Below are 72,089 nucleotides of genomic sequence, written 5' to 3' on the forward strand. Positions count from 1 at the left end.
GCCTTTTAAACATCTGGACACCACTTCTTCCTCTCCATGGTTCCTCTTTGTTGCTTTAGGATCACCTAAATGGAAACATCCAACAAAAAATTATTAATCATACGATCACATTTTTATGTTTAAATGTAGGTGCCTATGGCAAACATGAACAATCGTGTATATTGGATAGATAATCAAAAAGTGGACCCACAAAGCATAGAGTACTTTATGTAAGCATATAAAACATCTGGTCTACTGTGTCGTTGCATTCCTGAGTGTCTGGCTGTGCATTATAAACAGTGTTAATTCTTCTTTGCATCCTCAGCTATACTTAAAGACACACTATGCAGTTATTTTACCTTAATATAACAGCTTCAAAGTCATTTCGATGGTAAACGAAGTCATAGTATGGCGAATCATCCCCCTGTTGAAGCTCGGGAAGGACGCCGCTACCAAAACCAGCAATGCAAGCTTGAGAGAACCGCCCCTGACAAATCTCGCGAGAATCACGACTTGCTTTACGGCAACGACGTCACACACGTTAGGCTTGTTCGACTTCGTGCAGCGCTGCAAGAACCGGCAGTCGGATGACGTAAAAGTACCGTGAGAATGATCCGAGACGGCACTTTGACGTCATCCGGCTGTCGGTTCCTGCAGCGCTGCATGAAGTCAAACAAGCCTGTAACAACAACTGCACGCGCGCATTTGAGACGTGATGCTCGATGAGGGAAACAGCTAAGAAAACCCGTTCGGAAGAGAGTAGAAAGCGAAAAAGAGAATCTGACAGAGTTAGGAACCGGACAAGAGTCCCACTCGGTCAGGTTTTTACTCGTTAGCGTGAGCTAATAGACAGCCCTGCAAAAGGGATGCTGATCTGGCGATCTTGTTGATGGACAAGTAAGTAAATCTCTTATTTGTAAATTTGTTTGCGGTCTATGTTGTATGTGGTTGCGCTTGCTTGTAGTGTGTATTTTTTTACTAAGCTGTTCATTCATCCAGTGTTGATAATTAGACCAGTAAAATAACTTCAACAAGGGTCTAGCTAGCTTACGATCATAAGAGCATTTAGCAGACTTGCTAACAAACACTCGTTTCTCTTACATGTTTTTTTTGGCCATCTAAACTCAAGTGTTGTGTTGTGATGTGTACGTAGTCATTTGTCTAATTTCGATTTCTTATGGCCAACGAATAACGGCCAATGTTATGAAATAATGCAACGTATACAATTAACTTTGTCAATGCATTTTGTAATGTTTACATTACAATTAAAAACAAATGAAATTATACAGTAGACATAACGTTAGACTATAGACTGTTTACTTGTGATTAAGCTGCAATCTTGTAAAAACGTAATAAGCCAGCAAACGCGGTAGGCTACTTTTATTATTATATGCCTACTCTACACTTGGCATAAACTTCATATTATCCTATTACCATCATCTGTAGTTTAGTAGACATGCAGTAGCCTAATATTTGTATGAAATTGTGAAACATTCCCTGGTCATTATCTTCGGAGTACATCTCACGCCCAACACTATCCTTACAGGTACGTACAGAGTGGGCGTGAGAAATTACGACAGTTGCAAGTTTTCCCCAGTGACTCTAGGGGTCGCTGTTTGACAAAAACATCAAACTGCATGGAATGCCTTTAAAATGAGTGCTGTAGGAGGAATTCATGCAAATGTCTTGAAAATTATACATTTTATTGTAAGAGATATCTAAAGATAACAGTCACCCACTTGCTTACCATCAAACTGTGTTGAACAAGTGCTTGCATCAATGTTCGTGTAATCGAGTAAAGTATAACTTTATTCACACAGCACTTTGGTCCCAGAAAATATCCGTAAAATTGGCAGACAGGCATTTGTGTGAACGCAAACATGTGCCGTAGATGTTCTGGGATTGTTCCAGGAAAGAGGACCTAGTAACATTACCGTAAGAAACCTGGAAAGCCCTCTTTGTGAATGAAACGCAGAAACAATGGCGTAATTTTGATGTTATGGTTCAGCTTTAAAACAAGGGTTTTACAAAGGTCGGCAAACTGGACCGAAGCAGAGATCAGGGAGCTCGTCACTATCAACGCTGAAGCAGAGATCATTTAGCAGCACAACAGTTCTAGCGCATCAGGCGCTCACATGAGCTTATAGTAAACAAAATACATGTGCGTCATCGCAACAAGATATACAGTTCAGCTCTTTAAAACGGGGGTTTAAATGAACATTTACATTCACGATGAGAAATGTCTGCAAACTGGACTAGGACAGAGTTCAGGGAGTTTCAAATATCCACTTTGAAATTGGGTTAATTCATGTGCATACTAGAACAGCGCATCACGCATTCCATTATAGTCTTATCATAAACAAAAATCCAGTCTTCTGCAGAGAGATATAATCAATAATAACAAACCTACAGACACTGTGGATAAAACCTATCAAGTGCAGGACTTTAAACCCATCATGTGTCTTTACTAGGGCTGTCAAAATTAATTATTAATTTTAATAACGCGTTAACTCAAATTCATTTTAACGCCACTAATTTTATTAACGGCGATTAACGCAACGTGCAATTTCTGTTTGACCCTTGTCCAGCCCATAGTTGAATGAACTGAGACGCAGACCTATGGGATCCTGTCTAAATGATTCAAAGGTTTTCATAGAAATAAGAACATTAACCAAATCGTCTAGCAAATCCAATGCTCTAAATGCTCGTTGGACATATGAAATGATCTTTATTTATACGTCTGAGGTGTAACGTTCCCGTCCTCCTAATGCTTAATCTAATACAAAGATGCGTCTCAATTCATTTTGGTTTCGCTTTTATGCATGACTTAGAAAATAGACTGCAGGACTTGGTTGATGTTAAAAGAGTCATTAAGAGAGATAAAGTTCGGTACCTGATTATTGTTAAAGAGTTATTAAGAGCGACAAGACTCAAAAGCGAACTTCATCTTCATCACGGTGACTGACTGACATGAAGCACGTGCACACAGACGCGCGAGTGCGCGACCCGGATATATAGACATCTACACAAAATTAAAGTTTTAGAAATATCTGTTTTGATAAGAATTCACGCAGGTAGGATCTATAATCTGTTATGTCTTAAGTAAATGGTTTGGTTAACTGTTAGGTAAAAATATCTGATGTGTAACATCATATTAGATCACTTAGATTTTAAGCAGTCTGTCACAATGTCAATCAAACAAAAGAAAAAAAGTTTAACATATATTGATGATGTTTTTGCTTTGTGTGTGCTAAATCTTATAGTTTTACCAGTGATTTTAAGTTATTGATGTGGTAATTTAATGTATGGATGTGGTAATTTTTTCTGGTAATTTAACTTTGCTGAATCTTCAAAAAGTAGTTCTGTCATATTTTGTTATATTACACCAAATCGTGCATTGTTCTATGTTTTAATAGAGAATGTCAAAATATGAACAACAATTTTTTGAAAATTAGCTAATTCCGACTCAATTTGCCAGCACATGTCACAAATGATGCACCATCAAACAAAAATGGAGAAAGAAAATTCTTCTGAAAGGAAAATGCATATACAAAACAATGTCTTGATGGTTCTGTTAAAAATGTAAACAGGCTGTTGTTAACATACATTTGCATAAAGCATCTATATATGTATATATGATTAGAGTATTAAAAACCTGAAATGTGTTAAATTAGGGTAAATTTAGAACGGATAAAAATGTGCGATTAATCAGGAGTTAACTCATGAAATCATGCGATTAATCTAGATTCATTTTTTTAATCTTTTGACAGCCCTAGTCTTTACGGCATAAACACAGATTCCGAAAAATCATTGGCAGTATGAATGAACCAAAAATCAAATGGTCCTGGACAAAGTTTAAGTATCATATGAATGGGCCCTTCTTCAATGTATCGTGTCTAACAGATACCAAGTTGCAAAGTTTGTCTCACCTGTGGGCCACAACACTTAGTTCTGTCCTAGTATACGCCTTAGTCCTCGGTCTATATCTCACCCAAACACTGTAAACGGAGCAGAACAGAAATGTTAATTTGTAAGTAGAAGTGATAAGTGGACCCAGATTTGTTCCAGAAAGTATTAAATGAAATTAACATGGCCTGCTTTGTCTAAGATAAAGGATAAAATGCACTGTTAAATAAAAGACATTTTAAAAGGGTTGAGTTGTCTGAACCAAGTCATCTTGTTGCTTTGACGTCTTTGTTTTAGTTTATCTTTACCCTTCTGCTTGTTAACAGCACACATCATCGGTAATGTTCAATTATCACTTTATGCATTACTTTATTATTTTATTAATGTTAAACACACCTTCAGGATCGTCAGTGTACTTAAATAGATAAGACAGAGCAGTGTTGATTTACCACCAGGGATTTTGATCTGTAACTGAATTCAGTCAAAGCAACAAGATGACTGTCTGATGACTCGAATGAGTTAAAAGATTACTCCTCCCACCAAAACGAAAATTGACTTATTATTTACATTCATGTCATCCAAGAAGTTATCTATTAATTTTTTAACAGAACACAATCAGAGTTATATTAAATAATTTCCTGGTTCTTTACATTTATATATTGTATTTATATTTTGGCTTTATAATGGCATTGACTGGGATCAATGTTTTTCAAAGCTCAAAAGTATATCCATACATCATTAATGTAATCCATATATAACCCAGTGGATTAATAAATGTCTTCCGAAGCGAAACAATACATTTGTGAGAAAAACTATTCATATTTATAGCTTTATATGATAGAGACAAGACATTTACAAAGTTAAAAGGCAAATTAAATATGGCGGCACGTGTTATCGCATTGGATGTTATGCATCTTATGACTAGTCGTAATATGAATTGTGATGAAACGCAGTAGAGACACATGAGAAACAATGCGATTGAGTTGTTGTAGTCTGTTTACATTACATATGCATCGTTACTCGCCTTAAAGCTTAAAATATAAAGTTTTTCTCACAAGCCTATCATTTTGCATCAGAAGACCCACTGGGTTATATATGGATCACTTTAATGATGGATGGATGCACTTTTGGAACTTCAAAACATTGATGCCCAGTCATTGACCACGTTTACATGCACACCAAAAATGCGATTATTTCCAATAATGCGAGTAAGGTCTTAATCGCAGTAAGATGTTTACATGACTGGAGCTAACCTCTTCACTCCGGTTTACATGCAGTTTTTATTTTCGGATTATTCACACAAAGTTCAATGCAGAGCACAAATGATGAACTCACATATATGGTCCACTGTTTTAATTTACTTACGTTAAATGACAAACACGTTGTTATAGATGTATTTTCACAGCTGATGCTGTGAAATTTTTCTACCACACTGACTACGCCAAAAGGTATGATATTATTACACAAACTACTACATTCATTCAGTTGAGGACATCTGCTGGTTTCCCGCTGTGTAAATGCAACAAGAACAGCATATGTACATATTCAGTGACATGTAAACAATTGCAAAAAAAGTTTTTATTACAAGAAATATCCAATATTAGGTAATGCCGCGCTCGTTTTATCGAATTAGCATGAAGTTATCATTATGATGTGGTCACTAATATATTTATCGTTATAATTATCGTTATAATGTCATTTAAAGGTTTTATACACTGCTGTCGTGTTATTTGAGCTGTTTCTGAATGAAGGCAGACTGCTGACAGCGAGTATTGCAAAATGTGTCATGACGGTAAACTTAATTAAAATGTCACGGCTTCAGTTTTCAAAGCAATTTGAATTATAAACAGGGGATAACTTATATTAGCTTATTTAAGACGGAAGAATATTCTTATATATTTTGCAGACATGACTGCACTCATACAGGCTAGCAAACAAATTAAAACATTAGCAAAAATACCTTCTGAGCTACCACGCTGGATACTTTATGAAACAATGATTTTAAGTTTACAGGCAGCTGCCTCTGTGTGTGACGCTCGCGCGCTCCTCCACTACTCCACTGGCGGTTACGACGCATGCGCAGAACAGCAAAGCTAATCAAATGCTCAAAAACTCGTAATTCTTTTTCATCTAAATGTCCTGCATTTTGCATTATTTTAATTATTATCTTCAAATAAATTGTTTTTACAAATAAATAAAACTTCAGAAAATATATTTGATAGTTTGGTAGAAAAATTAAGACTAATTTTAGGGGGGGCTAAGATGACAGATAGGATGGCTGGAGCCCCCCTAAAAAGGGTCTAGAACCGCCCCTGTTCTGGAGCCTTTGGACCACACTAAGGAATTGGCCAACAGTTCATCTAATGATGATTTTTCGCTTCTTTGAAACTGACAACACATGAAGTGTGACAAGTTCCCTGCTGTTTGCAGCCTCTCTATCAAGACTAATACCTTGTTCACACTGTCAGTCCAAATCTGATTTTGGTGCATATCTAATTTGACAGATTCCCTGTCCACATTGTGTATCACAACTGTTCAGATCCAATCTGTGCGTCCTGTAGCCATTTTCCAGATTATCTGCACTGTTTCTATGGCAATGACGTCGCACTGTCACGACAATCTGCCTCAACGTCTGACAAGTTTTATGTGACGTGACAGCATAACTTAACCAAAAAGCTACACAAATGCGATCAGGACGGTAAGACTGAAATGGATTTCAAACCACCTCTGGATGTAGCCTGAAATGGATTAGAAAAATACAGATTTCATGTGGTTTTTAGCCGTTCACACGTTCTAAATGTGATTGGATTCCTATCGGATATGCACCAAAATTCTGTTCCTGCATCGGCTACCCGTGAGAGGCTTGATAGAGCTTGAAATTTAAGTTAAATTCGAGGTTTTACAATTTTGAGTAGCATGTTGCATACTGAAATTCATTGTCACGGATCTCCGCATTTTTCTGTCTTTACCACAGACTTTCTTCTCTGCGTTAGTTTTACGTATTGGTTACTCAATTGTTTTTCCTATTTTCTTACAATTTTCGCTTGGATTTGGGGTTAGAACGACTTTTTTGTAACATAAAATGACCCAACTCCTAACCCTAACGTCAGGCGACAATTGTTTAAAAGTCTGGAAAAAATAGTATAAACCAATAGTTAAAGTGACATCCTAACCCAAAGACCAAATCTAACCCCAAACCCACGTGAAAATGGTTTAAAAATAGGAAAAACAATTGAGTAATCAATACGTGCACCTGACACGAAAAAGAAAGTCCGTGGTACAGACATGGAAAAATGCGGAGATCCGTGACAATGACACGGATAAATGAGCAAAAAATTCTGTGACTATACCACGGAACTTTGTGAGATCATGTTGGAAATTAGGTAGTAGTCTTATAGTTTGATAATGAAATACAATTCAATACAAACAGTTGTAAAGAATAAAACCTTGTTTGTGGTTCATTCACAACATGAATCTCTCGTTTTCATTCTTCCTGTTACTTTTACTTTTTTAATACTCAAGTACAATTTTAATGTGGTAATTTTTTACTTTTACTCAAGTATAATTCTGGCCAGAAACTTTTACTTTTAACTGAGTAAAATTTACACTGAGTACTTGTACTTTCACTTGAGTAAAATTTTTTTGTACTTTTTACACCTCTGGTTCTCGTGGAGATGCACTGAACTCGAATTGCTTGAGGGAGATTGTATGGATGTCTTCCCCTTGAAGCAATTCTACAGGTGGAAAAAACCCAAAGCATTTAAAGGTTCACCCAAAATTGAAAATTCTTTCATTTACTCACTCTCATGTTGTTTTTAAACCTGTATGAGTTTCTTTGTTCTGTTTTACAAACAAGCTATTTTGATAAATTATGGTAGGCACACATTTGGTGGGACCAACTCACTTCCATAATATTTATTTATCTACTTTTATGAAACGCAAAATGTACCGCCAACTCTGTGCCAACCATAACTTATTAAAATGACTTCTTTAATATTAAACAGAACAAAGAAACTCATACCGGTTTGGAACAACAGGAGGGTGAGTAAATGATGACACAATTTTATTTTTTGGATGAACTATCACTTTCATGTAGAAAAAAATGTTGGTTAATCAGTACAAATTACATGCGGTAAGCCAAAATGCAGGTGGGGCATGTAGGTTAAAATGCACGGGAGACAGTTACAGTACACTATTTTATAACTACTTAATAAAGTATCAATCCTGAGAAAATTAATTACTTTACACCCCTGCCAAATATAAATATGAACTTGTGCTATTGACAGGCAGTGGGCTAGGCGATTAAACGTTCATAATATAAAGCAGCAGTAGCCTAACTTTTTACCTGAAATCTCTTTGAGGTCTCGAAAAATGGCGGAGATTGTTAACAGGAGCAGGAGAAGGACGTGCTGAAGCTCCAGGATTGAAGAGCGACCAAATTTCCTCCTCAGAAGTTTGGTGGACATTTGCAACAGAGGCGCTGGTAGATTAAGGTGACCAGATTTTTTAAATGAAAACCGGGGACATTTTATACTAAAATGGTCAAAATATCATTCAAATCTCATTTGTTGTTATCTATGAATTAAAAAAATGGGGACAAAAGTTTTTTGAAAGTTTTCTTATTTTTATCGTTGTGGGTTCACTGCAAAAAAATTACTTACTTCTTACATAACAGTATTTTTGTCTTATTTTCATTACAAATATCTAAACATTTTTACATCAAGATGCATTTTTTTGATAAGCAAAATCTAGCTTTAAGGCAAAAAAAATAAATAAATTGATGTGAATTTGTGCTTAAAACATGCAAAAAATCTTTTCTTGACTTATTTTCTGAATCAAAAAAGGCATCTTGATTTAAGAATTTTTTGATATTTGTACTTAAAACAAGAGAAAAATACTGATACAAAAATCTTTTTTGCAGTGTTTCTAATTCAATTAATTGAACAATTTCTGTAGCCTAAATCTAATTTTTCCCCTTTTTATACAATGCACGGAGACATACCTCATCAAAAATGACTTCTACTTCAGCTGATTTGATAGCATTGTAAACGTGAAGAACAGAAGGAATAATGCAAAAGTAAACATATTTAGCCTACACAAAACAAATGCTCAGAACCATACTGTGATCAGTTCAATTCATTGGTTTATTACTTTAATCTAACATAAGTAGTTAGTACCCTTAACCCCCGATAACTTTAACTGTTTTCATATATTATGATAAATTATCTCGGTATTAAACAAAACGTGTCAGGGCCCACGCATACTCGTAAGCACACATTAGACTTAAAGGGATACTTCACCGATTTAGCATTCAGCTTTGTATCTGTAGAAACCCGGCAGTATTACTGAATGACCATGTTTCCCTCCATCATTTCCCCCTGAGAGGAGAGATATCTGCATTTTGGTTCTGCAAAAAAGTCCTCCGATGATGCAAAAATCGTCATATTACATCATCGGAGGACTTTTTTGCAGAACCAAAATGCAGATATCTCTCCTCTCAGGGGGAAATGAGAGAGGGAAACATGGTCATTCAGTAATACTGCCGGGTTTCTACAGATACAAAGCTGAATGCTAAATCGGTGAAGTATCCCTTTAATTCTGTCACTCTGACTCAATATTAACGACATCGAAATATCACCTCAGAGTGATACAGTTTCTGACCATTACCTTGTGTCATACACTGTACTTCTAGATAGGATCACTCAATCCACAACATGCTACCGACTAGCCAGAACAATAATTTCCACCACTAAAGACAGCTTTATTAGCACTCTTCCAGACCTGTCCCAAATGAAACATGTAGCAGATAACTGTGACGATCTAGATACTGTAATAAAAAACCTGAACAATGTCTGTTCTAACACACTGGATGCCATTGCTCCCATTCGAAAAAAGAAAATCAAAGAAAAACCGCCAGCTCCATGGTACGACCATCATACCGCAGCCCTTAAAAAGGCTGCTAGAAAAATGGAAAGAAATTATAGAAGCACAAAGTTAGAGGTATGGCGTGCAGCATGGAAAGAGAGTGTTAAACACTACAGACAGGCTATAAAAACGGCCAGATCTACCTATCTCAGTAAGCTTATTAAAGAAAATCATAACAACCCTCTTTTTCTCTTTAGCACAGTTGCGAAACTGACAAGAAACAAAGAACAAACAGAAACCAATAGTAAACTTCAACACAATAGTAGTGATGTTAGGTTCTTGAACGAATCGTTCTTTTGAACCGGTTCTCATGAAGTAACCGGTTGAGCCGGTTCGCAAATCGAACTGAATCGAACTTTAGTTTTGGGCACAGGTTTCGGGTTGATGACGCAGGACGCACAGCCGAAATAGCACGTCGGACTCTTAGAACCGAACGAAGTTTGTCGATGATTGCCGAGGCGAGGATTGCCGACGATTCTCATGAATGAGTTGCTGACACTGCGTGTGAATCACCAAGGATTTGAACGAGCCTGATTCGCGAAGTTTTTTGTTTTATTAGTTTCTTGATATGCTTGTTTTATTGATTTTGATACGATTTATTTTGCATGCAAATCATATTGTAGTTGTTTAAGGAAGACCAATGAGTTTAACACACAAGTTTATTTATTATTTATACTTACACACATCCGCAATAGTGCATCAGTGTCTTTTAGGAATCTTATTCAAGTTGTAGGCTTGTCAAAACTGGTCAGTTATATCTGGCATTTAATATTTATTTATTATTTATGATCCGCGATTTAAACTGTGACCACAAACATTACTAACTTGTGAATGCAAGGCAATAAATCACCTATGCCTTCACAAAAACAACTGTTTATTTAAATGTATTAATGTGTTGACACAAACGACTTTATTTGAAAGTTTCATTGATACAATAAATGCGTATAGTAATGTCATTTCTTGATGACATCAGGAACCGGTGAATCGGCTTTTTGAACCGGTTCAATGAGCCGAACTGTCCGAAAAGAGCCGGTTCGCGAAAATGAATCGGACTTTGCATCACTACACAATAGTAACGATTTCATGAACTTCTTTTGTAACAAAATTATGGCTATTAGGGAAAACATCGTAGCTACCCAAGCAGCCATCACTCTACCCATTAGTTCACTTAACACTAGATTACCATATGAACATCTTGATTCATTTAAACCTACTACAATAGATGAGCTCTCAAAACTAGTCACATCATCCAAATCATCGTCCTGTATATTAGACCCCGTTCCCACAAAACTACTTAAAGAGGTATTCCCTGTAGTGTCAACTCCGGTACTACATATCTTTAACTCATCGCTAGAAATAGGATACGTTCCAACAGCTTTCAAACTAGCAGTTATTAAACCGCTGATTAAAAAACCACAGCTTGATCAAGGAGAGCTTAATAACTTTAGACCAATCTCAAATCTCCCTTTTCTTTCCAAAATATTAGAAAAGGTAGTGGCAAGCCAGTTACGCACATTCTTGACAAATAATAGTACATATGAAAAGTTCCAATCAGGATTCAGGCCCCACCATAGCACAGAGACAGCGCTGCTTAGAGTTACAAATGACCTCCTATTAACATCCGATCGTGGTGAAATCTCAATCCTTATATTACTAGACCTTAGAGCAGCCTTTGACACAATAGATCACACAATCTTACTCAATAGACTAGTATACTGTCCTTGCAATGAGTTGCTTCTTCAAAGCTTGACAGTTAGCTAACAGTGTAAAGTTCTCCAGAAAAAACACAAGGCATAACTTTTCTTGAGTTCCATGAAGAAACTTTACTTTTCTTATTGCACTGTAAAACTGTATCAAAAGACAAAATACAAACAGAAATGTGATCAAAAACAATACTGATAAATAATGAATACAACTTATAGCAACAAAAATGCTGAGTCAAATGCTGAGTCATTGCTAATAGCCATGCTAACAATTAGCCTAACTAGCAATTTAGTCATTTGACATAAGAAATCTTCAATAAACCAAATTTTAGCCAAGTACAATTACTCTTAACATGTTTTAGTGATAAATACAGTACTTACGGACAAATAATATCCAAGGCAACAATGTAAAAGGAAGAAATTGCAGCAAGAGAAAACACCACCAGCACTATGGTCTGAGGCACACTCAACTAACTGAAAGTGAAACTTAAGCCAGAGGTACTGCTGCAGGTTAACCAAAAGAGGGCAGTGTTGCACACACAATTATGTTAAATAAATCAAACTACTTCAGAGAGGACAGAACACTCCCCGCCTGGCACAATAAGGTTGTGTCACAAAAAATATTAAACAAGATTTAGCACAAAAGCGATACGGAGAACATCTTTTTACTGACCCTCAGATAAAAGAACAACCATGTCAGAGATTGGCCTTAGAAAGACCTTCATAGTTCCATCTTTTACTATTTTTACTTCTGCCTTTCGAACCTTGTTGTCACTGCTGAGGAATGTTTTAATGACACGTCCCACCGGCCAGTCGTTCCTGTAAGCTTGTTTTTCTTTGAGCAAAACAACATCTCCCAGTTTGATGTTGGGCTTGTCGTCTGTCCATTTCCGGCGACTTTGAAGAGTGGCAAGGTACTCCCTCCTCCATCTCTTCCAGAAGGTGTCTGCAAGACACTGGACTTGCTTCCATTGTTTTGTATGCAGCTCTGCTGAATCAAAGTTACCAGATGGGGCCTCTAGAGCACTGGTCTTCTGGGTTAAGATCATTGCTGGCGTGAAAACAGTTGGCATGTCTGGGTCGGTAGACACTGGCAGTAATGGTCTTGCATTTATTATTGCCATCACCTCAGCCATCAAGGTACTCAGTACTTCATGTGTGAGACGAGTATGTACAGACTGAAGAAGCATGGCATCCAGAATCCGCCTGGCTATCCCAATGAGTCTTTCCCACGATCCCCCCATGTGTGAGGAATGTGGGGGATTAAACTGCCATGTACAATTTTTCTCCTGAAGGTAGCTGTTTAATGCTGCATCTCTGTGGTCGATTCCCAATTCTTTACAGGCACCAATGAAATTAGTGCCTCTGTCAGAGCGAAGAAGCTTGGCAGGTCCACGTACTGAGAAAAATCTTCTCAATGCATTTATGAAGCTAGATGTGGACATTGATTCCACAAGCTCAATGTGCACAGCTCTAGTTGTCATGCACGTGAAAAGTACCGCCCACCTTTTATTGTCTGCAGCGCCTCCCCATTGTCTGCAGGGACCTCCGACCCTAAGCAATCCATCTTCATCAATGATTGGGTTAAGCTTTTTGAGTGGACTCTGCTTTGGTAATGTCTGCTTTGTTTCCAGACATTTGAATTCTTCCTTGAAGATTTCAGACTGCACAGTGAGAATAATTACAACTTTTGCACGAAGAATCTCACTTACGGTGCTTGCCTCAGTGTTACACTTCCATCCTTGCAAATTTCTCTGATTGGCAGTTGTCTTGAATGATCTTGCCACACGGATGAGCAAAGCTATGGCACGACACAGAGTCATCCAATGAGAAAATCTTTCAAAGCGATGTGACTTCAACTGTGTTTCTGAAGTTACTGTAATCAAAGTCGTTACATCAGGTCGTATTTCCACATCTACATCAGGTTCCACTAGAGTGAAGATGTCGATCTGTGCTGGCTCTGGATGGGATTGTGTTAAACATGATGGTCCCGAGAACCAATTTGTGTGTTGCAGGTGAGAAGCATGGATTGGTCTGGTGGCATGATCTGCAGGATTGTTCTCTGTAGAGATGTAATGCCACTGCTCAGGATGAGAAGACTTACGGATACGAGTCACTCTGTTTGCAACATATGTGTAAAATCTCCTAGTGCTGTTGTGAATATATCCAAGGACGATTTTACTGTCGGTGTAGAATTTCACAGCATCCATGTCAATGTCTATCTCGTCTCTGACTAGCTCATAAAGCTCCACAGCTAGAACAGCTACGCACAACTCCAGTCGTGGAACAGTATGTGCGGGACGTGGGGCTAGTTTGGATTTGCCCATAATGAATCCAACATACTGCTGACCTTCACTGTCGATACACTTTAAGTAAGCAACCGCTCCAATCGCTATTATGGAGGCATCTGAAAAGATGCACAGCTCTTTTCTTTGGGCAGAGGACTGCGGAAATGGAACATAGCACCTTGGTATCTGGAGACGTTGGAGATAATTCAACGATTCTTTCCATCTACTCCATTCATCCTTCTTTTCTGGAGGAAGTGGTTCATCCCAGTCATTCTGCTCAGCTGAGAGTTCACGAAGGAGAGCTTTTCCCTGCATTGTTATAGGAGCCACAAAGCCTAAAGGGTCATATAAACTGTTGATCGTGGCCAAAACACCTCTCTTAGTATATGGTCTTTCCTCTTGAGACACTTTGAATGTGAAACTGTCTGTTTCCAGGTTCCACAGGACCCCTAAGCTGCGCTGTAAAGGGAGATCATCTAACCTTAGATCCAAATCCTTCAGATCCTTGACCCTCTCATCAGCTGGAAAAGCTTCCATAACCTTGTGATTGTTGGATGTTATCTTGTGCAATTTCAAGTTGGAATCAGCTAGCATCTGCTGTGTTCTTGTTAGGATGTCAATCGCTTCTTCAGGGGTTGGAGCAGATGCAAGTCCATCATCAACGTAAAAATGTCTTATGACAAACTGCTTGGCATCAGCGCCATACTCTCTCTCACCATCTGCTGCAGCGCGCCTCATGCAATAAATAGCCACAGCTGGTGAGGGGCTATTTCCAAACACATGGACCTTCATTCTGTAGTCCCTCACCATCTTGCTGATATCGTTGTCTTCATACCAAAGGAATCTGAGGTAGTCTCTATGGTCTTCGTTTACAACAAAACAATAAAACATTTGCTGTATATCAGCGGTGAACGCAATAGGTTCTTTTCTGAAACGTAAAAGGACCCCCAAAAGGCTGTTGTTCAAGTCAGGGCCACTAAGCAGCACTTTGTTTAGGGACACTCCTTCATATTCAGCGCTTGAATCAAATACCACCCTTATCTGGTCACGTTTCTGAGGGTGATATACACCAAACGACGGTAAGTACCAGTGTTCTTTATGTTTCTCCAGTGAAGGAGCAGGCTCTGCATGATCGTTTTCTAACATTTTCTGCATGAAGTCAATGTACTGCTTCTTCATGTCAGGTTTTCTGTCCAATGTTTTCCTGAGAGAATAAAGACGTGACATTGCTTGCTCTCTGTTACTTGGAAGGAACTGCCTAGTGGAACGGAATGGTAATGGCGCTACCCAGCTGTTGGCTTCATTTTTATAGACTTCTCTGTCCATCAATTCAAGAAAAACCTGATCATCCACTGAAAGCGCTGATTTTTCATCATCCCTGGTTCTTTCAAAAACAGCAGATCCCAACATGTCTATACTACCACTAAGGCGCTCTTCCTGTGTACAAGAGGCTGAAGAACATCCGAGATGTGATGATTGACTGAGAGTCTCCTTAACTAAGATTTTGTTTGGACATGGGCTAAGAATAGATGTACGACCGTTACTGAGTACATGTGTTTTCAGGACATTAACACTCAATGGCTTGGGGGTTGTTCCTAGGCAGGTGTCACCTACAATGACCCATCCCAGATCTAGCCTCTGCGCATAAGGAGCACTGTGGGGTCCGTTAATTTGCTCTCTCACCTTGTGTACCCGCAGAATATCTCTTCCCAAGAGTATGAGGATGGAAGCATCTGGATCCACAGGAGGAATCCTCTCAGCAACTCGCTGTAGGTGTGGGTGACAACGCGCCACCTCAGGAGATGGGATTTCTGTGCGGTTGTCAGGAATCATGTCACATTCGATTAGACTTGGTAGTGGTAGTTGTATTTTGCCATCAATGGATTCAATCATCAAGTTTGTAGCTCTTCTGCCAATTGCTTTGGTAACCCCTGAGCACGTTTTCAGTGTGTATGGGTCTGATGTGGTTGTAATGTTAAAAAGATGGAAGAATTCTGATTTAGCGAGTGACTTGTTACTCTGTTCGTCTAACACTGCATACATTTTCTTTGATTCCTCTCTTCTTCCAGCAGGATATACGATCACTGGACTGATTTTGGAGCAGGAATGTTGACCATCTGAATTGCCACATATCTCTGTACATTTAGATGTCACTGGTGTCAAAGCATTTCCATTCACCTCCCCGCCATCATCTTTGTCAGCTTCTTGACTCCCTGTTGTAGTGGGAGGAGGACCAGGATGTAGTGCTGAGACGTGTTTCTCACTGTTACACTCCAGACATTTTAGTGTCACTCTGCAGTCTTTTGCCATATGCTGTACTGACCCACAACATCTGAAGCAAATACGGTTCTCTTTCAGAAATGATTTTCTTTCATCAATATGTTTAGCTCTGAAGCTCCTGCATTTTTTTAACGGGTGGGGCTTTTTATGAATGGGACATAGCTTATCAGGACTTTCCATTATCTTCTCAACGTAGCTACGCTGGATAGTCATTGCATCTTGTGGAACATCTGTTTTGTGCACAGTTACAGAAGCTCGGTTACCACTTCTTGTGTATCTCTCAGTTTTCAAGCTTTGGGTGTTAAAGGATGTAAAGGCAAAACTGGGGTCATTTTTCACTCGTGCCTGTTGTCTCACAAAGCTGGAGAAGAAACGAAAAGGTGGAAATGTTACTCCATTGTCATCCTTGTATTTGGATCCTGTGGCTACCCATTTCTCTTGCAAGCTGTAAGGTAATTTCTCCACGATTGGATTCACTCCACGAGCCGTGTCCAAATATGACAAGCCAGGTAAATATCCTCCTTCTTTCGCTCACTCTATCTCCTGAAGAATGTCACCTAACTCCCTTAGCCTGACATTATCTTTGTTGGTGAGTTTAGGGAAATATTCAAGCTTTTTTAGCAGAGCATGCTCGACTGCTTCTGATGACCCATAACATTCTTCTAGTCTTTGCCAGACTAAGTTGAGTGCTGCTGTTGGGTTGAACACATGGACAGAGCGAATCCTCTTTGCTTGCTCCGCAGACTCCTCACCAAGCCATTTTATCATCAAATCCAGTTCTTCCCTCGATGAAAGGTTGAGATCTTGTATGGCACTTTGAAATGATTCCTTCCATGCCCAGTAATTCTCTGGACGATCGTCAAATTTCAGAAGACCTGCATTTAACATTTCCCTGCGAATAAGGTATTTTGTAACATCTTGTACACCTTGAGATTCGGATAAAGGCTTCTTTTGAGGATGAAATGACTCTCTTGCTGTTTCTGAGTAGTAAGGTTTATTGTAAACTTCCTCTTTTTGTTGTGGTTGTTTGACATAAGCTTTTCTACTCTCAACATCTCTGTTTTTCTCATAATGATGAGTATCTGTGTCCTTCATATCCATTTCACATTGTGCACGTGCCACCTTTTGGTAGACTAGTGGATCATCTTTCAATGGAAATTCCTCAGAGTGTGCTCTTGAGTGTCATCTGACATATTCAGATGTGCGTTGAACTGAACTGATAGGTAACTCTAATACCTCTGGATTAATCTCACTCTTGATAGACTTATCATCTTCTTCATATGCAGCTGCTTCAGCTGTCGCAGCAGCAACAGCTTTCTGACTTTTTAATATATGAAGATTTGCTTCAAGGTCAGCTTTTTGCTTTATAATTCTGGCTTCTTCTTCGGCAAAGGAAAGTTCAGCACGGGCAGCCTCTGCCTTAGCCCGAGCTTTCATAGCTGAGGAGCTAGCTGTGGAAGCTCCACTTGACTGTCTTGAAGCACGTGACCGTACTGACTTTGCACATGCATCAGCACTTTGAGTAGCTTCTTGCTGTTTTTCAACACTTTCATTCTGAGAAGATGGCTGGTACTGTTTGCCTGACCGTAGACTCATTGTTGCTGCACATAACCTTGTTCAATTTTGCCCGCTGTGCGCTTGTCCTTTTACTATACTGTCCTTGCAATGAGTTGCTTCTTCAAAGCTTGACAGTTAGCTAACAGTGTAAAGTTCTCCAGAAAAAACACAAGGCATAACTTTTCTTGAGTTCCATGAAGAAACTTTACTTTTCTTATTGCACTGTAAAACTGTATCAAAAGACAAAATACAAACAGAAATGTGATCAAAAACAATACTGATAAATAATGAATACAACTTATAGCAACAAAAATGCTGAGTCAAATGCTGAGTCATTGCTAATAGCCATGCTAACAATTAGCCTAACTAGCAATTTAGTCATTTGACATAAGAAATCTTCAATAAACCAAATTTTAGCCAAGTACAATTAATCTTAACATGTTTTAGTGATAAATACAGTACTTACGGACAAATAATATCCAAGGCAACAATGTAAAGGGAAGAAATTGCAGCAAGAGAAAACACCACCAGCACTATGGTCTGAGGCACACTCAACTAACTGAAAGTGAAACTTAAGCCAGAGGTACTGCTGCAGGTTAACCAAAAGAGGGCAGTGTTGCACACACAATTATGTTAAATAAATCAAACTACTTCAGAGAGGTCAGAACAACTAGAAAACTATGTTGGTATCAGTGGTCAGGCGCTAGCCTGGTTTAGGTCGTATCTAACCAATCGCTATCACTTTGTTTATGTAAATGAGGAAGAGTCATATCACTCCCTGGTTAAATATGGTGTACCGCAGGGATCAGTTTTAGGTCCTATCCTGTTCTCGTTATATATGTTACCCCTAGGAGACATTATCAGGAAACATAACATAAGTTTTCACTGCTATGCGGATGATACCCAGCTTTACATCTCCTCACATCCTAGCGAAACCCACACATTTTCTAAGCTAACAGACTGCATTAGCGATGTTAGTGACTGGATGGCACATAACTTTCTTAAGCTCAACTCCATTAAGACAGAGATACTTATTATTGAACCGAATCGCTACAAACATAATATGTCAGATTACAAGTTGCACATAGATGGCTGCACTGTGGTACCATCTTCCTCGGTTAGGAATTTAGGTGTGATGTTCAACAGCAACTTATCCTTCGATAGTCATATCGGCAATGTCTGACGCACAGCATTCTTCCATCTTAGAAATATCTCAAAAATACGCCATATACTGTCTACATCTGATGCAGAGAAGCTTATCCATGCTTTTATGACCTCTAGAATAGACTATTGTAACTCGCTACTCGGGGGATGCCATGCAAATCAGGTAAACAAGCTTCAGCTAGTTCAAAACGCTTCTGCAAGAGTGCTTACTCGCCCTAAGAAGTATGACCACATAAGTCCAATTCTGGCATCTTTACACTGGCTACCAGTTAATTATTGCATACAATTTAAAATATCACTTATCACCTACAAAGCCTTAAATGGCCTAGCACCCTCATATCTTAGAGAATTACTATCAGAATACAATCCATCACGTGCACTGCGTTCGCAAAATTCTGGTCTCTTAGTTATCCTTAAAATATCAAAAGTGTCTAAAGATGGCAGATCCTTTTCCTACTTAGCCCCTAAGCTCTGGAATGATTAACCAATCGTTGTCCGAGAATCAGACACAGTAGATAACTTTAAATCTAGCCTTAAAACTTTTCTCTTTAACAAGGCATTCGCATAATTTGTTTTAGTAATGGTACCCATCTCACAATAGATAGCTTGTACAACCTAATAAATAAATAAACTAAATCCTCATTTTCGTCAACACTTCAAAACATGGTAAATGCTATTAATATTCTTAAGAAATATGTTTAATCTCTCCTTACTCGTTTACATACGTGCAGCAAACCATGAGCCGGGCATAAACTTTCAAAAACAAATGTCACGTATAAAATAGAAAAGGCTACATATAAGGAAAAGAAACGCTACTCTGTGCACATACAAACCACAATACAAGGCCAAAACTTCAAAACTAGACCAATAAAACCCCGAATCGGGCCATTAATTGCCAAGCGCAGAAGAGTGATTGAAAGTTATGTATGGCATTATGTTATCACTTGCTTGGCCCTCCTCCTGAGGTTTCTGAGTCGAGTAGGGGAGTACTGTGAAGCCTAGACAGGCATCAGGGAGATGGCTGGCGCAGTCTCGTCCCCATCTCCCCTTTACTCCCTTGCTCGTCCGGATTTCAATGAAGCTCTGTGGGTATAGATTTGTGGTGTTAAGCCCACTAGTCGGGGGCGGGACTTCAGCCCTTAAAAGGGTGTCACTGCATCCATCTCCAAAAACATTCGCCGTCCCGTGCATTTTTCTCGTTCTCCCTAAACCAAACTGTGCAGAGTCTGTCACTGGGGTGACGTTGTATCTTCAATACCTATGTGAACATGTGTGTGTGTATGTGTGTATATATATATATATATATATATATATATATATATGTTTGTGTATATGTACATGTGTATACATATGAATGGCCCCTACGCTAATAGGGTTTCGTTTTACTTTCTTCATGTCTCGTCCTCGACCCCGAGGACTATGAGACAAACAGACCCAGTTCCGGTAAATGTGATAGTCGGCACACCTCTGATCCACCGGCTGACCTTCAACATGATGCCCGGCTGATGCCTGACCAACGACCACCAGCAGAACCCGCTTAACCTCCGCCTAATCTCCTTAATCGTTCAATGTATATATAAATATATCTCCCAAGGGTTTTTCCCTCCTAAGACTTTTTTTACTTCCCCGGCTAAGCCTGGGGTTTTTTTCTCCTAGGGTGTTTTCAACCCGGGGAGGCAGCCTTCTTGGGCTTAACTTAGCACCCTCTTCTTTACATTACATTAGCAATACGCACGCTTATAATGTTGATTCATAGCCGCAACAAATTTAGCTGCTTGTGCTATTGTGTATTATGTTGTGCTATCTGTCGTTTTTCTGTGCTTTCCACTGCTTCTATTAATGTAAAACTGCTTTGAAACAATCACCAATTGTGAAAAGCGCTATATAAATAAAATTGAATTGAATTAATTTAATTGATGTTAATGACGCTTTCTCGTAGTAAATTCTTCATGCTAAATCAGTGGCGTGCGCAAGTAATCAGTAGCTTGCGGCCCCTCTGCTGGTGAAAATAATTATTACATGATTGCTCCAGTCTGGTACAAACGCTACATGTTGATCGAGTTTTTCAGTGTATTTGCTGGTTGTTTTGGACGTGCTGTAAAACGGGGACATTTCCGGGGACAGCTCCAGTTGGGGACAGAACACCAAAAAACGGGACTGTCCCCGGAAAACGGGGACGTCTGGTCACCTTATGGTAGATGGCTTTTCCTTTCTGTCACATGCTGCTGCAATCGTTTCAATAAAATCATTATTTGTCAGCAGATTGCTGACGACTATTCTTGCCGTCGAGAACATCTCGCTGGGGCACTGCTTTTGAAGTGGCAGATGGAAAAATTAAAATTTCAGCAGAAACCATCACTACCATGCATGCACTTTGGGATGGCAGTAGCATGTATACAAGCCCCCAGAGTGCAGGGGCGTAACTATCGGTAAGCAGGGTAAGCGTTGCTTACGGGCCCGGACCAATCAGGGGCCTATCACATATTCGTTGCTATCCGCTGTTCCCAGGCTTTCTCACGGGTTTTCAACGGGGCCGTCCGGGGCTAAGCCCCGGCACATAGGCTGAAGGTCTCGCTCTGCTCTTGCCAGTGTACCAGCTGCGCTTGTGCGCGTGCACTCGCTGCGCTGGTGCGTGTGCACTGAAGTGAATAATGCGTTTCCATTCATTATAGGGCATACGCAACGCAAGTTTAACGATTTGCGCGAACAGATTACATACAAAGTCAATGCAAAGACGCAACCAGGTGCCTTCCCACAGGGCGATGCAAATGACGCGAATTGGGCGGCGCAATTGCCGCGAAAACACGCGCTTTCCCCTTTAAACGCGTCTTCGCGCAATTTATGCAACTCAAGCGAAAAAACTCAACTGCAGGAACGCGCTCTCACACAGGATCATTGACATTGTAGAGGAGAGAGCGAGCGAGCGAGAGAGAGAGAGGTAAGAATGGTGCCCACGTCGAGAAAACTTAATACAAGACTAGAAACCAGTAAAGAATTAAAGTATTTGTCACTCACATTTAATTACAGTATGTTAACTGGATAACACTGGATATAACTCATTTTATAGGCATAGTTTAATGAAATAATGTATTTTGATTACACAAATCAAACCTAACTATATGATTGTTTTAGCTGCTGACCAGCATAGGGAATCTCTATGGCTAATTTATAAGACATGTAAGAGTCTTTTTGGGTATCTTATGCCTAGAATTATTCAAGGAGGTAAATTCTTTTAACTTCCTTTAAAGTTTGATCAATTGTGCATAATGACATGTGGAACAAATGGATATAGGGTGTTAAACTCATAGATTTGCATCATTTAAAATTCAGATGCTCTTTTTAAAATATTTGGGGTCAACCTCTGGCACAGCTTTAACCCTCATATTATGTTCCGGGTCAATTTGACCCGTTTTGATTTTTAAGCTGTCGGATAAACCAGTTAACCTGTGATTCTATTCTTGAAATTTTGTGACTTTTTCTCATTTATGGCCATGAACATGCATACAAAGTTTAGACATGCTGATATGTTTTGAAGTGTACCAAAACAATTTTGTAACGATTTTGAGGTTCGCGGGTCAATTTGACCCGCATTTTGTTTTGCGCCAAAGCAACTGTATAGACCTAAATTAAATATATATTTTTAGTGTTTGTTGTTATATTGGTGTTTACCTACCCTAAAATGGGGGTAAAAATGCTTCTCCTCACTATTTTGAGTACTGAAAATACTTTTACAGACACAGATGGTAAAAGTGAGCTATAATTTCTAATTACAATTTATATGAAATACTACTTAAGTTAAAGTTTTCTTCCAGAAATTTTGTCACTTTTTCTCATTTATGGCCATGAACATGCATGCAAAGTTTAGACATGCTGATATGTTTTGAAGTGTACCAAAACAATTTTGTAACGATTTTGAGGTTCGCGGGTCAATTTGACCCGCATTTTGTTTTGCGCCAAAGCAACTGTATAGACCTAAATTAAATATATATTTTTAGTGTTTGTTGTTATATTGGTGTTTACCTACCCTAAAATGGGGGTAAAAATGCTTCTCCTCACTATTTTGAGTACTGAAAATACTTTTACAGACACAGATGGTAAAAGTGAGCTATAATTTCTATTTACAATTTATATGAAATACTACTTAAGTTAAAGTTTTCTTCCAGAAATTTTGTCACTTTTTCTCATTTAGGGCCATGAACATGCATGCAAAGTTAGGATACACTGATGTGTTTTGAAGTGTTTTTTTTAGCACAAATAATGATTTTTGGTACGATTTTGATGTTCGCGGGTCAATTTGACCCATATTTGTTTGTTCCAAGGCAACTGTACAGACACAAATTAAATACATTTATTGCATATATTTTGGTGTTTTACTACCCTGGAAAGGGAAAAGTGAGCTTTTCCCACTTTTTTTGTACTGATAAAGACTTCCTCAGACACAGAAAAGTAAATGTAAACTATCATTTCTATTTTCAATGTAAATGAAATACTATGTATAGCTGATGAATTCAGACCCACAGAAAATCCAGAGGTGAATACAGGTGATGCTAGCTGTGCCCCATAAAACATGACACCAAAATAAGCACCATTTGTGTAAAATGCAAGAAGTCAGAAAGCACATGCTTCATGTATGCAGATCATGTAAACAGTGATTTCTTGAATTTGTACAATGAGCCTCAAGAACAAAAGATGAGCCTATTTAGAAAAAGAAAAGCTTCATTTCATTTCAAAGCAATATTAAATAGTTCATTTAGGATGTCTTAAACATAGGTATGTTAAAAAAAACATGTTGAATTAAAATTTAAAATGTTAAATGTTGCAACAGTTTTTGTGCAACATTTGTTAAAACAAACATGTTAAAAATTGTGGTTAAATGCATTTTTTTAAAATCATACTTTTTAATTTTAAATGTTTGTAATGTGTGACAAAGACTGATACTAAAATGGTTTTGTTCATACCTAATTCCTTCTTGTTTTTCATAATGTGATATTTAAGGAATTGCATTGAATCCAATGCGGGTCAATTTGACCCGGTCCATCAAAATCGTCACAAAAATCGAACACAATACAAGGGTTAAAGCTGAAACTTATCAAATCCTATCAGAGGTCCAGAATGTCACTGAAACAAACCAGTGGCTTTGCTGTCATCAGTATTAAACATGTTACCCATCGAAGTACCCCTCCCCGCAGAGCCCCCCCACATAACAAATCCCAATTTAACCCCTGAATGTAAGTGAGCATATTTTTTATGTATTTAGACCTAGGTGTATGTGTGTGTGTAGTCATAGCAGTGAGTAACAAAATGTTATAGTGTGCTGTCACCAGCAGTGTTGTTTGGTGCGCTGTCAATGATGTTATGTTTTTGTTGTGGTGCGCGTAGGCTATTTCTGATTTTGTCAGTCCATCTCATGTCTCTATGATCCTGTCCTGTCCCAATCATTGTAACCTGCTTGTGGACATTGCATCATCACGTGCTGTAGTAAAGGGCCCGCCTTGATAATCCTGCTTAGGGGCCCGGTGTTGACTCGTTACGCTACTGCCAGAGTGCAAACAAGTACGATTTTCAGGAGGGCTGTAATTAGCAAATGCTTTGAGGGGTCATCCGCCACAATTTCCGAAGAGCTGCAAAAGCTTGGTGATGAAGCCTTTCTTCCACCTTAAAAGGTTTTCGCTGGGACTGAACCAGAGATGTTTTCATCTGGAGACTATGCAACCTTGACAGGGGTTATTGAAAAGGTAAGTACACTTAACAAAAATGTACACTAAAAATGTCTGCATACAATGATAGTTCATGCGGTTTTTATTTTTTTACTAAAGCAGATCCATTGCATGAGTTCAGAAGACCTTAATTGTAGCACACAAGTTGAATTAATAGTATGGAGTATTTTTGTTTAGTACCTACCTACACCACACCAATTGTAAAGAAATTGTTTGTGTGCCTTGGCTAGCAAAGACAATCAATCTGTATATAACACAATGAAGCATAACATTGTTACTGTTGCAATACTATACAATAAATACATTTTGATTACCTTTCTTACAGTTGCACGTGGTAAGAATGGTTTCCGGAAACGTTCCTGTCCTTGACCTTACGCTGAAATGTGGCAGTAAGAGCATTAACATGTCCTTGTGGCGGGACGAGGCTTTAGCAGATCTTCAATTTGAAACAGATGTGAACTTCACATACCTCAGACCTGCAAAAAAGGAGAGGAGAAACTGAATTCCTTGACCTACACAACTATAAAAGGTATGTGTGTACACATTTTATAGGGCACACTATTATTTATGTTCTTGATAATTATCATGCATCACTCAGTTTTCTAAGTAAACTAATAAGCCAATGAAACAAGTTCAACTGTAATTTTATGTTATGTTACAGTTAGTGTAATCTGTTTTATTTATGTTGTTCTATTAAATATAGGTTCTTGATGCCAAACCAGTTTCTGAAGAGATCCAGGGCATTGGTGTATCTGAGGGGCAGGATGTCCTCCAGTTGGTCGTGAAGGATTTTCAAGAGTTTTTTTTCTGCCATCAAAAGTCCACACATGTGTATATGAAACCTTGGCCCAAATGCTCCTTTTAAGTTGCAAAGCGAGCACGTGCACAACATCATCAGTAGAGTGGAGTTCCAGCCTGAATTGTAAATAGTTGAATTAGTTATTTTATTTTTTCAATTTTATACTTAATTATAATCAAAACATTTCATAAAATGTATTTTATCCAGAAAGTTATTTATACATTTTGAAATTTGTTTAATGCTGTTCCCTATTGTCTAATAAATTTATGCACTGAATGTTTTCATCATTGTCTCCCTACTATCTCTTTTCATAGAAATAAACCTTAAAATGCTAGTAATGTTTATTTAATATGCAAATGGAATTAGATAAAAATATCTGCTTATTAAATAAAATACCTAAAATATAAATTATTTATTTTTACCTGTTACCTTGAGGCAGGCCAGACACGATGTTGGCAGATCCAAAACGCAATATTGAGGGTAATCTACAAAACCAAGATTGCCAATTTGGCGACTTTGTCGCTAGATTTAGCGACTTTTCAGACCCGCTTGGCGACTTATTTTTTAAAAAGCGACTAGCGACAAATCTAGCGACTTTGTGTGGTTAATCTCTCTGCGTTCAGACGGCATAATCGTGCATGCGGGAAGCCGGAGCTGGCTGATCCCGAAATGACTTACATTTATGCCAGGGTGTAAATGTAAAATGATATTTGAATTTAAAAAAATCACTGTACCAAAAAAATAAATGTATTTGAGGGAGCTGAGCAGCAGCACATTCAGAACAGACAAACTGTTATGGAGCTGATCAACGCGTTAATGTACCTAGAAAATAACGTTTTCCATCATTTATCAGCGTATCCTCATATGTTTTGAAACTGGACTGTTTGGACATTTAAATATAAACATACACACGTTTCATTTTTATAAGAACAGAAGCAGATAAACGAACGAGAAAACATTTTAAGGCATTTATGTGTATTAAAATTAAATTTGTGAAAGTTCAGAGAGAAAGAGAAACGTGAAACAGCCAATGTAGTAAGAATGCAAATATTTTTTGCCTTGCCCATTTGGATATTCAATTCTTTTTTTTTTGTAAATGTAACCACTTCTGTTTTAAAAATATATGTAGATTCACATGATCAGACAAGATCAGACAATTTACAAAACAATCCAGATCAAATTAACACTTCATGGTTTTGCAATATTTATTGGTAATTACAAATCATATTAGTAAAATTAGTCAAATCTGACCATCAGAATGAAGATGCCACAGTCAGGCCCGTAAGGTTGGGGGGGTCCCTATTTCAAGAGAAAATAAAACATGAACAGTTCCAAATAAACTATTGCACACTGTGCACACCACACCTCATTCCTGCCCCCTAAAATTGGCAGTCTGGGCAATGCTCAGGAAATTCAGGGTCTGTATAAAACCCTCGCAAGTCTCCACAGTACCCCACCCAGTCTTTTAAAAAAACATCTGCAATTTCTGCATTGTACAATTTTAAAAGGAACACACATGTCTCTTACAGCCTGTGGCAGTTTTTTGACATTCACCACACCTAAAGCAAGAACAGATGTACAATATGATTAGAATGAGCATGTTAATATTTAACTATATTAGAGTAGTGTTGATTCAATTCATGGTTAGACTGGCATTGAGGTGATTCACAGTACTTGTTGTGTGTTACCCCAGATCTTTCTTTTGACATGAAATGGCACACTTGATCCTTGCATGGCTTTAACCACAGCAAATATCCCATTTAGATGATCCAGGCACTGGCTTGGCAGGTGCGAGTTTGTGGTGACATCCAGAGTGTGGACACCTGAATGCTTACGTAATATGCGCTTTGACATATTTTTTTGTTCATACACATGTTGCATTTGGGGCAAGTTACTGTTTGCTGCCTGCGAGTTTTTATGCTTAACAATGGTGCTGTTCCATCCTTTTCTCTGGTAAGTGGTTTTCTGACCTATTCTTTGGTGAGTGATATCTCAGCCTCTTTCCTGGTAAGCGAAGTTCGATCGTCATCTCTAGTGAGAGATGTCTCAGCCTCTTTCCTGGTAAGCGCTGTCAGGGTATATCCTGATAGTAATGTTTGGAGCTCTTTAACAGGTGCTATATAATGGCTTTTACTTAAATGATTGATTAACCTAATCTTATGGAAAAAAAGATTTACAAACACAATGAAAGTGAGCCTGTGCCTTTCAACCAAGGTTGCACTTGTACATGCAATAGCCTGTGGAAACAAACACAAAAAAACATTAACTACAGATTCAAACAATATACAAATATTGTGTCATATTGAGAAAATGTACCCACCTTTGTATTTTACAGATCTCGCAAGGTAAGCCTTTAAATGAATAATTACACGGAATCTGTCTGTGGGTTTAAACATTTTTGAATTGCACAGCGGGCAGTGATTCCGGCTGCAGCACTCTGTGGATTTCTGTATTGGTGGTAGCTCCGTCCCTTTACGCACACTAATTGATTTGCCTAAAAGAAGAGGGTAGTATTAATAGATTATTTACGTAATACGTATAGTAACACATATGAAATACCGGTAGTACCTTATAATTCATAAGAGTTTACAAAAATCAATTCAATTCAATTTTATTTATATAGCGCTTTTCACAATTGTTAATTGTTGCAAAGCAGCTTTACATGAGTAGATGTAGAGTAGAACACTGAAAGTCAATACATAGTATAAGAAGTAGAATATAGCGGCTAAGGATAAACCGTGTAAGTGAGCGTATTAATAATGTAACGTATACAGTAAAGTGCTAAGTTAAGCCAAAGTTGGCTGACTCTCCCTGGGACTAAAAAAAAACCCTAGGAGAAAACCCAATGGGAAAAAATCCTAGAAGGACAAAAAACCCTAGGGAGAAATTAATATTTATATTTATAATATATAGACACGGTAGGGATAGGAAGCGGGTAAGCGGATTGAACTGGTGGTCGTTGGTCGCGCATCGGCTGGGCATCACGTTGAAGGACAGCCAGTAGATCAGTGGTGCGATGACCTTCACAGCAACAGGAACTGGGTCTGTTTGTCTCATTGTCCTCGGGGTCGAGGACGAGACAGGGAGACAAAAAACAGAGTTCTATTAGCGTAGGGGCCGTTCGCATGTAATGCAAGTGTCATACATTATAGTGGTTTAATTCAGCTCGGTTCCAGACAGGCTAACTATTGCGGCAAGAGTAAATTACCCATATGAGGTATGTGAGTGCTTTGTTCTAGACAAAATAACTACTGCGGGAAAAGTACATTTACTGGACATTCTATGTGAATGCTTTGTTAAAGAAGAATGTCTTAAGTTTAGATTTAAATTGCTCGACTGTGTCTGATGCTCAAACATTTTTTGGTAAGTCATTCCAGAGCTTAGGGGCCAAGTAGGAAAAGGATCTACCACCTTTAGACACTTTTGATATTCTAGGGATAATTAAAGGCGCTCTAAGCAAATTGATGCGTTTTAGACCATAAAACATTTTTTTGTTACATACCGGAAACATCTCCTCACTATCTGCTTGCTGCCTGTCCGCTGATCAAACTGTAAAAAAACGCGATTTCTGTAGACAGCCCAGGCTTCACAAACGGGAATATCAACATAGTGGCCAAACCTAACACCACAAAACAAAACAAAGTATTCCAGCCAATAAACGACAAAAAGGATTTGGGGATGGGGGTTGGCCGCGTTCATGAAAGCACGGAAGGGAGGGGGAGGGGAAGGAGTTAGCTACCCTCCGTCTGTTTGAAAACAGTTCAAACGTCAACAAAAACTAATGTCTTGCAGATTCGCTTAGAACGCCTTTAAGTAACCAGAATTTAGTGATCGCAGTTTACGTGGTGGATTGTATTCTGAAAGTAGTTCTTTAATATACGAGGGCGCTAGGCCATTTAAGGCTTTGTAGGTGATTAGTAATATTTTAAATTGTATGCGATATTTAACTGGTAGCCAGTGTAAAGATGCCAGAATTGGGACTAATGTGGTCATACTTTTTAGATCGAGTAAGCACTCTTGCGGCGGCGTTTTGAACCAGCTGTAGCTTGTTTACCTGATTTGCATTGCATCCCCCGAGTAACGAGTTACAATAGTCTATTCTAGAGGTCATAAAAGCATGGATAAGCGTTTCTGCATCTGATGCAGACAGCATATGGCGTATTTTTGAGATATTTCTAAGACGGAAGAATGCTGTGCGGCAGACGTTGGAGATATGACTATCGAAAGATAGATTGCTGTCAAACATTACGCCTAAATTCTTAACCGTGGAAGATGGCACCACCGTGCAGCCATCTATGGGCAACTTGTAATCTGACATATTATGTTTGGAGCGATTTGGTTCAATAATAAGTATCTCAGTCTTATTGGAGTTTAGCATAAGAAAGTTATGTGCCATCCAGTCCCTATTATCACTAATGCAGTCTGTAAGCTTAGCAAACTGGTGGGTTTCGCTAGGATGTGACGAGATGTAAAGCTGGGTATCATCCGCATAGCAGTGAAAACTTATGTTATGTTTCCTGATAATGTCTCCTAGAGGTAACATATATAACGAGAATAGGATAGGGCCTAGAACTGATCCCTGAGGTACGCCGTATTTAACGGGGGGAGTGATAGGACTCTTCCTCATTTACATAAACAAAGTGATATCGATTGGTTAGATATGATCTAAACTAGGTTAAAGCCTGACCACCGATGCCAACATAGTTTTCTAGTCTATTGAGTAGGATTCTGTGATCTATTGTGTCAAAGGCTGCACTAAGGTCTAGTAATATAAGGATTGAGATTTCACCACGATCGGATGTTAATAGGAGGTCATTTGTAACTCTAAGCAGTGCTGTTTCTGTGCTATGGTGGGGCCTGAATCCTGATTGGAACTGTTCATATGTATTATTATTCGCTATGAATGTGCGTAGCTGGCTTGCCACTACTTTTTCAAATATTTTAGAAAGAAGAGGTAGATTTGAGATTGGTCTAAAGTTATTAAGATCTCCCTGGTCAAGGTTTGGTTTTTTAATGAGCGGTCTAATAACTGCTAGTTTGAAAGCTGTTGGAATGTATCCTAATTCTAGCGATGAGTTAAAGATATTTAGTACCGTGTCGGACACTACATGAAATACCTCTTTTAGTAATTTTGTGGGAACGGAGTCTAATATACAGGACGATGATTTAGATGACGTTACTAATTTAGAGAGCTCTTCTATTGTAGTAGGTTTAAATGACTCAAGATTTTCGTATGATAATCTAGTGGTAAATGTACTATTGGATAGAGTGGTTGCTGCTTGCGTAGTTTCTATGTTTTCCCTAATAGAAATAATTTTGTTAGTAAAGAAGTTCATGAAGTCATCACTATTGTGTTGGAGTTTACTATTGGTTTCTGTTTGTTCTTTGTTTCTAGTCAGTTTCGCAACTGTGGTAAAGAGGAAACGAGGGTTGTTATGATTTTCTTTAATAAGCGTACTGAGATAGGTAGATCTGGCGGTTTTAATAGCCTGTCTGTAGTGTTGAACACTCTCTTTCCATGCTGAGCGCCATACCTCTAACTTTGTGTTTCGGTACTTTCTTTCCATTGTTCTAGCTACTTTTTTAAGGGCTGAAGTATAATGGTCATACCATGGAGCTTGCGTTTTTTCTTTGATTCTCTTTTTTCGAATGGGAGCAACGGCATCCATCGTGCTAGAGCAAACGTTGTTCAGGTTTTCTATTATAATATCCAGATCTTCACGGTTATCTGCTACATGTTTCATTTGAGACAGGTCTGGGAGAGTGCTAATAAAGCTGTCTTTAGTGGTGGAAATTATTGTTCTGGCTAATCTGTAGCATGTTGTAGACTGAGCGGTCCTATCTAGAAGTATTGTGTATGACACAAGGCAATGGTCTGAAACGGCATGGCTCTGGGGTGATATTTCGATCTCATTAATATTGAGTCAGAGTGACAGAATTAAGTCTAATGTGTGCTTACGAGTATGCGTGGGTCCTGACACGTTTTGTTTAATAACGAGAGAATTTAGAACATCCATAAACGCACGTCCTAATGCATCTTTTGAGTTATCCACATGGATATTAAAATCACCAACGATAATAGCTTTATCTACAGTGACTGTAAGCTCAGATAGGAAGTCTGCTATTTCTTTAAGAAAATCTGTGTGGTGGCCCGGAGGCCTATATATGGTAGCTAAAATGAACGAAAGCTGTTTGTTGTTACAATCAGTTATGTCCATGTTTAACAGTATTATTTCAAACAAATTAAATTTTAAATCCAATTAATAACTTTCCAAAAATAAAAAGGAATTGAACAATGTAGGTGAAAAGTTGTCAATCTTTGGTATTGACAGTGATAAATAGTATGGCATGTCAGTGTTGCAGTCTTATGTATTGTAGTGGGTATACTGTACCTCTGATGTTTCAACACCAGCCTCTATTGGCGACCCACCACATATTTCGTAATATAAATCAAAATATAGCGTAATTACTCACCCATGGCCACTCCGTCGTTGGGTATCCACAGCCTGCCTATACTTGATCCGGATGGCTTTCAGCTTTGATGTTATATGACTTTTGCAAATAGCGTCTTTCTCATGTGGATATGATGTCCCTCCAGGTATAGGATACTGCTGAAGAAATTCGATCCATATGTCTGTATATCCCAGTCCACGCCCTGTTGTGCCTTTGTGGCTTTGTAATTTAAGGTTGTTTGGAGCAATAACTCCTCATCTGTCCAGACAAAATTGTCAGTTTTTGCTGTTCGCTTCTCCATGTTGTGCTTCGCGCTACTAGGGAGAGAAGTACTGTATTTTCTGGACTATAAGTCGCAAAAAACTGCTAACTGAAACATTAACTTAAAGACAATGGAGAAAGACTTAACAAACAAATGCCCCCCAAAAGACTTATAGTCAAGTGCAACTTATATATGTTTTTCCTCTTCATGATGCATTTTTTGACTGATGCGACTTATACTCCGGAGCAACTTGTAGTGCGGAAAATACGGTAGAAGGAAGGTTGTACGCAGGCGCGCGAACTTGGTGTTGTTGTGTGCCAGTGCTTCACATTGCCACCTAGCCGCCTGGAATGCATACTACATCGAATATCACACACTTTTGTGTCACCATGTTCACGCAGATTTCCTCCCAAAATGCTTGTATAAACGCAAAATTAAAGGTGATAACACAATGCCACTTTTGCGTTTTCTCTTCAGATCGTTTCTGTGTAAACGTAGCCTTAGAATAAGATAAAATTTAGATATATTGTTCCTAACTGAATTATTTACATTCTGCAATAAATATTAAAAACAAACCTTGCTTGTAAAACAAATTTAGCTGTTAACATCATGCCAACAATAGGAAAGAGAAGGGATGCCCAGAAGCAATGCTGGAAGGTAAAAGCTGGAAGTACTGCCAGTTCTGCGACAGGTTCAGATAACCTGAACCCATACGTGCTGTCTGTTGTGGTGTCCCAATGTCAAAGTTATCCAAGGTACAACATTTATTCTAGAGGCAGCCAGTGTACTTGCAATGCTTTAATGTTTCTTGCAATGCATAGTGAACATAATGAGTTGCAAGTTTGGATTTAGGGGCGGCAGTGGCCTAGTGGTTCATGTAGGTTGTCTACAAACCGGAAGGTTGGTGGTTCAATCCCCGGCTCCACTGGACCAAGTGTCGAGGTGTCCTTGAGCAAGACACCTAACCCCAGCTGCTCCCGACGAGCTGGCTGGCGCCTTGCATGGCTGACACCGCCGTCGGTGTATGAATGTGTGAGTGAATGGGTGAATGTGAGGCTAATTGTAAAGTGCTTTGGATGGCCATAGGTCTGTTAAAAGCGCTATATAAATGCAGTCCATTTACCATTTACCATTTAGACTTGCATATTGAAACAATCACTAGAGAGCAATGGACAGTGTATGATTCGGTGTATGAATGTGCGAGTGAATGGGTGAATGTGAGGCTAATTGTAAAGCGCTTTGGATGGCCATAGGTCCATAGGTCTGTTAAAAGCGCTATATAAATGCAGTCCATTTACCATTTACCATTTAGACTTGCATATTGAAACAATCACTAGAGAGCAATGGACAGTTTCTTAATAGTTTTTACATTTTGACAAGCTTCCAAACATAATTGAGACAAACTTACAGTGCTATGACATTGTCAAACATCCCCTAAAGTTGGGATTACTAAGAGATACACCTGCACTAAGGGGGTCTGAAAACCTTAAAAATACTCTGCAATGTCTGAGACTTGATATAAAATATGCCCTACTACTCTGTGGAGCCCATTGCATTGCATCTATTTTGGATTACATTGGATATTTTGATTCGCACTGCAGAACACCAGATGGCATGCTTGCTGATGAAAGCACAGGTATTGCTGTTATGTTGACATTTGCCCATTAAGAAGATCTTATAGAGAGACTTTTACAAGGACAGTTGCTGATGGATATGAACAACTGACTAAACAAGATAAACTGCAAGTTGTAACCACCACTGAAAACCACCACTATCCAGAGGTAGGCCTATAAAATTCAGTGAACTTCCATAACATACTTCTCAGCAACTGACAATGTCAGCTCAAAATTCCATACAATTACAACCAACAGATGTAAATTTAAAATCAGCAATCTAAAAAAAACAGCAATCTAAAAAAAACTCAAAAACGAAAAGTTTATTGTAAAAAATGGCATGAGGAAATGGTTTCACAAAAAGATACTTTTGGCAAAAAACAGGCTCTATCTAAGAATAGTAATGAAAAAAATAAACAGAATAAAATATAATTGGTTAAAAACTATGAATACAGAAAAAGTGCTGAATACAAAGAAAAACAAGCAGGCAATGAGAACCAAGTATTTGATGAATGCCAGTTATAGAGAAAAACTCAAACAAATCATAAAAATATATACACATAATACAGAATACAAGCATAAAAAAAGAGTAATTCAATCACTAAGTACAGAAATAATAAACAAATCAGGGAGAAAAACTATATAACTACTAAATACAGAAATGATGAACAATTTAGGAAGAAACGAAAAACCTACATAAATACAAATTACAGGAATGATGAACAATTCAGAAAAAGACAAAAAAGCTGTCTTTTAAATAAAATTCTGTTTTTGTGTGGGAGAAGAACGTTTGTCTGGGGGAAATGCAGACCGGGGGAATTAAATCTGGCGACACACCTTCTGCTATTATTTCAGACCCCCTCGAATCTAACCGAAGTCCGAACACAAATCCTCATGTATTTGTTCAGTTTTATGCATTTCAAGCGAGCTGAGGCATACTAACCATCCCTCGCATTTTAAATATAATGATCTTTATCGTGGTGCCGGTCTCTGTCTCTCTTTTGCTCACACGTGCAGAGAGCTGCGTGCCAAAAAATTGCCAACAATTAAAACGGACAAGACGAAATTTGCAAAAATTAAAACGGACAAAACGGAATTTTGGAAAAAATTAAACTGAATTTTTATAGGGCCCTATGTAACTACTAATTACAGAAATAATATTAATAGTCCAGGCAAACTAACTCATTTTGGAGCCAAAAATAGAAGTAATTGTAAAAGATTTTCTTTTTACATTTATTTTTCAAAGCAACATGCAATAAAAAATTAATTTTCATGGGTACTTTCATTGTGTAAAGTTTATATTTCGATAGGAGTAAAGGAAAAAAATAGCCCCATTGGGGTTTATTGTTGCCTGGCCTTGTTGGCACATATTTTGGATTGATAAGAAATTAACATTTTCCTCAACTAGGATTTCTTAGGACTTTTAGTATGTTGACACCTAATAGAAAATATGTATGCTGAAAAAAATCTTTTACAATTAGTCTGTCGTAAAACACTATTATTCCTGGACTATAAATATAAGAAGCATCATATACAGTATATTGTTGATAGATATTTAAGAGAGCAAATTCAGAGAGATATTTATTTTCAGACAAAAACAAAAGAACTATTTTACAAACAGGTGGAAAAATGATTTAAACTTTTATGATCAACGAAAGAAAAAATTTAAACAACTTTATCATTGTGATCCACATATTAACACTCTGGGGTCGACGGTGGCGCGGGCGCCACAAACTTTTTATTTTTCAATCACTCTGCAAAGAGACTTAAATTACTCTGCTGATTTTTGACATACAGATATGATTTATACATCATTTAAAATGTTAAAGTGTCTAGTTTTTTTCTGTCCACTCCCAATAAAAACAGAATGTTGTGCTTTTCGCAAAATTAAGAAAATAAACATGATGCGCGTTTTGTTCTCTCTCCCTCAGTGAAGTCCTTTCAGAAACGAGACAGAAAAATTAACTGTAACTTAACGAATACTTGTCATAGAAACAAAAGATAAATGTCTACATAATGCTTGGAATGTCTACTTTTAAATGATGTAAGTGAAATCGAAAACAGATATTGTCATTCGGTGTAAACTGTATGAGAAGGAGGAGAGGTAGCGTCTTTCTTCTGTTACCTCATTATCTGTAATGAGATGAGATTGCCACACCCCCGCGCCATTGAAGTGAATGAGCAGAAACATCCATATGCATAACTCGTGCCCTCTTGCAGTCAATGGATACACAATCCTCAACCCAGTCTCTCTATTCCTTGTTATGCTGAGTTGTTTCATCCGAGTGCATCAGACATGACATCTAAATCCTTATTTACTTGCGTATGTGTGTCCCTTACAAAAATGTTCTGTGGTAATCCTGTGGTATATCATGTGATAAAACATCACAGGTACCACACAAAACTTTTGTGGTAATTGTGTGGTATTGTGTGGTTTTTTGGGACACTTTACCACAGGATTGTGTTGTAACGTCTGTAATATTCCTGCAGTATTCTTCCCAGATAGCACAGGTACATCTGCAAGATGTCTGGTAAAGATCTCCCTGCTGAAAAACCAGCATACCAGCAAGACCAGCATATGTTGTGTTTTGTGTTTAGTGAACACCAGCTAAACCAGCATCAAACCAGCATCAGCACCAGCTAAACCAGCACCAAACCAGCATTATCACCAGCTAAACCAGCATTAGTACCAGCATCCCATGCTGGTCATACCAGCATATGTTGTGTTTTGGTGCTGGTATGCTGGGACCACCAGCTAAACCAGCATAGACCAGCATGATTCCCATGCTGGTTTGATGCTGTTTTTTTCAGCAGGGCTGGAGATCTGGAATACATCTGGTGTGTAAAAACATCTTATAAAGGTCTAAGAAAGAGCTGCTTTACATACATTCTAAATCAAAAACGTCTTGCAGACGTCTTCAATATGTCTATATGACATCTTTTAGGAAACGTCTCAGAGACGTATTGCAGATGAGCAAACAATCTAAATAATACGTTAATATTGCAGATGTAAATGCAGACATTAAATAGACGTCTTCTAGATGTATGTGTGCTATCAGGGTTGTGGGATTGTGTGGTATTAATTTCATATTTCTGTAGTATTTACCACAGAATTTTGTTGTAAAGTATGTAATATTCTTGTGGGATTGTGTGTTATTAATTTCATATTTTTGCGGTATTTACCACAGGATTTTGTTGTCAAGTATGTAGGATTACGGCAGTATTGCTGTAATATTCTTGTGTTATTACTTTCATATTTCTGTAGTATTTACCACAGAATTTTGTTGTAAAGTATGTAATATTCTTGTGGGATTGTGTGTTATTAATTTCATATTTTTGCGGTATTTACCACAGGATTTTGTTGTCAAGTATGTAGGATTACGGCAGTATTGCTGTAATATTCTTGTGTTATTACTTTCATATTTCTGTAGTATTTACCACATGTATTGTCCCAGATAGCACACGTACGTCGCGGAGATGTCTGCGCGATGTCTTCTTTTTCGTCTGGAAGACGTATTATATAGGGCGTTTGCTCATCTGGAAGGCGTCGCCGAGACGTCCGACCCAGCTGTTTGCAAGACACCCAGCAGATCTTTACAAGATGTATGTTATTTAGAACGATGGCGAGCCGCCGTTTCCCAGATCTTTACAAGATGTTAGAACGGCAAGCCGCTCTTTCATAGATCTTTAGAAGAGCTTTAAAAGATGCGGAGCTGCTCTTTTCCAGATGTTTAGAAGAGCTTTAAAAGATGCCGAGCCGCTCTTTCCCAGATCTTTAGAAGAGCTTAGAAAGACGGTAAGCCGCTCTTTCCCAGATGTTTGTAAGATTACAAGATCCCTCATTAACAAATTGAATTGCCCTAAACTACAGCAAATTATTTCTACACACATCTACACATACAGTACATGCTGTGTCATCGATATTAAGTAATTAAAACACCATTTTCAATTGATCTTAAAGCAGTTATTGATTTTATAAAACACATTTATTCAAATTAAACAATGAAAACTTCCATTCATTTATCTTTAAAGATATTTTTTACATGACAGTATCCGAAAACAACAACATATAAACATAACATATTTAAAATAATCAAAACCTTTCCGCGTCTGCTTTATTAATCTCCATTCTAAAATAAAACATTTAAAAAAATTACCAGGAAATAATCGTGAAAGGCTGTTCTTTCTATATAGCTTTAATTAGGATCTAGAAGATAAAATTACCCGAAAGTGTTGTCATTGTTAAATAAATTACGGATGTGCGTCTTTACGTCAAGGTCGTGATTCTACATAACAACATCCGCTTGACCTCGCAATCCCATGAAGAAGAAAGGCGTGGAACATTTGCTTAAGGTATGTAGTAATAATGCATTTAAATAATAAACTGTTTGGTGTGGGATCATTTCAATAATACCTTGAAATTGGGTTGATAACAATTTTTCATGCTTTAATATTGATATTTCTCCCACCTGTCTGACGTTAATTTATTTTGATCGTTCATGTAACACGAGTACATGAGTTACACGAGTCTTGTGTAAGATTCTAGAAAGATATAGTGGCTTACTTGATTAAAACGATCAGTATTATGGTTGATATTTGTATTGCACTTTTTAATATTTGTTTTTGCCCCATTTTTCATTTCATGAGCTGAACTTAAATATTTTCTATGTCCCCAAAAGGCCTATTTCTCTCAAATATTAGTCACAAATCTGTCTAATTCTGTGTTAGTGTTACGTTTATAATTGTGGTTAGTGTGTGTGTAAGGCTCTGCCTGTGAAAACACAGCTAAAGTCTTTTTTGTGATGTACTGTTTTCTACATAAAATCATCCTAAACAATGAAAATAACATTTTGTAAAAATATCTTATCTTTAATATTGGCTGAGTAAGATTCTTTGTATAAACCCTCAGTCTGTTAATTTTGTCTCCCGCCTGTCAAGATCTTCAGCAGATGTTTGAGAAAAAAAATCATCATCCTCTTCGTCACTCTTCATCCGTATTTGGGGTAACAAACACCTGCTTCCCACAAGAGACTGGACCTCTGAAGTCAGGTGGTTAGTCTTTATTTGCATTCATCCTAGTACCGTCAAGACTGCCTTTTTGCAGCTGCAATAGCAAAGATAAATGAATTAGGAGTGTAGCTTTTAAAATGCTTTTACTATTAAATGCATTATTTTGATTTATTTAAACTTAAGAATCAAATAGGTGTGTAGTTTAGGTAAAATTCTTATAACTGCATTTGTCTGTTTCAGATAATTTTACTGGTACAATGTTGGATGGATCATCAGACCTGCACCTTCCTTGAACATGTTGGTAAGGTAACACTTCATCTGAGTAAATGATGATGCTTTTTTATAAGAAATTTTTATAAATAAATATTATTATTGTGTTTTTTAGGTAACTTACTCTGTATTTGTTCACGGTGGTCACCCCAGGGTCTCAGGACTCAAAACGAGTGCTCTATGGATTGAACAGAAAATGTAGTATAAACAAGTGTTAATGTGTTTAAATGCCACTAATAATGTGTTTCTGTTTTCTTTCTCATTATGCTAACAAACGCTCTTTTACCCCTCATGTTAGGTGGATCAACACTCCAACCATCTGCATTAGGGACTGAATAAAGGATGCCCTCTGTAGCTGGGAATGTTAGATCAGGTAATTTGCATTTGATATATTTTTAAAGACACACACTAATGCTGCTTGTACACCACCAGCGACTAGCAACACAATCTCGTTAATTCCAATGGAAGCTTTGCCCCATTCAGCAATATGAGCAACTGTGACCATCGACAACAGGAAGTGGGCATGTCCAGCTATGTCACAACGTTGAGGAAAGTTCAACTTGATGAAGGACTTTTGGGAGCAACTACCAATGAGAGTGAAGCAGTGAAGTTCATGTCATCACTCTTTTGTCATTTACTGAGAGGATTGTTACTCATTTGTTTGTAGTTTTTACTAGGACAACCAGAATTGGGAACGCCTTCTGATAAACTCATTAAAAGAAATGGCTGACACACAGTGACTAGGTTGTTGGCGGTGTGAATGCAGCATAAGGCCTTAAACTGTCTGTGGCAAATATTTTTAGCACTCAAAATAAATAGGAGTGCTGCTTTTAAAGGAAAACACCACAGTTTTTCAATATTTTACTATGTTCTTACCTCAACTTAGATAAATTAATACATCCCTATCTTTCATCAATGCATGCACTTAATATTTGTACAGCGCGTCGTGAATGTGTTAGCATTTAGCCTAGCCCCATTCATTCCTCGGCGCGCAGTAACATCATCACTCCTGACAACTCCCCCTCTTTTAAGTATGAGCGAGAGGTGGAGTAATCAGGAGTGATGATGTTACTGTGCGCCGAGGTCGAAGTGCTGCAAACTTAGTGCTCTTTTGCCATACAATATAGTTCTCATTTTTATCCGCTTAAAAAATTGCCACATTTTATTTTGTGCCACCATACTTACTCGTGTAACTACTTATGTAACAGTCTTTAAATAGGGAAAACGGGTTGGGTGGCTTCTAAATTCATCCCTGTTTGGATCCTAAGGAATGAATGGGGCTAGGCTAAATGCTAACACATTCACAATGCGCTGTACAAAGATTAAGTGCACGCTTTGCAAAAAGATGGGTAAGTATAAATTCGTCTAAAGTAAAAACATAGTAACATTTTGGAAAGCGGTGGTGTTTTCCATTTAAAGGGATAGTTCACCCAAAAATGAAAATAATGTAATTAATGACTCACCCTCATGTTGTTCCAAACTTGTAAGACCTCCGTTCATCTTCGGAACACAGTTTAAGTTGTTTTAGATTTAGTCCGAGAGCTTTCTGACCCTCCAAAAAATGTATGTGCTGTATACTGTCTCATTTCCAGAAAGTTAAAGGTGACATAGAATGATTGAACGGGGTATTTATACTTGTTCTGTGATGTGACATGTAGACAAAATTTTTTTTGTTTGGGTCTGTAATGCCTTAGAATCTTCCTAAAAACCTCTCTCAAATAGCTCTATTAGGGTGGGGGAATTTAAACAAGTGGTTTTGCACTTATTTGGCTCCCCCTACTGGCTTAACTTGCAATCTCATTACTGATTGGCTTACTTTGCTGCCACTCAAAACATTTAGCCAATTATATTAAAGTGGAGGGGCAGTTAGATGCCTGTGATGTCATAAGCATCAGTTTTTCAGATTGGACCGTTTCCTGGCTGACATTTCTAAAAGAGGAATTTCTATGAGACTGAGATGTTAAGCATGTCTAGCACTTTTTGTATGTTTGTGAATGCGGGTAGACTACCATTATTCAACAAAGACAAGATAAAAATGGTTTTTCATTCTCTGTCCCCTTTAATTAAAACATCATCAAAGTAGTCCATGTGACATCAGTGGGTCAGTTAGAATTTGTTGAAGCATCATTAATACATTTTGGTCCAAAAATAACGATTTATTCAGCATTGTCTTCTCTTCCGGGTCTGTTGCGAATGCGCGTGCACAGTGGCGCTGCTGACGTGTTATCCTCAGACATGTTTGCGAAGATTGTTTTGTTTACAGCGTCTCCCTCAGACTGTAAACGAAAAAAAAAGCTTGGGTGCACCAGATAACACGCCAGCAGCGTCGTACAGCAGCAGTGTCATTGCACACGGTTCACAACAGACCCGAAAGAGAAGACAATGCCGAATAAAGTCATAATTTTTGGACCTAAATGTATTTTTGATGCTTCAACAAATTGTAACTGACCCACTGATGTCACATGAACTACTTTGATGATGTTTTTATTACCTAACTGGACATGAACAGTATATCGTACATACAGTTTTAATGGAGGGTCAGCAAGCTCTCGGACTACATCTAAAATATCTTAAACTGTGTTTCCGAAGATGAACGGAGGACTTTAGGGTATTATTTAAATAAACTAAAAGAAAAACAATCCTTAAATGGTTACTAAAATTGAGGTCAGATTTTTGAAAACTTACTGTCTTGATGGTCATCCAAAGTTCTCGGTACAGAAAATCTGTTTTGTATGGATCAGAGTTAGACATTAATATGGTATATATATCAATGTAATAGCAAGTGTTATGTGGTTTTTGAAAATGCTGTGAAAATGAAAAAAAGCTATTTGTTTATCCACTATGCTATCAAATGCTCTTTTACCTTGCATGTTAGGCGGATCAACATTCCATCCATCTGCATTAGGATCTACCTTAGAGACACTCACTGGAGCTGTAAATGGAAGCAGGTAAGTTGCACAACCCATCAAGCCTTTGTGGGGAACAAGGTTTCTTGTAGAATTCTTAGACTAGCAATTTTTGTGTGAGAACTTTAACATGATAGAAATTGTTAAACTACAAATACAGTATGGTCAACCATGAAGCCATCTGAGTCTATATTGTCTGAGAGAAATTTTACTCAAGAATCTGCATATTGCTATAGATATGCAGAGTACTTATCTCGAAACAGTCGTAAGATATTAATGTTTTTTGTTTTGTAGGTCACTTACTTTGCATTCGTCCTTGGTGGTCACCCCAGGGTCTCTAGAGTGAAAATTACTCAATCTATGGATTAAACAGAAAATGTAGTTTTATGAAGTGGTATGTTGTCTTTAAATGCCATTAAAAATGTGTTTCTGTTTTCTGTCTCATATTAAAAAATACTCTTTAACCTGCCCACTGGATCTGGGAATGGTTAGCTGCATTTTTTACATTTACAAATAAACACACTAAATCCTAGGCTTGGACCTGCCTTAGGTTTTAGCATCCAGATTAACTAGGGGTGCTGATTTTTAAAGGAACACATCCACATTTTTGGAATTTAGCTTATTCGCAGTATCCCCCAGAGTTAGATAAGTCCATACATACCATTCTCATATCCGTGCGTGCTGTAACTCTGTCTGACGCAGCCCCTGCTAGCTTAGCTTAGAACAAAAGACTGGTAGTGAATTTGACTATACAAATCACAACACATAAATAGGAAAATGTTTGCGTTATTTTGTCATGTTTGGAAGCAGTATGCTAGCTGGAGCCATTCACTTTCAGTCTTTGTGCTAAGCTAAGCTAGCGGGGGCTGCATCAGACAAAGTTACAGCACGCACAGGGATGAGAAAGGTATGTATGGACTTATCTAACTCTGGGGGATACGGTGAATAAGCTAAATTCCCAAAATAAGGGCGTGTTCTTTAAGGATTTAGGGGTATTTTTGAAGTTAAATGAAGCCGTTTTACTTTTTAAACTGTCTCTTTTATAAGGACTTACTGAATTTCTTTTTTCAGCAATTTGGGACATTCTTCCAGTTGTCGGCAACTTTGTGAAAAAGGCTGGAAACTAAAATGCAGGTTCGGTTTCATTCTTTTGTTTTTTACAGCTATGAAAAATAATGTGTTATTAATTGTACTGTCTATTTATAAATGATTTTATACAGTGTAACTGATTCTGCTTACCTGACTCATGCAGAATTCTGGCCTGGTGTTTGGTCTGTGCTGTCTTTGACTCTTGCATCTCCATCATCCTGACCCTCTTTAGCAGCCTGTCCATGTATTTATTCGGAGGCCACCATGAGCACCCATCTGCATAATATGACTTTGTTACTCAGTTGTCCATGCTCCTACAAATTCTGCATTTTTTGTAAAGCTGCAACAAGTTGAAACCCTATAATTATTAACGTTTGATTTTGAATTATGTAATTCAAATACATGAATAAGTAACAAAAGCAGAAATCTATTAAGACATTACCTTTTTGTTGTTTGTTTACTGATCTATCAATCCTTTTGCATTCTCATAATTGATCATCATAACTTGGTATACAGTGGATGTGTGGCTGTAGATAACTTTCTGAAGTCAATTCAAAAAGGCAAAAGTTAATAAATGCTAAATTGGTCACATATACATTGTTGTATTTTCACCATTTTGATCTTATTTAGGCATTTCATAACTTGAGAGGGAAATTTACGTATACTGATTTTTCAAATCAAAGATTAATTTATTAATGACAGCTAATCATTGTATAAAGATTTTTATAACAATATTTATTTATATAATATCAATTTAATACATTTATTTCGTTACACCTACATCACTGAGCGCAAGGGAGTGCAGCCAACAAATACATTCAGGTGTGTTTGACTTAACACCGAGATGCGCAGACAGCACGTGGTATGACATCAAAGTACCGCGAGAGTTTTGGGAAAGCCCCGGAAAAGGTTTGAACTCGCGGTACTTGATGTCACGATCGGTTTGCGCGTAAATCAGCATGAAGTCGAACACATCTGAAAGATGTGTGGGCTGCCTGCACTCAACGTTGCGTTCATTCAGTAGAGTGTAACCTCAATCGGTTTTTGCAGCTTCTGGGTGTCGTGTCGAACGATCACAGAACGATTTTTTGTTCTTTTCCAACTCGATTTTTAACTCCTTAAACTAGTAGGATGTTCCAACGGGTGAAGCAACAGTGCTTCAGTGACGGAGTTTCAGTGTCAAGGTAAGTTAACCATTTAAACAGAAAATATGTTATGCATGCATGTAAGTTAGTCGACCTACAGAATTATCGTCTTAATTATCGCGTTCTATACGCGATTAAAAGCTTATTAACGTTTAGCAATACAATGCTATTCAGGCCGCTGCGAAGTCCCGAAGCCACGTTGTAACGTTAACTTTATATGTTACGCATTGGTGGGGATAAACCAGCCAGTTTAATAGAGTTATTAAATGTCTCAAACCTTTCCCGCCCTGTAACGTTACGTTAAAATGGCCCTTATACGGATAACGTTACTGTCAGTCAGACCTTAAACCACTCAAAACCATTAACGTTGTTCTATTGGAGTGGTTCGATAATTGTATTTATTAATTGTCTCAGTTATATTAGTTATAACTTATCTGTTCTTTAATTCGTATTTCTAACAATTAAAACCCAGGAATGACAAGCTATACTTACCAAGATTTTGACGATCAAACTGACAGAAAAACTAACTAAAAGCCGACTATTAAACCAAAAACATACTATTACAAAGTGAAGAGGAACGTAATGTGTACAAATTTGATTATTTACAGGTTATTAATGATGTTATTTGCGACAAAAAAGTTGAGGGTAATCGAGCAAATAACGGTCTTCTGGTAAATATTGTGGTCACGTGATGGCCTTGCGACATATAAGTCGTTTCCGGTCGTTTCTCAACCGCACAGCTGCGTCCTTTTAAAATTATTTTTAATATTTTTTTTTTTTTAAATAATAAGAAATACAAGTTCAGTCAGGGGGTACATTATACATATATAAAAGAAAAATAAATAATGCTCCGTCCTTTTTTTTTTTTTTTTTTTTTTTTTGGAAAAATGCTCCGTCCTAGAAGGCTGCATGTCTCGGCTGCCACGTTTTATGCATTTCCTGCTGAATTTGTTTCATTTATAAAAGCCCTTAAAGCGATTAAGAAGAAAAATGCAACTAGTCTTTTGTCCATCATATGTGAATATGATTTAGAAGAAAAACCCTAGCCCCTTATTATTATTATTATTTTTTTTATTATTATTATTTTGCATTTAATTAAATATTAATTAATATGTGTATGTGTATTGTTGTTTAATGTTAACAACTATTATTATTGCTTTATTGTTTGTACATGAATATTTGTTTAATAAAAAAAAGTCTCGGCTGCCACGTCATCAAGCATCGTCGAGGAACATCTCAATCTGCTTGTTTTCTCTTTTTTTTTTTTTTTTTTTTTAATTACAAAATGTTCAACTGTCCATGTTGTAAAGACAGTTGATACATGACTTTTATTCACTGTACAGTATTGGATTTTTTTTGGTGATGCATTGTTAATTTTCAACTTCTCTCTTTAAAGTTTTCATGCCATGACCACTGGGGCGGAAACCATGACATTGCCTTGGACTTCAAACTAAACCATCTCATTCTGGCTTTTTTCTAACCTCGAAATCTCAGAAGGACAGGTCTAATGGACGCAGCCTCCATAGGATGCAACCTTGCATTTGAGAAACACCCCTAGAACGGTCAACTTACCCCATACTCTAACCTGAATGCAGGGATCATAAAACTTTATCTTTTACCTTAATTGTTAGATGGGTGTTGATACCAAACTTTTTTTTCTCGTCTACCCGGGAGAAAGTCATGGGTTCTGCTGCTGAGGTTGTCATAAAGCATGCTTTTTTCCATTTGTTGCATTTGGCAATATTATCAAAAGATTCTGAAAGAAATAAGATAATTTTCAAAGCATTAACATGAATATGAAAGTCATTAATGACCATCTTTTATTATTGTTTATTTACAGTGTCTTTTATTCTGCTTACCTGACTCATGCAGAATTCTGGCTTGATGTTTGGTCCACCTGTTAGCTGGCTCTGGTGCTTGGTAGTCTTCTCAAACCTCTGAATCAAGACCACCATGAGAGGCCTTCTGAAGACCATCATTACGCTGAAGATCCAGTGGTCTTTACTATGAGGTAAATCTTTTTTAACTGCAGCATTGAGCGTTATGTGCGCGGTTTATGCGCACTGAATGCCTTTTGCCCTCTCCTGCAACATGCATTTTTTAAGGAGCGCTAAGAGCGGAAAAGCACCCGACGTCATTTGTGTCTTTCCTTTGTCCAATTGAATATGGGGAGAGGCGGGCCTTTCGTTGTAGGGACCGATGTTTACAGTTATTTGAAACAACCATACTTCAGTCACTTACTGTCTCCTGTGTGTTTATGCACCTCTCACCTTCGTTCAAAGTCAGTGCAAGCATCCTCTTTTTAAAGTTTCTGCTTATATGACAGTTAACAGCAAAACAGCGCTCACGCTTCAACATTTGATTGACAGGACAGCAGCCTCGGTGGTTGCCCTGCAATATAAAAAGCTGCACTGCTTTTTATAAAGTGACCAAATCAAGGTGCACCTTGCGTTTCCACATCTTTAAAAAGCATTTGGTGTGATTGGCCCCCAACAAGGGTTTTTTCTGCCGCTTTTTATTTTTTCAGCTTTTGCCTTGATATTGTATTTTACATTGGTAAATGCCTATGGACATTGGCTACTAGCGTTCTGCATGTGTAAATGCACATCGATGCGAACAACGACGCAAACGTGTAAATGAAAAGTGGCGCATAGCCTACTGTGTAGAGGCATTGGGGTAGGTCTGACTAAATCAGCCTTAATGACAACTGCATCAGTCTTCAACTTTTACACAGATAAACACTCACTTTGTCTATCCAGACCTCAAGGTTAGAGTTCAAACTGATTCAGATAGTTGGTTTTGTTCATTTTCTAAGTTTTTTGTTGATATTTTAGTCCTAATTGATTATGACAGATTTGTTACAGCATTATCTGTCAAAATGACAGCCAATAAGAAAGTTTAATTCAACCTCTGGTTGTAAAGCAGATTTTGAACCAGTCTTCTTAAATTGTGTCACTAGCCTACCACAATCCCTGTGCACCAGCTATGGAAAGTGTAGACCAAACTTCTGTCTCCACCTATGAGTCTCTTCCCACATAAAGTAATTAATGCAGTCTTACAAATGAAAGTTTTTTTTAAGGTACATTATTTTAATTACCAAATGATTTCTCGGATGAATTGGATAAAAATACATTATTTTATTTTTCATTTATGACAACTGGTTGTTGCTGCATGAACTATAAACCAATGCAGCTATTTCGGATACAAGATAATGCGCCTCAGGTCACACAAATCAAACACAAAGAGTTGTTATACACAGTGTGTACAGTCAGTCATTCAAATTGGATATACACAAAAATCAGAACCCTCACCATGCTCTCCCAGCTTTAGGTGCTTAGACCTGTTTTTCTAATCAAACAATACAAGGACAGATGTTTGGGTGTTATTGCCTTCATGGCATGAACGATTAAAATCTGCATTTAAACCCAAAGGGGATATGATCTTTAACTTACACTCTGAGGCTATTTTGGGGATTTTTGCCTGGATTTGGCCTACCCAATTTCAAAAGCTTCCCATACCCACATGCAGAGGTGCACATACAAAAGTTTGGTATCATTTTACAGGAAACCCTTTGAAATTACATAAAACACTGTTAAAAGTGCTAAACATGGTTGTATGTGTTGTCAGTTCTCTAATAAGCACAAAAATAAATAGGCGCTTTTTGATGTTTTTTTTCTAAAGTCTGTATTTAAAAGTGCATAACTCTGGCCCTGAGTGGTAACGAAACCTCCAGACAGTTTTGTTTGATTCCAGCAATTGCCAGCTTACAGAGGAAAAAGGAATTTTTTCTCTATCATAATAAATGCAAAAGTTATTTTACTCCAACTGATGGGAGGACTAATACGCTTATGGTGTACAATTTCTGCCAAAAAACATTTGAAGTGCTCCCATAACCACATACAGTGGAATAAATGCAATATCTTTATATCATTTTGCAAAAATCCCTTTGAAGTTACATAAAAAGCTGTTGTTTGTGACAAATAGTGTTATTTATGTGGTTTTTCATATGCTAAAACACCAAATTTTCTTTTTTTATGTTGTAAATCCTATCTTTGATAGTGTATAACTCTGGTTCTCTGTGCTCTAGCAGACTGCAGACAGTTCTGGTTGTTACCAGCAGCAGACAGTAAACACCCAAAAAAAGAATGAACTCTTTAGCATGTTGCATTCAAAAGTTATTCTCATTTTACTGAAGTGTGCGAAAATAAATTTTTCATATAAATATTAATTTTTTGTTTTCCACATATAATAAATAGCAAGGGATTAATTATGCACACAACCAAAGAAAATGCTGTGAATGGACTCATTTTTTAGAGTAGGACCTAAAATAAAAGATGGTGTATCATTTGTGGCTATATGTGCTATCTGAGGCAGTCCACACTCAAGTTTCCCATATGTTTACAAAAGACAATTTTTTACCTCATTATTCATTCGATGATTGTTAGATAGGTGATGATAATAGGACAAAAATAACGCTGCAGACTTATTCCTGAGACTGAGAGCTTTCATTTGATATAAGACTTGCCCATGTTTGTCATACTTGAAAAACATGAAATATATGAATATTAAAAGATATTAAAAAATATCGGGGGGGTGATGGTGTAAATTAATTGTAAATAACTTTCTTACAGTAAAAGATATGTCAAAGTGATGCATATCTGCAGAAAGTAGAGAGTCTAAGCTTTCAAACAGTATCTCATATGTGGTACTGGGTCCATGACAGACCATTACAAATTACAGGAATATTTTATATTAAGTCAAAATAAGATAATTCTGGACCCGGTACAGGGTCCACAGAGTTAAAGAAGTTAAATAAAATTGCCTGTCATTTTATTGATTACAACCATAATACTGAACAACTTTAAAGGTCCCGTTTTTCCTGTGTTTTTGAGGCTTTGGTTGTGTTTACAGTGCGCAATATAACATGTGTTCATGTTTCACATGCGGTATTTTTCACACAATCTACTTATCTATATAGTGCTTTCACTGTCCTAAAAACAGGCTGATGTCTTCTTTGTCCTATGAAGTCCCTCCTTCAGAAATACGTAACGAGTTCTGATTGTGTAGCTTGTTTAGTGCAGTGGTTTTCAATCTTGTCCTAGGGCAGTGGTTCTCAACTCCAGTCCTCGGGACCCACTGCTCTACACATTTTGTATGTCTCTTTTATCTGACAGACTCAGTTCAGTTCATGGAATCTATCCTGAGCTGATGATCTGAATCAGGTGTGTTAAATAAGGGAGACATGCACAATATGCAGAGCAGCGGGTCCCGAGAACTGGAGTTGAGAACCACTGTCCTAGGGGACCCACTGCCCTGCACATTTTGCATGTCTCCCTTATCTAACACACCTGATTCAGATGATCAGCGCATTAAGGGACAGATCCATGAACAAAACTGGGTGTGTCAGTTAAGGGAGACAAACAAAATATGCAGAGCTGTGGGTCCCCTAGGACAAATTGAAAACCACTGGTTTAGTGTGTTGTGATTTGACAGCAGCTTAGCTTAGCCAGAGCGGAGTTTAGTCAAACACACTTGCTTTGACGTCATTCAACCGGGAAGTAAAGGGCTGTAGTCCAAACCGGCCGTTCGCTGTATTGAAAGGGGAATTCTCTTAAAGATAATACATCGCCTGGCTGGCAGTGAACTTTGAGCTTTATCATTTACAGGTATTATTTATGCTATTACAGCAACATTACACACTAACTGAAGTTTGAAATATGGGATCAGGAAAAACGTGACCTTTAATGTTTAAGTATTGAGAAAGAAATGAATTCTTACTGTGGTGGAGATAGTGAAAACTCTTACAAAGAGTCATTTTGGGTGTTTTATTTAAAGACCATGTCCCCGTTAAGCCTGACTACGTCAGACTTCGTACTTCCGCTCAAGCAAAGTAGCAGAGAATGGTATTACCAGGCTAGTCCTTTGGGTTTAAATGAAGATTTTGATCTTTCATGTTTTTAATATTTTGGTTTATCTTTGGGTGCAATTTATATAAATGAAATACTTTGTCTGATGTGATAATGTTCTCATTGCGTTCTTTTGTTACAGATAGAACTGAACTGGAGTCTGTGAACTAATGCTGTGTTCGAGACAACTTGGATGTTTGATATTATTGACCTCAAACCCTTAAGAAGTCTGGAACAGTAAACAAAGTTGAGTATCCGACCTCTCAACTTGGGACAGATCCATCAACACCGACCTCAACGAGATGAGTCATTTGACATTGCAGACAAGGTGGTGGCTAGCCCTTCACAGCCTTACATGAACCGCAAACAAACTTTAAACTATTTTTACAGCACATAATATTTATGAACATGAATGTTAAATTATCCAGTAACCGTTTTCTGCCATAATTGGCACAAGAGCACAAACTTCTCCTGGCGTTAACAAATGGTAATGTTAATGAAAAGTTCATTTTTGTCACAGTTGCAAATTAACAACCACACAGAATATGAAGAATAGCCAGAACTGTGGTATTAAGCTAGCCCTAAAATGTTGTGAGAATCTTGATGTATTGGACACAGGTGTGTAGTATCTGTTATATATTGACGGTTGACAGGTTTGTTTGCATGTAATTGCATTATTATTAATTTGGGGTTGATAGTCCAATGTTGATTTGAGATAAATATTTTTTTCTTTTTCTTTTTAGATCCTTTCTCTTTTTAATGCAGCACTTAAGAAGGATGAACCACCCTGATCTACTAAGATGCACAGATTCAACTCTGGCCCAGCATCATCCCCACACCTCATCTGCCATCAGTTTAATTTAATGTCTGTCAATTGCAAATGCTATTTCAGTTATATTACAACTTAATATTAACTTTAATTGAGACTAGTATTGTGTAAAGCTGGGGTTTCCAAACTTTTCATTTTAAAACCTATTAGACAAGTATAATCTATTCTAGACCCACTAAAATATTTTTAAATATACATTTTTTTAATGGGGTAAAACACATTTGTTCTCTTTCAGTGGAGTCATTTTATTTTCATAATATTTCATAATGTAAAGCAGTGGTTCTTAACGTTATTCCTCGAGGCCCATTGCTCTGCACATTTTGTATGTCTTTTTTATCTGACAGACCCGGTTCAGTTCATTGAGATCTCTTCTAATGAGCTGATGATTTGAATCAGGTGTGTTAAATAAGAGAGACATACAAAATGTGCAGGGCAGTGGGCCTCGAGGAATAACGTTGAGAACCACTGAAAAGTAAATATAAGTTTATTTGCAATACCAAATATTTTATGGTATATTCTTTCAAAACCATTGTCATTGTTAATTATTAATTGGCCAAACTGTTGTTGCATCATTAAGGTAACACACCTTAACCTACTGTGTGACCGACAAGTGGGTCCTCCTGACCCACAGTTTAAAATCCCCTGGTGTACTGAATGTTGTATTGTAATTAAAGTCGCATCAAAGTCTTGTGTAACAGTCTCCAATATTTGTGATTATATGCACAGTGTCACATGGTACTTTCAGCACTTACTACATCACAGTTTTTTTAATGCATTAATTTTTAGGTTTATTATAAATTCATTCATTTTTAAAAAATTCCTTCTTTATGTAGAACATGCAAAGTCTAAAATTTAAAGTGTCATGACCAGCTCTGGGTCTTGTGTAGTGATTAAATGAACAGGTGGCAAATGTCATAGCTTTGCAGTATATTGGGTAGGAGGCTCTGGATGTAAAGAACATTTAGCACATAGGTTTCATAAATTTAATTTGGTAAACAAACTTGTCAGAACAATTCATGCTGTGATGCTGGATAATACCTGGTCAAATTAATACATGTATAATGTGTTTCAACATTGTATAAGGTTTCTTCATCTATACAGACATCTGTTAGTGAACGGTGCAGAGACAGCTTATCTATTATTGGTTACAGTATATTTGTTAAAATGTTGCCAGTGAGATTATTTTCGTGCACACGGTACTTTCTTTGAGAACCTTTATGTGTTTTATTCTGCACTTAAAGCATAAACGCAATTTAAATGCAGGAGTCCTCTCGTCCTTACTGCAAAATATGTAAGTGAAACTGGACTAACGCATACAGTATACATACGGGTATGATTTCATATATTAGGTTTCTATATTACACGTGATACGAGGTAGGGTATATAAAAATAATATTTTATGAATGCCAACCAAATGCCAAACTCTTAAAAAACTGGCAAATTATATGCAGCTGTTTTTTTTTTAATCTTTAGTTTGTGTTCAATACAATTAAACAAGAAATAAGTGTAAACAATGAAATGAGTTGAGCATTGAGGTCAGCTGATTCGTCTGCGTTTGCTCGGATTCAAGATCTCCAGAAGATGCATGCAGCTCGCAAAGATTTCGAATGTTTCAAGACTTCGCCAAGACGTCTTGCAGAGATATTGCAGACGTCTTACTTTTCAATGTTCGCAGCCGATCTACAGAAGATGAAGCGATATTTAGCAGACGTCTCCGCGACGTATGTGTGCTATCTGGGGTGTTGTTTTTTGGGACACTTTACCACAGGATTTTGTTGCTAGTCTGTAATATTCCTGCAGTAATCTTGTGGTATTACTTTCATATTTCTGTAGTATTTACAACAGAATTTTGTTGTAAAGTATGTAATATTCTTGTGGGATTGTGTTGTAGTACTTTCATATTTCTGCGGAAATTACCACAGGATTCTGTAATATAATATTCTTGCAGTATTCCTGTAATATTCCTGTGGTATTACTTTCATATTTCTGTTGTATTTACCACAGGATTTTGTTGAAAAGTATGTAATATTCCTGCAGTAATCTTGTGGTATTACTTTCATATTTCTGCGGAAATTACCACAGGATTCTGTAATATAATATTCCTGCAGTATTCCTGTAATATTCTTGTGGTATTACTTTTATATTTCTGTGGTATTTCATCTTTTACCCTGGCTGTGAATTAATGTAAGAAAAATGCAAGAATTAGTGCAAAACGTCTGTGTATTTTAATAACCCCATAACTGTCACTGCCCTTTTTGAGCATATGCATAAAAATGCATTATCTAGACTAAAATGGTTATAATTCATGAATGCTTTGGTCTACAGACCTAAGTTTGGTTTTGTTTTAAAGAAAACACTAGGCAGATTATTGCTGAAGTGGAATTATTTAAAAAGAAATAATTATTAATAAGTTGTATGCGTTTAAATTGATTGTTATGAAAATATTAATAATATTTATACAAGTTTTTATGTGTATATACATTTTTTTAATAATTTATTTTAGCCTAAAAATGCTTGAAAGTGAAATCCACAGGTCTTATCAAGCTGTGTTCTGAATTTGAGGTTGATATAACAAAAAATGAGATTTCTGCATGACTTTAAGTTTCAAGAAACCATTTGTCCACTAGGGGTCTACATTTCCCTCACATATATGGAGACACTTTTTTAAAAACTTCTTTTACTTTCTCACACGCCAACACAATGGATAACACACAAATGTATAACAGAATATACATATGAATTGAAAAATACAAATATATATTTATATAAATAAATAAATAAAATATATAAGGAATAAAACATATTAGAACACTGAAACACATAATAGAAACATAGAACTATTTACAAGTTTTGAACTAATGGGAGTATAAAAATATTGTTATAAACTATACCAATTAACTATTTATAGCTGTAATTCAAACTTTATAATTTCTTCTACACAACTACAAACTATGTGCATCATGATATTGGTTGAAGCAGTCCCGTGTTGGCAGAAAACATAAAAACAAGTCGCAGCCTTGGCAGAACACAGTGGTCTTCTGATGGCACACTTTGCATCTTCTCCGAGATTCGGGCATGTATTTTGGCCTGTGGTGTCCTGCAGTAGGTCTGCTTTGGGGAACTGGATCAGGAGGACCAGAACTGGAGCATGTTTCATTGTTGGGCATCCAGTCTGCCAATTCCAATACCAGTGCTTCCCGGAACTCTCTCTGTGATTTTGGTCGCTGGTTCTGTAATGTAGCCATCTGCTGGTGAAGGATGAATCCATTTACCACTGCAATGTCCACAAAGTGGTAGAACAGAGATTGGTACCATTTCCTGGTCTTTCGAAGAACAGAATAATAGCATATCAGTGCATCTGACATGTCTACTCCGCCCATGTTCCTGTGTGGACAAATAATAGGACATAATTCAAATCTAAATGCAAGAACAACAAAGTAAATACATTTTTTTACACATAACTAGCCCGACCGATATGCATTTTTTGGGCCGATGCCGATACAGATATTAGGGAGTAAAAAACACTGATAACGATATATCGGCCGATATTCTTTATGTGTATTATAGTATAGTACACATATACTACAGTATATTATACTACAGCAGGCTACTGTACATATAATACACTATATACATTAACAGAATATACTATATATAAATACTTTTTTGCAATGATCACTCACAAATGTGGTGATCAAACACTTAAAATGACGTGACAAAGATATGTAATATAGGCAGGTGTGTTTTACAAGTTAACAATAAACTTTATTATCCAAAATGATTCTGATATAAGTGCACAAAACAGTAAACTTGACTAATTATAAATAACTTTAAAACACAAACAAAACAAAATACAGTCTTGTTCAAAATAATAGCAGTACAATGTGACTAACCAGATTAATCAAGGTTTTAGTATATTTTTTATTGCTACGTGGCAAACAAGTTACCAGTAGGTTCAGTAGATTCTCAGAAAACAAACAAGACCCAGCATTCATGATATGCACGCTCTTAAGGCTGTGCAATTGGGCAATTAGTTGAAAGGGGTGTGTTCAAAAAAATAGCAGTGTCTACCTTTGACTGTACAAACTCAAAACTATTTTGTACAAACATTTTTTTTTCTGGGATTTAGCAATCCTGTGAATCACTAAACTAATATTTAGTTGTATGACCACAGTTTTTTAAAACTGCTTGACATCTGTGTGGCATGGAGTCAACCAACTTGTGGCACCTCTCAGCTGTTATTCCACTCCATGATTCTTTAACAACATTCCACAATTCATTCACATTTCTTGGTTTTGCTTCAGAAACAGCATTTTTGATATCACCCCACAAGTTCTCAATTGGATTAAGGTCTGGAGATTGGGCTGGCCACTCCATAACATTAATTTTGTTGGTTTGGAACCAAGACTCTGCCCGTTTACTAGTATGTTTTGGGTCATTGTCTTGTTGAAACAACCATTTCAAGGGCATGTCCTCTTCAGCATAGGGCAACATGACCTCTTCAAGTATTTTAACATATGCAAACTGATCCATGATCCCTGGTATGCGATAAATAGGCCCAACACCATAGTAGGAGAAACATGCCCATATCATGCTCCATGCTTCACTGTGTACTGTGGCTTGAATTCAGAGTTTGGGGGTCGTCTCACAAACTGCCTGTGGCCCTTGGACCCAAAAAGAACAATTTTACTCTCATCAGTCCACAAAATGTTCCTCCATTTCTCTTTAGGCCAGTTGATGTGTTCTTTGGCAAATTGTAACCTCTTCTGCACATGCCTTTTTTTTAACAGAGGGACTTTGCGGGGGATTCTTGAAAATAGATTAGCTTCACACAGACGTCTTCTAACTGTCACAGTACTTACAGGTAACTCCAGACTGTCTTTGATTATCCTGGAGGTGATCATTGGCTGAGCCTTTGCCATTCTGGTTATTCTTCTATCCATTTTGATGGTTGTCTTCTGTTTTCTTCCACGTCTCTCTGGTTTTGCTCTCCATTTTAAGGCATTGGAGATCATTTTAGCTGAACAGCCTATCATTTTTTGCACCTCTTTATAGGTTTTCCCCTCTCCAATCAACTTTTTAATCAAAGTACGCTGTTCTTCTGAACAATGTCTTGAACGACCCATTTTCCTCAGCTTTCAAATGCATGTTCAACAAGTGTTGGCTTCATCCTTAAATAGGGGCCACCTGATTCACACCTGTTTCTTCACAAAATTGATGACCTCAGTGATTGAATGCCACACTGCTATTTTTTTGAACACACCCCTTTCAACTAATTCAACTAATTGCCCAATTGCACAGCCTTAAGAGCGTGCATATCATGAATGCTGGGTCTCATTTGTTTTCTGAGAATCTACTGAACCTACTGGTAACTTAGCCACGTAGCAATAAAAAATATACTAAAAACCTTGATTATTCTGGTTAGTCACATTGTACTGCTATTATTTTGAACAAGACTGTACATATAACTTAAATGATTGTCAGTTTTGACGAGAATAATGTTATATTGGGCTTATTTTGAAAATGGAAACTTATAAAGTCATTGTTTATTTGCTTTACAGTAAGTTATGTACTTCACAAATTAATTAGAAACTTACTGTTAAGACCACAATGCTTTACTGACAACATACTGATGTAGGCTTATGTTTAATGTACTGCACAACGTTTTTACGACGCGAACCAACAGTGTTCTGCCGGTACTTTAAACTTTTATAAAACTAAAGCGTCTTCTCTCCGGCTCTTTAATTTAACGAGGGTGTAAAGTTGCGCGAGCTTATTTAATCAATTGCTTTGAAATGAGCATGTTCAGTAACAGCACAAGCAGCTGTACTCCCACAGACTGCGCGTCAGTTTAAGCGCGTCCTTTCTCCGCCTTGCGTCGTTTCTTCCGCTTGCGTTTAAACAACTCGCAAGTGGACAAAAGAGACGGATTAAAAACACCAAATGTAAACCGGAATGTGTCTTTCTCGCCCATTTATAATCCAATCGACCAAAGCGCGTCTTAATACCAGGTGCAAAATGTTGTGAAGAAACCCCGTGACTGCATCCACCTGAACTGAGATCACTGACTGAAGTGAAGGGGGTGGGGGATTGGCTGGTGTCACTACAGTGAGTGACCTGGGTCACCATTAGCAACCAGTAGGGCACACTCTGCTGAACAAACAAGTACTTACAGCTTTCAAAACTATTTAATGTCTTCTGTAAGGAACGTTCATATCGGCTTCATATCTGCGGCTTATACGCCGATACAGATATATCTGCGACAGGCTCATATCGGCCGATAAAATCTGCAAAACGATATATCGGTCGGGCTCTACACATAACCATAGAATAAATTTGACTTACTTGTTGTAGTCATACACTGTAGGAGGAATTGGAACCGTCACTTCCTTCCATTCCCTGTCTCCTGTTCTCACTCTTCTTTTGATGGTGTGATCTCCATTTGCAGAATGGAAGGATGAGCACATGAGAACCTCTTTGGTGTCCTTCCATTCTACAAAGAGCAAATCTTGGTCTCGAAACCACCGCATACTTCCACGGGGGGAATTTCGGGGCAGCCTGTTGGTCATGGTACGTGGAAAGCCCACACGGTTGCTTCGTATTGTCCCACATGCCCAGATGCCCTTTTGCCGAAGGTCCAGGAAAAATGTTGGGCTGGTGTAGAAGTTATCTACATACAGCCTGTAGCCAGTTCCCAGCATCCTTTCGTCAATCAGTGCCACCACTGATTCATAGCTCAGCCCCCTGCTTTCTTCACTTGGAGCGGGAGACTTGCCTTCATAAATGAAAAAATTCCAGGTGTAGGCATGGACAGAATCGGCTAAAACAAAGAGCTTGTACCCCCATTTTGTTGGTTTGTCTTTGTGGTACTGTTTGATCCCTATTCTTGCCTTGGTTGCCACCATCCTTTCGTCAATGGAAATATTTTGATATGGATGATGGAAGGTCTTGCAGGCGTTCTGTATGCTTTGGTACACCAGCTTCAGTTTCCCAAGCCGATCAAAAGCAGGGGTGCCTTTTTTCTTTATATTCTCAGCATCCATCTTAGGATCACTTAGATGAAGGGCTAAGGCTATAGCATGAAATTTCCTGCTTGACATAACAGTGGCAGGAAAGCTAATGTTATAAAGCCTAGATCCATTCCAGTAGTCAGAAACAGCTGGAGCTTTTACAAGACCCATATAAATGACGATGGAGAGATAAGAGTAGAAGTCCTTTAGGGACATATTCTGCCATGGTTTTCTTGTGCATTCCTGATGTGCAGCTGCATAAACATCTGAGTTGCGCATGATGGTCTGACACACCTTAGATGAAAAGAAGAGCTGGAACAGTTGGAGTGGACTGTATGATTCTGTGGAAATAAGCTGAGGACCTGGAGTTCGAGCGGGTCTGAAAACAGTTTTAGGTGGTGGAATGTCTGCTTCATCTGGGGTGTGCCATCTTGGTTCATCTGGGCTAGCATGTTGAGTCAGTCTTCCTCTTCCTCTTTCTCTCCCTCTTCCTCTGCTTCTTTCTCTGCCTCTTTCTATGCTTCTTCCTCTGCCTCCTTCTATGCTTCTTTCTCTGCCTCTTCCTCTGCTTCTTTCTTTGCCTCTTCCTCTGCTTCTTTCTCTGCCTCTTCCTCTGCTTCTTTCTCTGCCTCTTCCTCTGCTTATTTCTCTGAGTCTTCCACCGCTTATTTCTCTGAGTCTTCCTTTGATTTCTTCTTGCCCTCTGTTTTCTCTTCTTCTGCTTATTTGTGTTCTCTCTGTTGTTTGTTCGGTTTCTTCATTATCACTACTGCTGAAAAGAGCTGAAGTTGAAGGTTCAGCAGATACTGGTCCTTGTGAGGCCTCTGCCAAATGTTCATGTTCATTCCTATTGCAACAATACAGAACACACTGGATATAAAAACCAAATATAGGTAAAACACAAGTAATCAATAAATACAGACATATACAGTATATTTTATCAATTTCACATAATTATATGAAATTATATGTGAAAACATAATTATACACAATTATATGTTACATTTACTAGACCACTAAAAAGGTAAGGAGTGTATTAGGAACAATAAAGGATGTATAAACTTACCAAACTAGAGCCGAATCAGACATCTCTCTGTCCGGTAAAAGCATGTCTGGCTCATCATCACTAGACTGAGTTTGTTCATCACTGGATTTCATCAATTCCTGAACAACTTCTGAAACTGTATACCGTTTTTTAGGCATTGACGAAGCCATTTTGTGTGAAAAACCAAATGAGAAGTGCAGTCTGTGTGTCTGGGCTTTCTGCCGTGAACGTTTACAAACAATCAGCAGCAATTCCAAACAGGTGTCACCTTATTTGAATAACAAAGTTTGGATTGGATGATAGTGATGTTGAAAGAAAGATTATTGGATAATTGATATCCAGGGAGCCTAGTAACAGCTAAGGCAGCTCTATTTGGCTACTGAGACTGTCTTGGCTCTCTTTTATTGGACATAAAGTTGTGAGGGTGGGCTTTTCTAGACCAGATAACTGAACCAACAAAGCAACTGGTATATGATAGCAGAAACCACTACAAATTTTATTAAAAAATATGTTTTATTATTCTGATTCATGACACACACACATTCCACTGGCGTAATGGTGACATTTTGTATCATATAATAATTTTTAGGCACACTCTTGTTATAAATGAATCAATTACTGTTCCTATATTATTTATATTATAAAACACTGGTCAGATATATTTTCTTGAGTCTTAGACCTTTCCAAATATATATAATTTGTCAGGATTAGATTGAATTTAGATGAAAAATATGTAAAGCTCAGTGTTCCACTGGCGGAACAGTGACATTTTGATGCATATAATAATTTTTTTGCACACTCTTGTCATAAATGAATCAATTACTGTTCCTACATTAAATATATTATAAATCCCTGGTCAGATATGGGCCATTCTACCGAATTGGTGCAAATTGACACTTCAAAACTTCTTGAAAAAAGTGTGTTTTTTCCTGCAAGCTTTGTAGCCATAAACATAGTAGAACATCTAAGGAACACTAATCTACTGATTGGACACTTTAGTTTCTTAGCATGTTTTTATACAGTTTCGAAATGTTTTCTCTCTCCCAAAATGTGTCACTACCGAAACACAACAACATTTGATATAAAAAATAGGTTTTTAATAGCCTATTCTGATTTTCTGTACATTAACCTTCTAAATATATTTTTTATTTTTTTTAAAGACAGTTTCATGGTTATATTGATTGGAAATATAATTTTAACAAAACTATAAGAGTGGTTTATCAAATGAAATGCATTTTGAAAGCAATATTTCTCTGTAATTGCCATACATGCACTGATACAGATTTGAAATTCAAAGATTCATTAGTTTAAATTTTTATCTAACTAAATAAAATTATGTCATCTTTTCTGATAACAAAACCTATTTTATTTTTCTAGAACATTATTTGTTTCGGTCGTGACAGTAATGTTTCGGTAGTGACATCCATATTGGATTGTCCATATTTTGTGTAAAAAAAAGTAATTAGTTAGTCAAAAATTATTGGCATTATGAAGTCAAAACATACAGCACAAAAAATATCTAAAGCAACACCACATAAAAGCACTTTTCACTGACATTACGCTGAAGAGATGGCGGATAGTACAGAACTTAAAGGAATGCAAGATAGCCGATTTTTGCGAGTTTTATGTGTATCGTGTATATTTTATGTGTTTATGTGTATATTGGCCAATATGTGGCTGCTGTGTTCACCGACATTATCACTGGCATTATTTACAGACAGAGTGCTGGAAGCCACAAGCGATTGCAGGTCATGTGACTTAAAACAAACAACCTTTCCGTGACAACATTGAAAGCTCAGCCTAACAGCTGATCATAACTGGACAAAGCGGGTTTTTATTTCTATATAATTTTTTTATTTATATATATTTGTAGTAGTAAAGTGCTAGAAATCAATATCCTTTGCTGATAGTTTCTCATCATTGTGGAGAGTGCAGTTCATGGTTCCATAGAACCATCACCTGTTTTTACTATTTGTTAAATATAGTTTTTTAAGTTCAATAAATGTTACTTTTTTAAATTGAGACATTTATAATGTAAACTGAGTGAGCAAAAGCAGTATCGGCTCCAAGTATCGGCTCAAGAAAATCGGCAGCCTGTATCGGTATCGGCATTGGCACAAAAAAATCCATATGGGTCGATCCCTAAAAAGAACTATACACACAGAACTGTCTTTTAACCATCTTCCTGGGTTTGTCCTGTCTTTTCCTCCATTCTTTTCTGACATTTCTTTGCTCTACTTTTCAGCATCCCTTCTTCCCTGCGTTTCTGATTTCGTTCTCTTTCCTTTTTTAAGTATTCTTGGTACCTTTCTGGGTCCTCCCTCAATCTTTGTCTGTATTTTCTCAGTCTGTCCGCTCTACTTTCATCTTTCCGTCTATGCATATTGGCAATTCCTCTCTCTCTGTAGCTATCTCTACAAATTAACCAAAGATATTTACATTTACATTATTAGTGTGAGCCTCTCCTGTCTACACTTAACAATGACATGTCAATTTACTATGATACTGATAAGTGCTATCTGTTATATCAATTATATAAAGCAATCAGTCAAAGTCCCGCTAAATAAGCGCAGAAAGTTTTCCTAGAGACCAGAGGTAGAATCATATAGCCTTCATTTATCTTAGTTTGAGGTCAAATCACATACAACATTACAGAAATATGACTGACAAATTATTTGTACTGAAAAAGAATATATGTGCACTTGAAAGTTTCTATTTATTTATTAAAATAAAGAAATAAGTGTCATTTTGTCACTACCGAAACAATCACGTCACAACCGAAAAGTCAACACATGTTTCGGTAGTGACTGTTTCGGTAGTGACAATTTAAGCTAACTTTGATCCTACTGCTAAGATGCTAATTAGTACGTAGTTAGCCAGCACAGTTCTCGACATTGAAACATGAGTAAAACCTAAATGACTAGTAGAAAAATTTAAAAAAAATTAATTAATCATTGAAAATGTGTGATCGGTAGTGACATTCATAAATGTCACACACTGATTTCCAAACTTTTGATCACATTTACTTCAAAACCATGGGACTGATCTAATCGCCATGCCACCACGAGGGAGCGAGGTACAGACAAAGTTTCTGGTTCAAAATGGAGGGGAGTGGCTTAAAGCAGTATTATATTATTGACCAAACTATGCAATGTTTCGGTAGTGACGTGAAAATGCGGGAAAGTGTTTTTTTTTACATGATTATTCATGATTTTAACAGAAAATATCCAATAAATATATTTTTGGTTTTAATTTACAAAAGTATTCAAAATGATACTTCTTTAAAAAATTATAAAAAATTATAAAAAAATATTTCATTTTTTTTTTTCTATGGTGAAATTCAGACCTTGGGGTTTGGGACAACCACCTCTCAATTGAAAGCACCATATAAATGATGATATTTTATATATAAAGCCTGCAGCTACCTCAAATATTACTTTGGGTTTTGATTGCTATTTGCTTATATTTTTTTATTATCAAAAATTTTCCTACGTTAATGCTTTTTAAATTAGTTTTTTGGTTCCGGGACAGCAATTTGCACGAATTCGGTAGAATGGCCCATATACATTCTAGAGTCTTAGACCTTTCCGAAAATATATAATTTGTAAGGATTAGATTGAAATTTAAATGTGAAATATTAGAGTAAACTTAGGTGTTCCTCCAGAGGAACGGTGACAGTTAAGGGGTTTAAACAAACCCCGTAAAATCACTTATTAGAAAATAGAGGCAACGGTTTCTTTAGTGAATATCTGGTCCTTCTGCTTTCCCCCTTCATGCCCTCGGTCATTGCAGATGCTGTGTCCTGGTTGCTTTTGTCACAGCATCTGTGAAAAAGTACATAATCAAAAAGCTAACAGTAAAAAATGATGGTTGTCTTAAAGGAATAGTCTACTCATTTTCAATATTAAAATATGTTATTACCTTAACTAAGAACTGTTGAATTCCTCTATCATCTGTGTGTGTGCACGTAAGCGCTGGAGCGCGCTGCGACGCTACGATAGCATTTAGCTTAGCCCCATTCATTCAATGCTGCCATTTAGAGATAAAGTTAGAAGTGACCAAACACATCAACGTTTTTCCTATTTAAGACGAGTAGTTATACGAGCAAGTTTGGTGGTACAAAATAAAACATAGCGCTTTTCTAAGCGGATTTAAAAGAGTAACTATATTTTATGGCGTAATAGCACTTTTGGGAGTACTTCGACTCGCCTGAAAAGTCCGCTCCCCTTCTCACCCTCATAATGGGAGAGGGAGAGTGTTACTGCGCCGAGTCGAAGTACTCCCAAAAGTGCTATTACGCCATAAAATATAGTTACTCTTTTAAATCCGCTTAGAAAAGCGCTATGTTTTATTTTGTACCACCAAACTTGCTCGTATAACTACTCGTCTTAAATAGGAAAAACGTTGATGTGTTTGGTCACTTCTAACTTTAGCTCTAAATGGTACCATTGAATGAATGGGGCTAAGCTAAATGCTATCGTAGCGTCGCAGCGCGCCCCAGCGCTTACGTGCACACACACAGATGATAGAGGGATGATTCAACAGTTCTTAGTTAAGGTAAAAACATTTTAATATTGAAAATGAGTAGACTATTCCTTTAACCACCGCTTCATCTAAAAAAACAAAGCCTACAAATTCTACCCAAAACAAACGACCCATTTTTTACCCCACCCAGACCACTCTGTTGCCCTAACCCCAATACACCGACTACCCCCAAACAGAACGCCCCTTTTAACTTTTTGCTTTGACAGAAAGAGTAAGAGCAGAACTACCTACAGCTCCAGTGTGCCCTGCTGCCTTGAGTGTCTTCACAAAGCAACGTTGATTAGAGGACTGCGTTGGGAAATCAACACCATCAACACACACAATAATTTACTATAGTTTTAAAATTACATAATTCCTGTAGTCTTTTGGACTGCTTATAATAGATAATACACATTACAGTACTTTTAAAAGTCATTAATATATCGGTAAAAAAAAATTGTTTTTGCAAGTTCATCTTTGAAACGTATTACATTTATATCTGAGTCTTATCACATTTGCCTATACTCTACTAATTAATTGCATTAGTAATATTGCCTTTGGTTATCATTTCTGTAAAATATTGGGGTTAACAGTTCAACAGTTCCATTGCTATAGTCTTGTGTGTTTGTATATCTAATTTCTTGACTGTTTTAACGGTGAAATTTTAGTACAGTACTTTAATATATCAGTAAAATATTCTAAGTTTGACTGTTGTTGTAACTGCTATTTGAATAGACTACGTTTAAAGGTCATTAAAATATTTTGGTTTGCCAAGTTCCTCTTTGAATCTTACCACATTGTAACATTTACCTTTATTAATTGATTGCATTACTGATATTGCTTTTGGTTAACATTTTTGTACAATATTGGGGTTGACGGTGTTTGACAGTATAACAGTTCACTTTGCGCCTAGCACGTCATCAGAGAGAGACGCTGAGAGAAAGACGAAGAGAGGAGTCGCAAGCCCGAAGCTCCGTTGAGCTTATCAGCTAAATCCTATTTTTTTCACTATCTTATTCCTATCTATATAAAATAACTTATTAGTTCATCTTAGGAATACTTTACCTTGACGATTACTGAATTGTATTACTAAGCGAAACGATTTTATCACTTGTAACACCCAGTTTTAGCATATAGCCCTCTAGCATTTCTTACCGTCTGTTTACTTAAACCTGCCTTCTTTGGCGATCTAATGGCGGATTCATCCGAGGTATGCTTTTCTGATCTGTCCACACCAGATCGGGAAGCTGTGAAGGAGGTGCTGCCCGGCCTTCGCAGAGTCAGCATACCTCACATCACCCTGACCACAGACACTCGTAGGCGGCCGAGGCGTACTGCGAGCCAGCACCCGTCTCGTTGCAGCTTCACGGACCGCGTTCAGGCGAACGGAGACGCCATCGCCCAGCATGAAAACGGTAAGACCCCGCTTGTCATTGTAACCTGCACTACTTGCCACATGTACAGTTTAGCTTCTTCCGTCAGCATAGAGGGGTTTACATGTGCTAAGTGTATTGAAGTAGTAAGGCTGACGGAGAAGGTTGCTGAACTAGAAGCGCGCATCCGAACGCTAGTTGAGGACAGTAAGACCGCTAATGTTATTGTTACAAACACTGTTTCGGGTGCGCCTAGTGTTAAGCGTAATACACATGGCTCGGTTCCGACTTCAGAGTCAAGGCGGCTGACTAACTGGGTGACTGTCAGGCGGCATAGTCACATTCGGCACCCAAATCACGCTCCTGTTTTAATATCAAACAGATTTTCTCCACTCAGCAATACACCGGCTGAGACGTCTGTTAAAAGTGCCCTGGTTATTGGAGATTCTATACTCAGGAACGTTGACATTGAGGCACCAGCCACCATAGTCGATTGTATACCGGGAGCCAGAGCGTCTGACATTAGATCCAAATTAAAAGTGCTGGCTAATGCTAAACGTAAGTTTTCTAAGATTGTTATTCACGCCGGCACGAATGACACCAGACTCCGCCAGTCGGAGATCACCAAAGATACTATTAAAGAGGTGTGTGAAATTGCAAAAACAATGTCAGACAATGTAATTTGCTCTGGTCCCCTCCCCGCCTACCGGGGGGATGAAACTTACAGTAGATTAGTGTCTCTTCATGGCTGGATGTCAAAGTGGTGCCCTCAGCATAACGTAGGGTTTATAGACAATTGGAAGCATTTCCGGGGAAGACCTGACCTGCTAAAGAGAGATGGCCTCCATCCGTCTCCGGAAGGTAGTGCTATACTCTCTAGAAATCTGACCAATAGTCTTACTTTTGATATAGTCTGACTATCCAGGGCCCAGGTCAGGAAACAGACAGATCGGCCTACCCATCAGTCTGTTAGCTGCCTTGACATGTCAAGATCACATATATCCCAGCACATAGAGCCTTTTTTACCAGAGTACCAACACATCTCGACTGTGTCTGTTCCTCGAACAAATAAATACAGAGCACCGTCTACCTCGTCTCGTACAAATCTTATTAACATAAAATTAGAACACAATACACTAAAAGATGAAACTCAAATGTTAAAATTCGGCCTTCTTAACATTAGATCGCTTACCAATAAAGAACCTATTATCAATGAAATAATTACTGACCAAAACTTAGATGCACTCTGTTTAACAGAGACCTGGCTTAAAGCAGACGATTACATCAGTTTAAACGAATCCACCCCACAAGACTATTATTATAAACACGTTCCTCGCCTAAAAGGGAGAGGGGGTGGTGTAGCTACAATATACAACAAAATGTTCAAAGTAAACCATAAATCAGAACTAAAATTCAATTCGTTTGAAATAATACTGTTAAACATGGAAATAACTGATCGTAACAACAAACAGCTTTCGTTCATTTTAGCTACCATATATAGACCTCCGGGCCACCACACAGATTTTCTTAAAGAAATAGCAGACTTCCTATCTGAGCTTACAGTCACTGTAGACAAAGCTCTTATCGTTGGTGATTTTAACATCCATGTGGATAACTCAAAAGATGCATTAGGACGTGCGTTTATGGATGTTCTAAATTCTCTCGGTATTAAACAAAACGTGTTTGGACCCACGCATACTCGTAAGCACACATTAGACTTAATTCTGTCACTCGGACTCAATATTAATGACATCGAAATATCACCCCAGAGCGATGCCGTTTCAGACCATTGCCTTGTGTCATACACAATACTTCTAGATAGGACCGTTCAGTCTACAACATGCTACAGATTAGCCAGAACAATAATTTCCACCACTAAAGATAGCTTTATTAGCACTCTTCCAGACCTGTCTCAAATGAAACATGTAGCAGATAACCGTGAAGATCTGGATATTATAATAGAAAACCTGAACAACGTTTGCTCTAGCACGATGGATGCCGTTGCTCCCATACGAAAAAAGAGAATCAAAGGAAAAACGCCAGCTCCATGGTATGACCATCATACTGCAGCCCTTAAAAAAGTAGCTAGAAAAATGGAAAGAAACTACCGAAACACAAAGTTAGAAGTATGGCGTTCAGCATGGAAAGAGAGTGTTCAACACTACAGACAGGCTATTAAAACCGCCAGATCTACCTATCTCAGTACGCTTATTAAAGAAAATCATAACAACCCTCGTTTCCTCTTTAGCACAGTTGCGAAACTGACTAGAAACAAAGAACAAACAGAAACCAATAGTAAATTCCAACACAATAGTAACGACTTCATGAACTTCTTTACTAACAAAATTATTTCTATTAGGGAAAACATAGAAACTACGCAAGCAGCCACCACTCAACCCAATAGTACATTTACCACTAGATTATCATACGAACATCTTGAGTCATTTAAACCTACTACAATAGAAGAGCTCTCTAAATTAGTAACGTCATCTAAATCATCGTCCTGTATATTAGACCCCATTCCCACAAAATTACTAAAAGAGGTATTTCATGTAGTGTCCGACTCGGTACTAAATATCTTTAACTCATCGCTAGAATTAGGATACGTTCCAACAGCTTTCAAACTAGCAGTTATTAGACCGCTCATTAAAAAACCAAACCTTGACCAGGGAGATCTTAATAACTTTAGACCAATCTCAAATCTACCTTTTCTTTCTAAAATATTAGAAAAAATAGTGGCAAGCCAGCTACGCACATTCATAGCGAATAATAATACATATGAAAAGTTCCAATCAGGATTCAGGCCCCACCATAGCACAGAGACAGCGCTGCTTAGAGTTACAAATGACCTCCTATTAACATCCGATCGTGGTGAAATCTCAATCCTTATATTACTAGACCTTAGTGCAGCCTTTGACACAATAGATCACAGAATCCTACTCAATAGACTAGAAAACTATGTTGGCATCAGTGGTCAGGCGTTAGCCTGGTTTAGATCGTATCTAACCAATCGATATCACTTTGTTTATGTAAATGAGGAAGAGTCACATCACTCCCCCGTTAAATACGGCGTACCTCAGGGATCAGTTCTAGGCCCTATCCTATTCTCGTTATATATGTTACCTCTAGGAGACATTATCAGGAAACATAACATAAGTTTTCACTGCTATGCGGATGATACCCAGCTTTACATCTCGTCACATCCTAGCGAAACCCACCAGTTTGCTAAGCTAACAGACTGCATTAGTGATATTAGGGACTGGATGGCACATAACTTTCTTATGCTAAACTCCAATAAGACAGAGATACTTATTATTGAACCAAATCGCTCCAAACATAATATGTCAGATTACAAGTTGCCCATAGATGGCTGCACGGTGGTGCCATCTTCCACGGTTAAGAATTTAGGCGTAATGTTTGACAGCAATCTATCTTTCGATAGTCATATCTCCAACGTCTGCCGCACAGCATTTTTCCATCTTAGAAATATCTCAAAAATACGCCATATGCTGTCTGCATCAGATGCAGAAAAGCTTATCCATGCTTTTATGACCTCTAGATTAGACTATTGTAACTCGTTACTCGGGGGATGCCATGCAAATCAGGTAAACAAGCTACAGCTGGTTCAAAACGCCGCCGCAAGAGTGCTTACTCGATCTAAAAAGTATGACCACATTAGTCCAATTCTGGCATCTTTACACTGGCTACCAGTTAAATATCGCATACAATTTAAAATATTACTAATCACCTACAAAGCCTTAAATGGCCTAGCGCCCTCGTATATAAAAGAACTACTATCAGAATACAATCCACCACGTAAACTGCGATCACAAAATTCGGGTTACTTAATTATCCCTAGAATATCAAAAGTGTCTAAAGGTGGTAGATCCTTTTCCTACTTAGCCCCTAAGCTCTGGAATGATTTACCAAATAATGTTCGAGTATCAGACACAGTCGAACAATTTAAATCTAAACTTAAGACATTCTTCTTTAACAAAGCATTCACATAGAATGTCCAGTAAATGTACTTTTCCCGCAGTAGTTATTTGTCTAGAACAAAGCACTCACATACCTCATACGGGTAATTTACTCTTGCCGCAATAGTTAGCCTGTCTGGAACCGAGCTGAATTAAACCACTATAATGTATGACACTTGCATTACATGCGAACGGCCCCTACGCTAATAGAATTCTGTTTTTGTCTCCCTGTCTCGTCCTCGACTCTGAGGACAATGAGACAAACAGACCCAGTTCCTGTTGCTGTGAAGGTCATCGCACCACTAATCAACTGGCTGTCCTTCAACGTGACGCCCAACCGATGCGCGACCAACGGCCACCGGCTGAACCAGTTTAATCCGCTTACACGCTTCCTATCCCTACCGTGTCTATATATTATAAATATAAATATTAATCTCTCCCTAGGGTTTTTTGTCCTTCTAGGATTTTTTCCCATTGGGTTTTCTCCTAGGGGGTTTTTTAGTCCCAGGGAGAGTCAGCCAACTTTGGCTTAACTTAGCACTTTACTGTATACGTTACATTATTAATATGCTCGCTTACACGGTTTTTTATCCTTAGCCGCTATATTCTACTTCTTATACTATGTATTGATTTTCAATGTTCTCCTCTACATCTACTCATGTAAAGCTGCTTTGCAACAATTAACAATTGTGAAAAGCGCTATATAAATAAAATTGAATTGAATTGAATTGAAAAAATTAACAAAACTTAAATCACAATTAATCAAAGTATCTAAACTAATATTAAAAGGAATGTTTTTATTTTAACCTTGATTTATCTTTAGTTCCAATTACTTGATGCCCAACTAAAATAAAGTCTTAAATGTAGTTATATCTTTCAATGCAGGATAACAGTTTTTAAAGCATTTAAGTAAAACTTTGGTACTTAGTTGCATACACTTTTATCCAAAGGGACTTAATGAAGTCATAAAAACAATGAAGCATTTCATCCTATTAAGACAATATGAGAAGTGCTCTTTAAATGTAATATTACTGCACTGTAGCTGTATTTTTCTTACCATATAATAATTATATATATTTTTAAATGTTCAAGGTGAAGACAAGTAAATTTAGATCACTACTCATAGTGAAATACAGGCTCCGCCACGAGCTCGTGAAACGGTCAAACTGCCAGCGCTCGAGCTACACCAAATCAACGGATAACATTAAAGTTTATCATATATTACCCTTACAAAAATGTACTGTGGTAATCCTGTGGTATATCATGGGATAAAACATCACAGGTACCACACAAAACTTGTGTGGTAATTATGTGGTATTGTGTTGTTTTTTGGGACACTTTACCACAGGATTGTGTTGTAACGTCTGTAATATTCCTGCAGTATTCTTGTGGGATTGTGTGGTATTCATTTCATATTTCTGTAGTATTTACCACAGAATTTTGTTGTAAAGTATGTAATATTCTTGTGGGATTGTGTGGTATTAATTTCATATTTCTGCGGTATTTACCACAGGATTTTGTTGTCAAGTAGTAGGATTACTGCAGTATTCCTGTAATATTCTTGTGTTATTACTTTCATATTTCTGTAGTATTTACCACAGAATTTTGTTGTAAAGTATGTAATATTCTTGTGGGATTGTGTGGTATTACTTTCAGATTTCTGCAGAAATTACCACAGGATTCTGTAATATAATATTCTTGCAGTATTCCTGTAATATTCTTGTGGTATTACTTTCATATTTCTGTATTATTTACCACAGGTATTATGTTGTTTTTTGGGACACTTTACCACAGGATTTTGTTGTACCGTCTGTAATATTCTTATGGTATTACTTTCATATTTCTATAGTATTTACCACAGGATTTTGTTGTACCGTCTGTAATATTCTTATGGTATTACTTTCATATTTCTATAGTATTTACCACAGGATTTTGTTATATAATATTCTTGCGGTATTCCTGTAATATTCTTGTTGTATTACTTTCATATTTCTATAGTATTTACCACAGGATTTTGTTATATAATATTCTTGCGGTATTCCTGTAATATTCTTGTGTTATCACTTTCATATTTCTGTAGTATTTACCACAGGATTTTGTTGAAAAGTGTATAATATTCCTGCAGTATTCCTGTAATATTCTTGTGGTATTACTTTCATATTTCTGTGGTATTTCATCTTTTACCCTGGCTGTAAACTAATGTAAGAAAAATGCAAGAATTAGTGCAAAACGTCTGTGGATTTTATTAAACAAACCCCGTAAAATCACTTATTAGAAAATAGAGGCAACAGTTTCTTTAGTGAATATCTGGTCCTTCTGCTTTCCCCCTTCATGCCCTCGGTCATTGCAGATGCTGTGTCCTGGTTGCTTTTGTCACAGCATCTGTGGAAAAGTACATAATCAAAATGCTAACAGTAAAAAATGATGGTTGTCTTAACAAAACTTAAAATCACAATTAATCAAAGTATCTATACTAATATTAAAAGGAATGTTTTTATTTTAACCTTGATTTATCTTTAGTTCCAATTACTTGATGCCCAACTAAAATAAAGTCTTAAATGTAGTGATATCTTTCAATGCAGGATAACAATTTTTAAAGTGTTTAAGTAAAACTTTGGTACTTAGTTGCATACACTTTTATCCAAAGGGACTTAATGAAGTGAGAAAAACAATGAAGCATTTCATCCTATAAAGACAATATGAGAAGTGCTAAGATGTCCTCTGTAAATGTAATATTACTACACTGTAGCTGTATTTTTCTTATCATATAATAATTATATATCTTTTTAAATGTTCAAGGTGAAGACAAGTAAATTAAGATACTCATAGTGAAATACAGGCTCCGCCACGAGCTCATGAAACGGTCAAACTGCCAGCGCTCGAGCTACACCAAATCAACGGATATCATTAAAGTTTACCATATATTAGTCATATCAAATTATACTAACAACTGAATTAACATCACTGTTAATTAATTTCAATAAATTAACCAAGAATTTAGGGAATCTTACCTCAGAATCTACCACAGTAACCTCTCGCCTGAAGAGAAATTCCGTTATCCAGAATGCGCGTCTCAGTGTTTGAAATGAAACAGGTGATGACGCAACAGTCGCGAAACGGACGTGCGCGTTCGCGAGAAAGCGCTGCTCCAGGGGGCAGACGTTTATTGCTATCAGGTGTTCGTATTTAACTGAATGGACAAAACCTTCGGATAATTTATAATAGTTGTATTACTTTTAATTGAATTGATCACTGTATAACTGAACAGACGGACCATAATGAAAAATTATATATATTTTTTCATAATTTTTTTCAATATTTGTATAACCATGATTTGAGTTATAAATGTTTCTGACAGG

The 72,089-nt window shown here is 37.5% G+C and overlaps 3 long non-coding RNA genes across 5 annotated transcripts in view; 2 read left to right on the forward strand and 1 right to left on the reverse strand.

Moving 5' to 3' along the window:
- Window positions 1-12,165, reverse strand: part of LOC135745188 (uncharacterized) — a 13,536-nt gene extending 1,371 nt beyond the window's left edge. Inside the window, exons 1-3 of the long non-coding RNA XR_012337747.1 lie at window positions 11,895-12,165; window positions 3,909-3,977; window positions 1-65 (exon numbers count right to left, since the gene is read on the reverse strand). The exon at window positions 1-65 is cut by the window's left edge and continues 1,371 nt beyond it. This is a non-coding gene — a long non-coding RNA (uncharacterized lncRNA). The remainder of the gene's footprint in view (window positions 66-3,908; window positions 3,978-11,894) is intronic.
- A 25,563-nt stretch (window positions 12,166-37,728) lies between these two features.
- LOC135718145 (uncharacterized) lies at window positions 37,729-43,218 on the forward strand. Of its 3 annotated transcripts, none has more exons than XR_012337847.1 (9): window positions 37,729-37,999; window positions 38,585-38,695; window positions 38,897-38,957; window positions 39,042-39,124; window positions 39,225-39,299; window positions 41,802-41,874; window positions 42,127-42,319; window positions 42,904-42,966; window positions 43,085-43,218. It is a non-coding gene; the product is annotated as an uncharacterized lncRNA (long non-coding RNA). The 3 variants fall into 3 exon arrangements; XR_010520585.2 differs by having other exon boundaries at window positions 42,127-42,226; XR_010520586.2 differs by lacking the exon at window positions 39,042-39,124 and having other exon boundaries at window positions 42,127-42,226.
- Window positions 43,219-43,552: 334 nt separating this feature from the next.
- On the forward strand, window positions 43,553-50,682 carry LOC135745994 (uncharacterized). Its single transcript, XR_012337848.1, has 3 exons — window positions 43,553-44,105; window positions 45,463-46,077; window positions 50,115-50,682. It is a non-coding gene; the product is annotated as an uncharacterized lncRNA (long non-coding RNA).
- Window positions 50,683-72,089: the final 21,407 nt, after the last annotated feature.

This window comes from Paramisgurnus dabryanus, chromosome 10 (assembly GCF_030506205.2).
Source record: "Paramisgurnus dabryanus chromosome 10, PD_genome_1.1, whole genome shotgun sequence".
Lineage (NCBI taxonomy): Eukaryota > Metazoa > Chordata > Actinopteri > Cypriniformes > Cobitidae > Paramisgurnus > Paramisgurnus dabryanus.